Here is a 60,948-nt window from a genome sequence, read left to right on the forward strand (position 1 = left end):
GAATTTCAGAAGAAATAATTATTTAAAACATCTTATAATAATAACTGAAATAAAATAATGGATAAAAATAAAAAGTAGAGTAAATCCATTGTTAAGTATATTTATTTAAAATGTTTCTAAATATAAAATATTAATAAAATAAAATTATTAATTTCTAAATGAAATCTTAATCCACCAAATCTCATCAATCTTAATCCACCAAAAAGGAAGGAGGACAGAAATTTGAATGAAGCCTTATTATAATGAGAAAGGATGAAGATCTATAAACCTACATATGTAGGAGATTATGAAAATATAAGAATAGAACTTTGCTAATTATTCTGATCATTTAGAAAAAGCAAATATTTCTAGAAAAATTACAATTTATAAATTCAGATTCCTTGTAGTTGAAAAACTCTGAATAGACAAAAACATTAATATAATACTTAGTTTACAGCTCTAAAAGTCATCTTTGGACTTGTGGACTTAATAAAAGTTTGAGATGAAATCCTAGTTCTACGTCCTGCTCTTTGTAAAACTCTGATGAGATACCTTTTCCTCAATTTCCTCATCTATAAAATGGGGACCATGATACCTATTTTATAGGATTGTCCTGAGGAACAACTGCATTGAGTATCTAGGAAGCGGCACTGTTCTGTACGGTGTGGTACATATAGGAGTCTATTTCACGGTATGGTTAGATGCTTTGGGAATGGATACAATGAAAATTGAAAATGTGTCGGGTATCTTGTCAAGTAATTATCAGCAATTTCTGATCTTCCTTGGATAAATGTCTATTTATATATCCTTTGCCCATTTTTTTTAAATTGAGCTTTTTGTACTTATTATTGACTTATCAGTGCTTTTCATATATTCTGGAAATAAGTTTCTCATTAGGTATATGATTTACAAACATTTTATCCCATTATATGGATTGCTTTTTTATTTTCATTATTATGTTCTTTGAAGAACAAGAGCATTTAACACTGAAGTCCAGTACTTTTTGTGCCATATTGAAGTATTCTATGCGAAAATCAAGGTCAAAAGATTATCTGCATGTTTTCTTCTAAGAGGTTTTAGTTTATTTCCTGCATTTAGATTTAATCCATTTTGAGTTAGTTTTTGTATTTGGTGTAAGGTGAAGATGCACTAAACCGCTGAGCCACCCAGGGTGCCCTCTCTTTCTTAGTAAACAGAAATTTCACCACATTACAAACAGAGTATTCACAATCACTTGTAAATTTTAATTAGCTTAGTCTAGACCCCCCAAGTGACTCAGGGGTTGAGTATCCACCTCCGGCCCAGGGCCTGATCCTGGGGCCCTGGGATCGAGTCCCACGTCGGCCTCCCTGCATGGAGCCTGCTTCTCCCTCGGCCTATGTCTCTGCCTCTCTCACTCTCTGTCACTCTCATGAATAAAGAAATAAAAATCTTTAAATCAAAACAACACAAAATAATCCACTTAGGCCTTTGCTGGAAGGTGCTGCTTGTTGCTTGACTTGTGTTCCGTGGAGTCCGTGAGGCACGATCATCCTGACATTCGAGGCTTGCCGCTTTGTGTCACCGATGTGCTCCTGCCTCTTTATCCCTCTTTCTGTTTTTTGGTTTGATGAATTATTTTTTCATGATTCTACTTTAATTGCTCCATTTTCTCCATTCGAGAATCAGCTTTCTTTCTTTTTTTATTTAATGATCTTCAATGATGTTGCTTCTCCTCTGCCAACTTCCTGGTTCTGCACATGTGTCTGCGTGTGTGTCCGTGTCTCTGTTTCTTGGTCAGTGTGCATGAACACACCACATGATTTCAGTTCAGTCGGGGTCAGGCTGGAGAGTCAGGGCCTCCTGTCTACGTTCAGTTCTGCGACTGACGGCAGGTTTCCTAGGGCCCAGGTCAGGGCGACCCACTGGGGGCACCGCCGTCCACAGCTCACCCAGGGGAAACGAGGGAAGGGCCCGGAACGCACGACAGGCAGGGGTTCAGGATGAGGACGGCCTCACCCCTTCTAGGCCAAGACCCCGACACCTTCTGTAGGGTTTGCCTTGGATTCAGGAGCCTAGGATCGTGGGGAGCTATTGCCCATCCCTGCCCCGGGGGGACTGTCATCTTCTGGGCCTCCAGAATGAGGGTACCGGTGCCCGTGTGTGTGTGTGTGTGTGTGTGTGTGTGTGTGTGTGTGTGTTAGGAAAATAATCCCTTTATTTAAAATACCAAAAATTCCAACTACTATAAGATACCACATGTAAAAAACAAGACATAGTCTTGAGATGTAAAGGACACTGTCCCTAGAAAGTGCCTCTCTTTTTCTATTATTCTTTTTTTTTAATTTGGCTAATGGTGTCTACTGACACATATTTGGAATGTAATCTATTTATCAGCCAGCTGTTCTGGCCCAATGTGGATTTAGGATGTTAAAACATGTGTGGCTTTAGAGCTGTATAATAAAGTATAACCTTAAAATAAAAGTATCTTTTTAAAAGACTCTTATCATCAACATCACTGGTGACACCAATAAATAGCAGACATTGTAATAGGTAGTTTTTTGCAGTATTTTACAGCTAAACAGCCCTGCCATATAGGTAACATTAGTGTGTTAGTCCTGTGCACACAGGACCTCGTGGGCCTGGACGCATGTACACACCAAGGAAGAACGTGTGGGTGGAGGTATGTCCTGCAGGTGACACCCGCCTCCAAGGACATAGATATGAGGCCACAGTGGCCTGGGGACATCTGGGGGAAGCACCCGCTAGGACACTCCCTATCCCACAGGCAAGATGCAGACGATCCCCGACGGGCACAACAGCTTCTCCGGGGTCAAACCGGGGAAGACTGGACAGTCGTGTCTGAACCCAGGTGTGTGTCCAAGCTGGGGCCCTGGGTGCACACAGTCCTTCCCCGGGGCCTGTGGACAGGGGTGTGGTTGTGTCCCTGTGTGCACAGGCCATTGCCTACAGGGAGGGGGGCGTTGGCAGCACGAGCGCTGCCCCTGCAGCTTCCTCCAGGAGTGGGTCAGGGAGGGGGTCCCAGGAAGTGAGGTCACTGCCGTGTCACAGAGCCCAACAGAACTTGGAACCCCGGTAACCAGGCACCCGCATCCAGTGCAGCCCCAGCTCAGGCTCACTTGGCTGGAGACATCTGCTACTGGAGGATGTTCTCTTGCTGCCGGCCCACGTCTGGGGGCTCTGGCTCCCAGGAACCCCAGGGGTGCGGCTTGTTCCTATGCTGTAGGCAGTGGCTCCAGCATAGGTACCAAGGTGTCAGGGCGGTGATCAGGAGGCGCCGTCAGGTAACCCACGCAGGCCAGGCCAGGCCCCCGGTGCCACCATCCTGGGAGCCCCATCCCCTCCTCCTCAGGTTCAGGGAACCAGGGATGTGTGGGCAGGTCCCATCCAGGCTGGGGGACGCTGCAGGGCGGCAGGTTCCCCGGGGATCCCTTCAGGGTCACCCTGATGTCGAGGTGGGCAGGGGGGAAACAGGGTTCCTGAGGTCCTCTACCCGCCCCGGAGTCACCCCGAAGCCCTGCAGCCGCATCCCTTTGCTGTCCCCGGGGGCGGTGGGTGCGGCCTGCACTGTGGGGTGTCTGGGTGGAGGCAGCTGGGGGTGCGGCCCAGCCGAGGGGGCCAGACCGGGCGCTGAGGCCTCCTGCCTGGCTGCCGGGCACTGTCTCCACAGAGCTCCACCCGGGTCGTGGGGTGCGAGCGGGACGAAGGGGTCGTCTGCCCCACCGCCTCCAGGAGCAGGGAGGTGCCCTGTGCAGCTACCAGAGGCCAGCGCGGGCTCAGGGTGAGTGCAGGGGCTGGGCCCCCCGACACCCGGGCCCCGATGCGGCAGGAAGGACCCCGGGTCCCAGAAGCCAGCCTGCTACCCCCTGGGCCCCCCGACACTCCTGCTCCCACATGAGTCTGGATCCCCCCTCCCCACACCTGCCCCCCTGGCCCTGCCCCTGCCTGGGCCAGATGCAGAGTCCCTGCGCACAGATGTGTGGGAACATCAGAATAGAGCCCTCAGGGGAGGCCTGGTCGCCCGGCGGTTAGCGCCTGCCTTCCCCCAGGCCTGATCTCCGAGGCCCGGGATCGAGCCCCGCCTGGGCTCCCTGCACGGGCTGCTTCTCCCTCCGTCTGTGTGGCTGCCTCTCTCGGTCTCTCTCTCTGTGTCTCTGGAGGTCCTCGTACTGATCCAAATATTTTGAACATTTATCCTCTGAGATTGTTTCTCTATTGCATAGTTGGTCCTGTTTGTGTAAGAGACAGGCAGGGAGCTTGAGCGGGAGAGGGAGCCCCAGCTCCTCAAGCCCACGGGGCCCCAGCGCAGGGCCTGCCGGGGCGGGATCCCAGGCCTCCCGGCGGCTCCCTGCAGGCTGCACGTCCCCTCTGTCCCACCTCAGGGTGCAGGGGCCGCGGCCGGGCAGGGGCATCGGATCGTCCTGACCAAGCTCACCCGGACGGAGCTGCTGGAGCACAAAGTCCGACAACTGCTGCTCGCCTTGCAGCGCAGGGACGTCATCTATGTCCACAGCTTCCTGGAAGATTACCATCAATTCGCCACCACGGACGAGGTGCTGGACCTGCTGTTCACCGAGTGAGCACCTGCCCCTCCGCAGCCCAGGGCTGGGCCACCTGCTGCTGGGGAGGCTGGGGATGGTGTGAGCTTCCCGGCCTCGGGCTGCTCCCCCGCCTGGAGCAGGGTCCCCCAGGGCCTAGCGGGGTCCTGGAGGGCAGCCCCGGGGCCTGGCCTGTGGCGGGTCGGCCAGAGGGGCTGTGCCTGTGCTCAGCAGCCGTCCTCCTCCCCGTGACCAGGCCTGTGCCTCCTCCCCGCCCCCCCATCACCAGAGTCCTGAGTGGCCTGTTTCCCCATTGAAAGGGAGGTTTGAGAGTCTATCGGGGGTCTGTGTCCTGGGGCAGCCAGACTGGGGGACCCCGGGACCCCCCAAGCCCACTAGGATATGGGCCATGGGCCTGGCCGGACCCTTTCATGCTCAAGCCTTCAGGAGGCCCCAGCAGGTGCGGGCGCTTCTCCGGGATCTGCCCGTGGCCCCACGCACAGAGCTGACGGCCCCCGGGGCTCTGGCCTAGTCAGGGTCAGAGGGTGACAGCCCCCATGATGAGATGTCACGTCCCCAGCACGATTCATGGGATGCCCCCGCCCTCCTCTAGGTATGGGTACATCGCAGATGCCTGGGGTAACAACGATGTGGTCCTGCAGTGCTGGAAACTGTGAGTGACTCCGGCTCCTGCAGGAGGGCCTTCCTTCTCCAGGAGGGCAGCGAGGGGGCTGTGGGGCTGGGGATGGGGCTGCACCCTCACCCCACACATCTGCAATTCCTGTGACAGGGAAAAGGTCTAAGGCCCCTTCTGGAAAAGAGCGAAGGAGAGCGGTGGATGGGGTGCGGGTTTGGTGGGAGGCACTGGGACCCCTCAGGGAGACCTTCTCCATCCCCCCCAACCCTCTCTCTGCCCCACACCTGGGACCCAGAGCAGAGGGGGTGGGGAGCATCGCACTCTCCAATCTGGTACAGCTGCCCCGGGGGTACAGCAGGTGCTCAGGAGGGCCGGTGAGGGCTCCCGGACCAGGCGGCCCCCGCCCCGTGGGAGATGGGAGATTAGAGTCAGTGGAAGGACACCCCCGGGGGCCCCTCGGGAGGGAGGCAGCCCAGAGCCACAGGAAGGAAGGTGGCGGTCCTGGGCGGCTCCTGGCAAGGCCTGGCAGGACACAGAGCCCGAGCCCTCCTGCCTTGGAGCTTCCCAGAGCGACAGTGTGTGCAGTGAGGGCAATGACAGGCCAGACGCCCCCCGTCCCCCGATGCCTGCCGGTGGACTCAAGGGGCAGGTGGGCAGGGACCAGGCTGAGGAGGGAGCCCCGCTTCTCCAGGAGAGACGCTGATGGTCACCCCGCTGGGCCTGTGCTCCCCACACAGAGGTTGCATCCCAGCCCCTCCTCGGGGAGCAGGCCTGTGGCAGGCAGGACCGCCAGGTGGCAGGGGGACGAGGAGCAGGACTGGCCTCCGACACCCCGCACGGGAAGCCGGGCCCCGGGTCCTGCAGGGCTTCCCCGGGACACCTGCATGTGACAGAGCCCTGTCTTCTGACGCCTGTGCCCGCCTGTCCCTCCCCAGGGCCATCTCCTTCATGATGCAAATATGGTTGAATTATTATGGGGACGACTTTCATCAGTTCCCAGAATTTCCCTCCCTTATAAAACTCCTCCAAATACTAAGACAGCACATGCCAGGCACAGATGCGCATCTCCGGGCCCTGCGTCACCTGAGGCAATTCAGACGCCTCCATGCAGCGGAGCGAGAGGCTGGGGGTGAGGAGGACTGGGGGTGGCCGAGCTGGGGACGGGGGGGGCCCTCAGATGCAGCCTCCGTGCAGCTGGGCCAGGAGCAGGGGTGGGCTCACACCCCACCCCACGGGCTGCAGCCTGGGGACACCTCCCAGGGCTCTTGCCCTCACACACGGGGAGGGGTGGAAAGAGTGGCCTTGATTTGGGAGGGACGTGGACAGTCCGTCCTGGTGGTGATACTTTGTCTTCTTGGATCTACAGCTTTGGCCCGAGGAAAACACCCTGAATCCACTCTGCAGCGCACGCCAGCTCCGACCGTGGGGCCTGCTGCCCCGTGGGGCCTGGCTGCTGGGGCTGAGGGCTTGGCCTGCGATGAGCCGCCTGCTGGGGAGGCAAAGCCCCTGCAGATAGTGGTCACTGCTGCCCTGCAGGAGTCCCCTGCACCCCTGGGAGCCCTGGATGAGGAGCAGGCGCCACCCCCTGCTCTCGAGGTCGTGGATGTGCCCCAGCCACCACCTAACTCGATGGAGCAACTGGCCTCGGGGATGGAGCAACCCGTTGAGCCACCCGAAGAGCCCACCCCATCTCCCACTGTGGAGCCTGGGGAAGGTTCAGGGTCTGAAGGGATAGTGGCTGCTGGAGATGAGGACCTGGTCAAGGCAGAGATGCTGGTTCCTGAGGTGAAGGTGGTGCACGTGTTGGTCGAACCTATGGTTCCTTGCCACGATGAGGAGGAGCCACCTGCTCCCATGGCCACCCCGGAGGAGTAGGCCCTGGTGCCTGCAATCGGGGTCCCCAGAGGGCCAGACCTGCAACCTGCCTCCGGAACAACCTGCTTCAACCCGTTAGCAGCCCCCTGACCACCTCGGGAGCCCGCCCCAGCTCCCACCGCGGGGCTCGTGATGGCTGCAGCCCAACAGGGGCTTGCCCTCCCCTGTTATTTCACTCTTTCTATATTTTGAGTTTTTCTTTAACCTGTATAATAGCTTATAGAGTTTTGTTGCAATAAAGGATAAGTTAACTTCACACAAAATTGACTCTGATGCTTTTAAATTACACATCGTGGTACTTTAGGTCCATTCACAGTGTCAGAGGCCCCAGAGCCCAGGGCACTGGGAGACACAGCCGAGGATCTGGGGCTCCCCCAGCACAGGCAGAGGCCGGGAGGACAAAGGACAGCCAGGTCTCTCCTGCCGCCGGGTGGCCCCGAGCTGTGCAGATCGTGCCCCTACCCCAGAGCACCCAGACCCCTGCACATTGGGAGCTGCAGTAGTTACTGTGGGAGCTGACTCCAGAGCTGGACAGCTGGCCGCCGCTACTGTGGTTGTCCCTCCTGGTGTCACCCTGTACCTGGGCCTGAGCAGGGGCCTCACAGGATAAAGAATCCCACTGAATTGTAGACCTGGTAGAGGGCTGGGCAGCTCCCCCAGGTGCACACACCTGAGAATCAGCACAGCAGGCTCCTCCCCCAGAAGACCAGCTCGAAGGTCAGAGGAAAAGCAAGTTATTGACCAAGCAGCCTGGAAAGTTCCAGGGGAAGTCAAGGGATTTACAGTATATGGAATCAGAGGATACTCCCCTTGTTTTTTCTTTTCTGTTTGTTTCTGTTGTTTCCCACCCCCTTTTTTATTCTTTTTTATTTCTTCTTTTTTTTCCCCCTTTTCTCCTTTTTCCAGTACAACATGTTGTTGGCCACTCTGCACTGAGCAAACTGACTAGAAGGAAAAACTCACCTCAATACTAAAAATCAGAAATAGTCCTCTCTCCCACAGAGTTACAAAATTTTGAATACAATTCAATGTCAGAAAGCCAATTCAGAAGCACAATTATAAAGCTACTGATGGCTCTAGAAAAAAGCATAAAGGATTCAAGAGACTTCATGACTGCAGAATTTAGATTTAATCAGGCCAAAATTCAAAATCAATTAAATGAGATGCAATTCAAACTGGAGGTCCTAACGACAAGGGTTAACGAGGTAGAAGAACGAGTGAGTGACATGGAAGACAAGTTGATGGCAAGTATGGAAACTGAGTAAAAAAAGAGAAAGACAATTAAAAGACCATGAGGATAGGTTAAGGGAAATAAATGACAGCCTCAGAAGGAAAAATCTACATTTAATTGGGGTTCCTGAGGGCGCCGCAAGGGACAGAGGTCCAGAAACTGTATTTGAACAAATCATAGCTGAGAACTTCCCTAACTGGGGGAGGGAAATAGGCATTCAGATCCAGGAGATAGAGAGATCCCCCCCCCCCAAAATCAATAAAAATCGTCAACACCTCGACATTTAATAGTGAAGCTTTGCAAATTCCAAACATAAAGAGAAGATCCTTAAAGCAGCAAGAGATAAGAAATCACTAACTTTTATGGGGAGAAGCATTAGGACAACAGCAGACCTCTCCACAGAGACCTGGCAGGCGAGAAAGCGTCAGCAGGATATAGTCAGGGTCCTAAATGAGAAGAACCTGCAGCCAAGAATACTTTATCCAGCAAGGCTCTCATTCAGAATAGCAGGAGAGATAAAGAGCTTCCAAGATAGGCAGAAACTGAAAGAATATGTGACCACCAAGCTGGCTCTGCCAGAAATATTAAGGGGGACCCTGTAAAAGAAAGAGGAAGTCCAAGGGAACAATCCACAAAAACAGGGACTGAATAGGTATCATGATGACACTAAATCCGTATCTTTCAATAGTAACTCTGAACGTGAATGGGCTTAATGACCCCATCAGAAGGTGCAGGGTTTCAGACTGGATAAAAAAGCAAGACCCATCTATTTGCTGTCTTCAAGAGACTCATTTTGGACAAAAGGACACCTACAGCCTGAAAATAAAAGGTTGGAGAACCATGGACCATTCGAATGGTCCTCAAAAGAAAGCAGGGGTAGCCATCCTTATATCAGAGAAATTAAAGTGTGTCCCAAAGACTGTAGTGAGAGACGAAGAGGGACACTATATTATACTAAAAGGATCTATCCAACAAGAGGACCTAACAATCATGAATATTTATGCCCCGAATGTGAAAGCCGCCAAGTATATCAGTCAATTAATAACCAAAGTTAAGACTTACTTAAATAATAAAACACTTATACTTGGTGACTGGAATATAGCACTTTCTACAATTGACAGGTCTTCTAAGCACAACATCTCCAAAGAAACAAGAGCTTTAAATGCTTCACTGGACCAGATGGATTTCACAGATAGTTACAGAACTTTACATCCAAATGCAACTGAATACACGTTCTTCTCAAGTGCACTTGGAGCTTTCTCCAGAATAGACCACATACTGGGTCACACATCAGGTCTTAACGGATACTAAAAGATTAGGATTGTCCCCTGCATAGTTTCAGACCATAATGCTTTGAAACTAGAACTTTATCACAAGAAGAAGTTTGGAAGAATTTCAAACGTGGAGGTTAAGGACCATCCTGCTAAAAGATGAAAGGGTCAACCAGGAAATCAGAGAAGAATTTAAAAGATTCATGGAAACTAATGAGAATCTTTGGGATGCAGCAAAAGCAGTCCTGAGGGGGAAATACATCGCAATACAAGCATCCATTGAAAAACTGGAGAGAACCCAAATACGAAAGCTAACCTTGCACCTAAAGGAGCTGGAAACAGAACAGCAAATAGATCCTACACCCCGCAGAAGAAGAGAGTTAATAAAGATTCGAGCAGAACTCAATGAAATGGAGACCAGGAGAACTGTGGAACAGATCAACAAAACCAGGAGGTGGTTCTTTGAAAGAATTAATAAAATAGATAAACCATTAGCCAGCCTTATTAAAAAGAAGACAGAAAAGACTCAAATTAATAAAATCATGAATGAGAAAGGAGAGATCAGCACCAACACCAAGGAAATGCAAACAATTTTTAAAACTTATTATGAGCAGCTATACGCCAATAAATTAGGCAATCTAGAAGAAATGGACAGATTTCTGGAGAACCACAAACTACCAAAACTGGAACAGGAAGAAATAGAAAACCTGAACAGGCCGATAACCAGAAGGAAACTGAAGCAGTCATCAAAAACCTCCCAAGACACAAGAGTCCAGGGCCAGATGGCTTCCCAGGGGAATTCTATCAAACGATTAAAGAAGAAACCATACCTATTCTACTAAAGCTGTTCTGAAAGATAGAAAGAGATGAAGTACTTCCAAACTCATTCTTTGAGGCCAGCATCACTTTATCCCAAAACCAAGAACCCCACCAAAAAGGAGAATTAGAGACCAATATCCCTGAGGAACACAGATGCAAACATTCTCAACGAGATACCAGCCAATAGGATCCAACAATACATTAAGAAGATTATTCACCATGATCAAGTGGGATTTATCCCCGGGATGCAAGGCTGGTTCAACACTCGTAAAGCAATCAATGTGATTGATCAGATCATCAAGAGAAAAAACAAGAACCATATGATCCTTTCAATAGATGCAGAGAAAGCATTTGACAAAATATAGCATCCATTCCCGATCAAAACTCTTCAGAATGTAGGGATAGAGGGACCATTCCTCAGCATCTTAAAAGCCGTCTACGAAAAACCCAAACAAATGTCATTCTCAATGGGGAAACACTGGGAGCCTTTCCCCTAAGATCAGGAATGAGACGGGGTTGTCCACTCTCACCACTGCTATTCAACATAGTACTAGAAGTCCTAGCTTCAGCAATCAGGCAACAAAAATAAATAAAAGGCATTCAAATTGGCAAAGAAGAAGTCAAACTCTCCCTCTTCCCAGATGACATGATACTGTACGTAGAAAACCCAAAAGCCTCCACTCCAAGATTGCTAGAACTCGTACAGCAATTTGGCAGTGTGGCAGGATACAAAATCAATGCCCAAAGTCAGTGGCATTTGTATACACTAACAATAAGTCTGAAGAAAGAGAAATTAAGGAGTCAATCCCATTTACAATTGCACTCAAAAGCATAAGATATCTAGGAATCAACCTAACCAAAGGGGTAAAGGATCTATACCTGAAAAACCACAGAACACTTCTGAAAGAAATTGAGGAAGACACAAAGAGATGGAAATATATTCCATGCCCATGGATTGGAAGAATTAATATTGTGAAAATGTCAATGCTACCCAGGGCAATTTACACATTCAATGCAATCCTTATTAAAATACCATGGACTTTCTTCAGAGAGTTGGAACAAATTATCTTAAGATTAGTGTGGAATCAGAAAAGACTTCGAATACCCAGGGATTTATTGAAAAAGAAAACCATAGCTGGGGGCATCACAATGCCAGATTTCAGGTTGTACTACAAAGCTGTGGTCATCAAGACAGTGTGGTCCTGGCACAAAAAAAGACACATAGATCAATGGAACAGAATAGAGAATCCAGAAGTGGGCCCTCGACTTTAAGGTCAACTAATATTCGACAAAGGAGGGAAGACTATCCACTGGAAAAAAGACAGTCTCTTCAGTAAATGGTGCTGGGAAAATTGGACATCCACATGCAGAAGAAAGAAACTAGACCACTCTCTTCCACCAGACACAAAGATAAACTCAAAATGGATGAAAGATCTTAATGTGAGACAAGATTCCATCAAAATCCTAGAGGAGAACACAGCAACACCCTTTTTGAACTTGGCCATGGCAACTTCTTGCAAGATACATCAATGAAGGCAAGGGAAACAAAAGCAAAAATGAACTATTGGGACTTCATCAAGATAAGAAGCTTTTGCGCAGCAAAGAAACAGTCAACAAAACTAAAAGACAACCGACAGAATAGGAGAAGATATTTGCAAATGACTTATCAGATAAAGGGCTAGTATCCAAGATATATAAAGAACTTATTAAACTCAACAGCAAAGAAACAAACAATCCAATCATGAAATGGGCAACAGACTTAAACAGAAATCTAACAGCGGAAGACATAGACATGGCCAACACGCACATGAGAAAATGCTCTGCATCCCTTGCCATCAGGGAAATACAAATCAAAACCACCATGAGATACCACCTCACACCAGTGAGAATGGGGGAAATTAACAAGACAGGAAACCACAAATTTGGAGAGGATGTGGAGAAAGGGGAACCCTCCTGCACTGTTGGTGGGAACGTGACCTGGTGCAGCCACTCTGGAAAACTGTGGAGGTTCCTCAAATAGTTAAAAATAGAACTGCCCTAAGACCCAGCAATTGCACTGCTGGGGATTTACCCCAAAGATACAGATGCAGGGAAACGCCGGGACACCTGCACCCCGATGTTTATAGCAGCAATGTCCACAATAGCCAAACTGTGGAAGGAGGCTCAGTGTCCATCGAAAGATGAGTAGATATAGAAGCTGTGGTCTATGTATACAATGGAATATTCCTCAGCCATTAGAAACGACAAATACCCACCATTTGCTTCAACGTGGGTGGAACTGGAGGGTATTATGCTGAGTGAAGTAAGTCAATCAGAGAAGGACAAACAGTGTATGTTCTCATTCATTTGGGGAATATAAATAATAGTGAAAGGGAATATAAGGGAAGGGAGAAGAAATGTGTGGGAAATATCAGAAAGGGAGACAGAACATAAAGACTCCTAACTCTGGGAAACGAACTGGGGGTGGTGGAAGGGGAGGAGGGCGGGAGATGGGGGTGAGTGGGTGACGGGCACTGAGGGGGACACTTGACGGGATGAGCACTGGGTGTTATTCTGTATGTTGGTAAATTGAACTCCAATAAAAATTATTTTATTAAAAAAAGAAAGAAAGAAATTAAGGGCTAATAATAAAAAGAAAAAAAAAAAAAGAACAGGTAAAAGTGCATAAGTAAGCCTAAAGAAAGAAAGCTACTTGTGATGACAGAGACAATAACTAAGTATATAGAAAGAAACATACAATAAGGAAATCTGCAAATGAATAAATTATTCATTTAAAGGGTTAAATTGGAAACAAACAAAAATATCACACAATACCAGCAGAAATGCATATATTTTTCAGAGCACCATGATTTAGGAATGCCTTAGAATCTTAACCTCTTAGACCAGACTTAATAGTATGGAGTATTTTCCAGGTATCATTGTTTTTAGGTTGAACTGAATAGATTCTTGTAAGTTTTTTGGCCCTCAATTTTTAAAACATAGTTACTTTGGACTAGGGGTACATTACAAAATAAATATTTTTAAAAATTTCTTAAACACATGCACACACACACACACACACACAAAACATCAAAAACACAGCAGGATTAATTAAGAATAAATGAAAGGAAATATGCTAATATCAAGAATAAAAATTGGAAATTCACTTTAAGTTCTGTAGACATTTCAAAACTCAGAGTATTTTAGAGCAACTTTTATAATAATAAACTTATAATTAAATTATAGAAGTTGTTTGAAAACCAATCTTAAGTAAAAATAGTAAAAAAATGAAAACTTTGCTGTATAGTTTTTAAAAATTGAATTTTAAACAAATTCTATTCACATATGGCTTGTCTTATTAATTATTCATATTTAAAGAGAATATTTCACCAATTGTATGTAAGCTTTCCTGGAGAAGAAAAAGACAAAAAAAAAAAAAAAGAGGCTCACTATATTGCTACAGTGAGCCAACATAATTTTAATATTAAAATCTGACAAAACATAATATGGACATAAAATTACAGACTAACATATTTTATTAGCAAAGAGGGAAAAAATGTTAAAACATTAGCAAACTGAATCCAGCAATATATTTAAATAATGATATGACCACGGAATGAAAGGAACAAAGAATTACTATTATAAAATCAATGGATTTAATTTATTATACAAACAGAAAAAATAAAGAATATGAACATCCTAATAGATTCAGAAAAAGCAAATGATACAGTTGGGCTCCCACCTTAAAACTTTCCAAGCCAAATCGGGGCACCAGGGTGGCTCAGTCAGTTAAGCATCTGCCTTCAGCTCAGGTCATGATCTCAGGGTCATCCTGGGAGGGACCCCTGCATGGGGCACCCTGCTCAGTGAGGCGTCTGCTTCTCCCTCTCCCCCAGCTTGTGCTGGCTCTTGCTCACTCGCTCTCTCCCTCTCTAATACGTAAAATCTTTTAAAAAATCCCAAGCCAAAGGATAGAATGAAACCTTGAAAAATCTGATAAAAAATTTTTTGGCTGAGATACTCGCTAGTTATCAAATACCCATGTGCTCTTGCATATTCCCCATCTTCCAGTGTAGTTAAGTTGACTGAGCCACTTGTTGATACCCAGTCAAAAATCTGTGAGCAAAAGCATGGACTACCTGGAACATCAATCATCCTCCAGTTGTCTTTCTTTCAAAGAAGCAAACATTCCTTGTAAAATGAGAAAAATCACAGATGGAGAAGAACCTTTCAGAGCCATAGTCACAGAACACAAAATTCACTCTGCTTGATTTCTAGAAATGTTTATTGTAGGATACCATAGACTAGAATGAGTTGTATTTCCCACTCCCTCTGACTGTAATAAGGGTAACATTTTATAATGAAATAAAATAGCATTTCATTTTAAGAAATGGGTTAAGTCAGTTAAGTGTATGATTCCTGGTTTTGGCTCAGGTCATGATCTCATGGGTCTTGAGATGGAGCCTGGATTGAGCTCCCAGGTGAGCAGGGAATCTCCTTGAAGATTCTTTCCCTCTGTCCCACCCTCCTCACTCATACATGTATTCTCTCTCTCTCTCTCTCTCAAATAAATAAGTCTTTAAACAAATAAGTAAATTAAGATGTTATTTATTTCTACAAAATTCTAAGCATTACCTTTTTAGTCAGCATAAATGAAGTTTAATGGCATAGGTAGTAAAAACAGATGCTTGGAAAAAATAGCACTAACCAGGTGTAGTCTTCAAAATGATATTCCTCTATACTAAGTATAAAATCATTTGCCATGAATGGATCTCTGTGGGTGCCTGGAGAGTCCTCTGAGTAGTCCATGTGGTCCTTACCCCTGCTATGTACAATTTAATTAAAACACTACTAGCATGATACAATTGTAATTTGCCCTCCAGTCATAATAAAGTAGTAGACTTTTTCCCTACATGTAGTAAAACCTCAAAACTAATAAAGATAATATTTGAGAAAAAATATAATGGAATTTATGTGGAATTATGTAAAAAGGTTAGGGAAAACAAAACCCTGATGCTAAATAAGAAAAGCCAAGATGATGAGGAATATCAGTCATTAACAGAGAGGTAAAGTGGATGATAAATAAAAGAAAACAACAGAGGATAAACTAAGAAATATCTAAAACAAACAAACAAACCCCAAAACCAAAAAAAAAAAAAAAATAGCAACTCCAAACAAGCTCTAATATATCGATGTTAAAAAGTAAACGAGGTGGGATCCCTGGGTGGCGCAGCGGTTTACCACCTGCTTTGGCCTGGGGCGCGATCCTGGAGACCTGGGATCGAATCCCACGTCGGGCTCCCGGTGCATGGAGCCTGCTTCTCCCTCTGCCTGTGTCTCTGCCTCCCTCTCTCTCTCTCTCTCTCTCTCTGTGACTATCATAAATAAATAAAAATTAAAAAAAAAAGTAAACGAGGTTTCAAAATTCTGTATTACTGTGAGATTTTTTAAAAATGCAGATTCCTGAACTGAAATAAAATGCAGAGGAAGAAATCATAGAATATGTATTTTTATTGTTTTATTTTTATTTTTTAAGATTTTATTTATTCATGAGAGACACAGAGAGAGAGAGGCAGAGACACAGGCAGAGGGACAAGCAGGCTCCCTGAGGGGAGCCCATGAGGGACTTGATCCCAGGACCCCAGGATCACAACCTGAATCAAAGGCAGATGTTCCACCACTGAGATACCCAGGTGCTCATAGCACATCTATTTTTAAAGATACTTTCATAACAATAATGATAAAGATTAATTAAATACTTGTGAAATGCCAGATATATAGTTAATTGTTCCAAATCATTATATTATAAAATTGTCCCAGCAACTCAATAAGATATATACTGCTGTTCCAATTTTATCAACAAGTGAAGTTATTGGGGCTAAAAGAATCACTAAGTTCACATACAATAAACAGAAGCTTCAGAATTCAATTTCTATTGAAATTGCATATTCCTGTCTGACCTGTCTGACTCCAATGCATTCGCTCTTAAATACCACATAAAATGCTTTCTGTTATAAGGCACTACGTTGATGAACATATTTTTTAGGAAAGGAGATTTCAGATTTTAGGAGACAGATACAGAGAAGCACAGATGTATTGTCTGAATATTTTACAATAATTAAGTCTTATGCTGCATTTATCAATGATCCTGATGATAAAATAAGTTATCAAAAAAGGGAGGAATTAGTACAGCGATCCCTGACCAACAGGGTTCTACAATGGGAAAATAATTAATACTTTATTATTACAATGTGTTAACCCTAACAGAAATTGTGATGTTAAAACTAAGTAAGGACATCAATTTAATACATAAGACATAAATGAGACGTCCTTCTTCCTCCAAATATACATGCTAGCATCTTATCACCTTCTGCTCTGTTCAGGAATCTGGTACAATAACCATTGTTTTCAAGCATGATTAAGAAGAGACAATGAGAGACACAGATTTGAGTATGTTCTAAGAATCACACACCAGGGGGCACTTGGGCGGCTCAGCTGATGAAGGGACTGCCTTTTGCTCAAGTCATGATCTCGGGGGTCTTGGGATGGAGCCCCATATGTGGCTCCCTGCTCAGCGGGGAGTCCGCTTCTTCCTCTCTCTCTGCCCCTTCTTCTGCTAGTGCTCTTCCTCTCTCTCTCTCAAATAAATAAATAAATAAATAAATAAATAAATAAATAAATAAATAATTTAATTAATCAATTAATTTAAACAATGAAAAAAAAATCAGACAATATACTTGAAAATGTAACCAAAGAGGAGAGAGAGAAACTACATCATGAGTTTCTGTCATATTTATTTATTTATGACCGTCACACACACACACACACACACACACAGAGAGAGAGAGAGAGAGAGGCAGAGACACAGGCAGAGGGAGAAGCAGGCTCCATGCACCGGGAGCCCGACCTGGGACTGGATCCCGGGTCCCCAGGATCGCACCCTGGGCCAAAGGCAGGCGCCAAACCGCTGCGCCACCCAGGGATCCCGAGTTTCTGTCTTTTAACAATGATCCTTCCTGCCAGCAAAATCAAGATGTCTGATTATTTCAAATCCAGGTAGGTAGTTCTTTGTCTTGGGGACTGGGAGAGAGAGTTGGAAAATCCGAAGGGAGAAGACAGGCAAAAGAAATTTTCTGGAAATGAAAAAAAAAAAAAAAGTCTCCTTCTGTATATTGAAAAACACCCTTCACCATTTTGTCACCCTACTCTCTGTGTACACACCAAACCTGGGTGGATATAGCTAAGGACCTTCTCCAGTGTTCCACCAAGCTGCTGAGCTAGTTGGATCAAGACCGCATTGACTCGTATGAATAAACTCACTGCCTACCCCAAGCCATTGAGGCTAGTGTGTTTTAGTACTGAGAAGAGGATGGATTTTTATTTTTATTTAGGATGGACTTTTAAAAACACAACGTGATATATTACTATTAGTCTGCTTTTGCACGGCAAGACAAAGCATGGTCATGGCAAAGCAAAGAACAGCTTATCAACAATATTTATTTCTTATTCATTGTACATGAAAATTGTTGGTAGATATGGGTTAACGGGGGGTAATTCTGCCTGTTTTTTCTTAATTCGAGGATCTAGGCCAAAGGAATGGGTTCTATCTAACCCATACTGTTCTCTTGCTTACAATGGAAGTGCAAGGGAAGGAGAAAATGATCCATGCAAATTTGTGTTCAGATTGAAGTTTCTGGTTAGAGATGGGATGTATCTTACCTGCTCACGTCCGAATGGCTGAGCGAGTAACACGGTCAGGCCCTACATCAAGGGAGCAGGCAAGTATACTATCTTAAGAGAGGGGAGATAGAAGAACTACTTGCAAATGAAATGTAACTTCTCACAATGTCTATATTATGAAATGTTTCCTTTAGGGGGGGGACACAGAACTTTGTAAACACATTCATTAATACGTCTTATACAATAGGAACCTTCATCATAGGAAGCATAAGAAGGAATGTAAAGAAAGGTGACTTTAGGTCAGTTAAGGTCAGATTTTCTGCCAAAAGTGTGACAAATATTTGAGCTGAAACCATGATCTAAATTTTTGGTACACTAAGAATTTTGGATTTCAGAGTTTCAGATGCGCAATTGTGGAATATTTTAACATGCTTAAGGCAAACAAAATTGTGGGGCAACTTGGTCCATTCTTTTACATTCAGCCATTCCATAGCTTTGTATCTAAAGTGCCTTTCTTAGAAAAGGCTAATGACTGTCATTTAATATTCAGAATGATTGAATTGTAATTGTCTTTGTCTTGTAATTGAGGATTTTGCTCCATTTTATGTGTATAATTACTGATATGTTGGTTCAATGAACTATCTTACTATTTGCTTCCTCTAACAAGTCTCACTTGTTATATTGTCTTTCTCTTTGCCCTTGTTTTTCAACAGATGTAACTTTATGGGGAGTGGAGTATTTATTTTGCTTCTTATTTGCCTTCTTACTTTTTGAACTTGAGGAATACTGTATTTTGTAAGTCCTGGAAAACTCTCACCGTTAACTCTTTGAATATGGCTTCTGCCCCGTTCTTTTCTTTTTTTTGAACCTTAGACCCTTTTACTATGCTTCATATAGTCTGTTTGTATATTCATGAGATCTTCTTTCCTGGAAGAAGGAATTTCCTCCTTTCTATGTTTCTGTAGTTCTATCTGGATATTTTCTTCAGGCCTTTCTTCCCTGTGGCTAATTCTCTCTCTCAGTAACATACACCAATAATCCTATTTCTTAGTGAATTTTTTTTCTCCAAGTGAAGTGAATGATTTAACATACACATGCGATTATATATAAATGTAATATGTGTGCTCATGCCACATGACTTTTTAAAAATTTTTATTTATAATATGTATAGTTTCTTTTACCAATGGACTGGACCCAGTAATATGTCTTCAGCCCAGTGTACTGGTCCCATCTTCACATATGGTCTGGTCCTTTGCTTTAAGGAGATTTCTTCCTCTACTTCCAATCCCTACTCACCTACTAACACAAAGGTTTGGGATACCAGCTACTACATGGCTGGAAAGGGGTGAACGGGGGCAGCTAGCTGCAGCACCACCTCCTCCTACACAACCATCACGTGCTGGGGGATGCCAGGGCTCTGGTATAGCAGGCCTCTGATGTAAGCCCTAGTAGGACAGAAATATCCAGGAATTCTGCTCTGAGAACAGCACACTGCCTAAGTTGCAGTGTAGCAGCAGTGATTTATTTCATAGGGATTTTGTTCTGACTCAATAAGCCAATGTATATAAAACCATAAGAACAGTGCCTGGACCACAGGAAGCACACCATAAATGTTACTTGTTAGAACTACTTTTTAATAATTACTAATTACTAGAGAGGAATTTTTGCAAGATCATTCATGAGTTCAGTGTTCAACGCCTAAAATTAAAAAAAAATTAACGGCTATGTTATTATGCTATGTGATAACTATATATCAAAAATGATCTGCAACAAATGAGGATATTTTAGAGTCAGATAGACATTGGTTTGCTGTAACTAACTATAAACACTTTCATGAGTTAACTGTGTAGTTGTTTTATTTTCTGAAACATTGTATACAAATATCATCTTAATAAATGTCCTCTGAGGAAGATCGCCACAAATATCCCATGTAAAACCTATAATATAGTGCAGATCTGGAATAGGTACTCAATGGCTATTTCCTTTCCTGGGGTGACACTAGTCCTTCACCTTTCTACTTCCAAAATGTAAACTGGCACAATGTTTGTGTGCAAAGATGTTCATCAATATAATCATATGATAGACAGTGATAGATGGACAAATAAATAGAGGAATTCAATATCTGATAGAGTAGAGCTTATTAAATACTTCTTTGTTGATATAAAACATATATTTGGCCTTTTGCCTTCTGGTTTGCTTCTCTGCCTCTTTCAAATCTGTCTTTCAAGATCATTGATCATCTGAGACGTACTTAATGGAGTAGTGTTTTCTTAAGAAACAGTTCAAATGTTACATGATCTTCTTCAATTTTAAAATTCTTAAAAGAGACATTCTAATGCACACATATTTCATTATTATTTTCAAAGCTGACCGTATTCTCTGATACCACTCTCTGAAACAAATCTTTTAAAATATTGCACCCTTAACCTCCTCATTCTAAGCACTCATGCTAAGGGATGCTTACATCTTTTTCTGATGCAGGAATTTAGATGAAAAAATAGACTAGTAGTGAAAGAGATATAAAGTATCTCTGGTGAGTCGATAAAATATAGGCTGTTGATTCAACATGCATAAAACCATCATCTGTCTTTTTCCATTACTTTTCTCTGTAGCCGCAGTACTAGTATTATGTAAGCTGGTCCCTTTTTGTGGTATTGTCTTTTGCTCGTGTTCTTTGTAATTGCATTGAAGTAATGTACTACCTAGGGAAGAAATTGTAATGTATGTGTCACTTATAAATTTTCCAAAGTTATAATGGTGATGCTTAAATTGTCATGAAAAATGATGCATGTATTTTCAATAAGAAAAAGAAGGAAACTTCTTTTTAGTCACATTCAGTATTCATGGGACATAATTCTTCCCTTCGATTATAAATCAAAACAAAATACCAAGTACAACTATCACAATTGGTTTTGATGAAGTAACTAATTAGATGACAGGACAGCTATGTGAGTTATAGTTTAGAGTAATGAATATTCAGTTTATTTTTGACTTGGTTTTAATTTTCCTATCAAATCAGTAAATGTTTTCTGATATGTCCAATGTGAATTATATTATAAAAATTGGTTTCACTTTATTATTTTTTTACTTTATTCTTATAATGGAATTAAGGTTATCATATCTTAATTTATTATTAATATGTATTTAAAAGCTAGATTTGAGAAAATAAATTAAAGATAGATTTGATCAATTAAAATTTTGGAAAAGTTCAAATAATGTGAGAGGTGTGTGTATGTCCTTGTGTAATATAGATATGTATATATGGCAAAAACTAGTACCCAAGGCAAGGAGCTTAATTAGCAGAATTATTTAATATATGAATTGTGCTTGAACATAGCATAGCATTTATTTCTAAAAATATTCATCATGATTAAAGCAATTGATAATTGAAAATATATTAAGAGCAAATATCGTTCTACACAGACTGGGGATAATTACCACGAAGTGAGAGAAAACAAATACATGTCATTTAAGAAAACCTTACTTCTGAGAAAATAAGTGAGTGCAAAATGAATATAGTTAACAATTGTGGGTTCCCTGGGTGGCGCAGCGGTTTAGCGCCTGCCTTTGGCCCAGGGCGCGATCCTGGAGATCCGGGATCGAATCCCACGTCGGGCTCCCGGTGCATGGAGCCTGCTTCTCACTCTGCCTGCGTCTCTGCCTCTCTCTCTCTCTCTCTGTGTAACTATCATAAATAAATAGAAATTAAAAAAATAAAATTAAAAATTAAAAAAAACAAAAAACAAAAAACAATTGTGGTCTGTTTCTTTCCCTACTTCAAACTCTGGACTATATCTTTAACCATGATGTATGAATATCAGAGGTAAAAAAAATACATTTAAAACTGAGATTTATTTTAAAATTCATTGTGTTGAGAAAAATGCATTTTAAATATTTGTAGCAGCTAATGGTATTTATACTAGTAAATACTGTGAATAGGGGTGAGAAAGATGGAGTGGATATATGGTGTCATTTAAGATGTGTTCAAAAAAATGAGATGTAGTCATGCACAGTTAAAAATATTCCAATGTATTTATCAACTATTTGAGCCACCATAAGAGATAAAGATGTTGAATTAACTCCCAGAAGTGACCAGAGTCTATTTTGGTTTATACCTAGAGGGTCAGTTGCTCACATTCAGTTAATACAGTATGTTGCACTGTGTCTACCTCTCTTGCTAGCCAGATAATTGTGTTTAGATGACAAGCTGAAATCCTAAGGATATATAGTTGCTATAGAAAAACAAGTTGCTGTTTTCTTATTCCAAGAAAAAATTAAGTATTATTTAGACACTTTGGAAATTACGTACTTATATAACAGAATAGAATTTAAGTCAATCTAAGCAAGGTTTTAAAGCAAATGGGTTTTTAAATTATGGATTAATTTACTTGCAAAATATTGCATGGATGATACACTGGCATATTCTGATGTAGTAGGTTGATCTCTTCATTGAATTCTCATCACCATGCTTCCAGAATAAAGGGATCTGATCCTTCCTGTATGTACTCAGAATGAAGTGAGTTGACAAAGCATAATTCATGGAAAGTGTCCTTCTTTTTTTCTTTTTTTTTTGTCATAGAGCAAAAGGACATTTTCTATTCCTCTGTTTCTGAAATCATGGAAATCTCTGTCAGTTACTATATATAAGTATATATATTTATATTCATATTTATATTTATATTTATATTTATATTTATATTTATATTTATATTTATTTATATTACTTGTAGGGGCGCCTGGATGGCTCAGTCAGTTATGTGTCTGCATTTACCTCTCAGGTCGTCATCCCAGGACCCTGGAATCCTTGTGGGATCTTCCCTGGGCAGAGACACCACCACCACCACCTCCCGCCCACCTCTGCAGGATCAGGCTCCCTGCTCAGCGGGGAGTCTGCTTCTCCCCTCATTCCCACCTAGCCTGTACTCTCTGCCACTTTCTCTCTGTCTCTGTCTCTCTTCCTCATCTCTCTCTCAGATAAATTTTAAAAATCTTAAAAAAAATCATTACCTATATGCTTTAGAATTGTAGGAAAAAATAGCCTTCTGCTTTCTTAAATGTTACAAAGTAAATATTATAAACAGTGTTTTATATGGTCCTAAAAAAAAATCTGAAGAAACATTCTGATTCTAAAAAACATAAGAACCAGAATATTTCTTTCTTTTTTTTTTCAAGTTTTTATTTAAATTCCGGTTAGTTAAGATACAGTGTAATACTAGTTTCAGCTGTAGAATTTAGTGATTCAACAATCACTTACACCTGGTGCTCATCACCAGTGCCTTCCTTAATAACCACCACCTATTCAAACCGTCTCCCCACCCACCTCCCCTCCACTAACCCTCAGCTCCTCTTTATATTTAGGAGTGGCAAAAAAAGAAAGAAAGGAAGGGAGGGAGGGAGGGAGGGAGGAAGGGAGGAAGGAAGGAAGGAAGGAAGGAAGGAAGGAAGGAAGGAAGGAAGGAAGGAAGGAAGGAAGGAAGGGGAAAAAAGAAAAGAAAGAAAAGAAAAGAGAAAAGAAAAGAAAAGAAAAAAGAAAAGAAAAGAAAAGAAAAGAAAAGAAAAGAAAAGAAAAAAGAAAAGAAAAAAAAAGAAAAGAAAGAAAAGAAAAAAAGAAAAGAAAGAAAAGAAAAGAAAAGAAAAGAAAAGAAAAGAAAAGAAAAGAAAAGAAAAAAGAAAAGAAAGAAAAAAGCAAAGAAAAGAAAAGTGGCAAACTAGGCCCAGAACATTTCTTTTGGAGGAAAGATATTCAAGATCCTGGTTGAACTTCTTTATTTGTCAAGAAAAAAAAGAAGAAGGAGAAGGGGAAGGAGAAGAAACAACTGAAAAAAAAAAAAAAAACTAATCTAAAATCGATTAACTTTTAATACACAATAAAATGATAGCAACTGGTTTTGTGAAGGCAAAGCTTTCCCTACTCATTATTCTGGTTCTTCCAGGATTTAAGAGAGCTTCCATATGTAAATAATTCACTTATGGTTACAGCATCCACTCTTCAGCAGTTAAGGAGCTCTGTTCTAACCCGACCATACACTAACCAATTATTTTAAAATGTTAGCAGTTAGACTGTTGTTAGCACATCTTATTCTCGAGAAAAGAGGGGGAGAGTTAGTCTGTACCAATGAGAAATCATGACATCAGTTTAGAGTTAGGCAGCCTATTTCTTGTACATCAGCAAAGTTAAAACACCATTATGTCAACCCTTTTTCCACATGTGCCCTGGATAAGTTTTCTTTCTTTCTTTCTTGAATGAAGTTATTAGTTTAATTTTTAAATTTATTGAATCACTTTCCTAGTCACATCTGAGGCAGGTGAGCCAGGATGATTCTCAGTGGGGGGCTAAATCAAAGAGGTTATTGCTCAGAAGATTATCATGACCAGTCAAGGCAGTTTTAGCTTCAAGTACATTTTACAGGTCATTGGTTCCCACCTAAAGTAATCTCTCTAAAGTTCAGTCTGGGTACGAAAAAGAGAGAGATACAAGAGTATCTCTTTCCATTTATAACCAGGACTTAATTGATCTCAGCAGATTTCCTAATTGCAGAGTTTACCTCACGTAGGTCATCTGTTTCCTCATCTGTAGAATCTTGCTGTCATAATCAGCACTTTAGGTATTATACCAAGGCAGCAGAAATCCCTTTCTCTGTGTGTTATAGGATGAAGAATTATTATAGCTTGTTCCTAAAATAACGCATTTGGCTTTGAGTGCAAAGCCACCAAGGAAGCGTATCAGTTTTAAGAATTGAATGCACTCTGAACAGAAAGAAAGCACAGTATCTTATTACTTGAATACTATTTATGTTTGCTCATACATTTAAAACTTGTTTGTTATCTCTTTTGGAATAAATGCTCTTTATCACTCTGTAGAATGGTTTCACCATGAATCTACAGATATCTTAGGTTAATTTAAGTGGGATGGTGAAGGGTCTAATAAAATCAATGTCAGAGTATTGTATTGAGTAAAGTGTCTCATATTTTTTTCTATTTTTCTCTGCTAAGTATTTAATAACTATATTACATTAAAATAAGGTAAATATGATTCACTTATCCTAACTAGACTATTAGCTAATAATAATTATTATTGTTATTGATCCCATAGCCCGATTTCTTTTAGCAGTTATCAAATACCTGAAAAGAATCTTGTCTCTCCACATTTTTCCTAATGTAGCTGTGTACAGGGTTATTTCTAAATGTTTAGCTCACCTCCCCCCCCCCCCCCACACACACACAGGGTCATCCGCATCCTGTGACCATGCTGTCCCTAGGAAGAACCTCTTCACGACTGCCCATTGTAGATGGAGAGTCCCACATAAATACAGCAAGAAAATGTGTTTGGGGTTCTAAAGAGTTGTCTGCTTACCTTAACATGTTTACCTTTTGGAAACTGTACTGTATAGGCTATTGATGAGATTCCTGGGAAGTTGTAATGGACTCAGAATTGAGGCCAGCGCTTGCTTCTTCCCCTTTTCCCAAACAAAATCCTCCCCCGCACAAGTGATGATGATGTGCTCAGTGTAGCTCACGGATGGGCCCTAAGAACCCCGCTGCATACTGTGATTGGATGCACATTCTCTTAGCTCCTCCACGGATGCCAGCCCTGCCGAGGTGTCGTGAAGCCTCCCAGAACGCACAGTCATTCACTGTAGATCTCTTACTGAAATGCGTATTTTATTTAATGCAAGTATATTTTGGAACAGATTTGTAATTTGTACAATTTAATGCTTTAATTATTTTTTTCTATTCTCATTTACTTTGTATTTTCATTGTATAGAGCAGACAGATGTTGGGTCAAGCAACTATTGAAGAGAAATACAAAGAAAATATGAAAGACCCATTCTTTTATTTTTTTTAATTTTTAAAAATATTTTATTTATTTATTCATGAGAGACGCAGAGAGAAAGAGGCAGAGACATAGGCAGAGGGAGAAGCAGGTTCCATGCAGGGAGCCCGATGTGGGACTTGATCCCGGGACTCCAGGATTACGACCTGGGTGGAAGGCAGGCACTAAACCGCTGAGCCACCCAGGTGTCCCTGAAAGACCCATTTAAAAAAAAAATAAATGTGAGCTAAAGAATTAGTTCACATTTGAAGTATGACATTGTATTTATTTGCAAATTCTTTTTATATTCTGATTGCTTTTAGAAATTATTAATTCCAGTCCAGACTGAAATTGGACTCTGTTTTCCCACATTTCAGTCATTTTCATTATCATTAAATGCAAGCACTTCAGGTTATTGTTTCACGCCATCTACTGAAGCTTTAATAATAAGGTCAAATTTTTGTTATGCAAGCATAAAGAGGTATTTTACTTTGGTTCCACCACTGGTTGTATATTGAGTTTTCCTGAAAATGATGTTTAATCGATAGGAAATAATTAACTACTGCAGTTATACAAGATTCCCAAATCTCTTAAATATTTCTATATTATGTATTGTCTTATAATCACATGAGAATAAATTGTCTGTAGAACGACTCCTCAAGCAGAACTAGTACCACTAGCTTAATACTACTCTGATGAATATATAGATGGAAGAAATCCTGCCTCTCCTATGATACAACTACTAGAGATACCAGGTGCAAGTATGCTAGTATCTGCACACAAATGTCCACATATGTCCACAAGTTCTATAAAAGTCAGATTGTTTAATAAAAATTAAGATGTTAAGCTGGTAGCATTGCATTTAAAAAAATGGCTATAGCCAATTGATATATAAATGTGTCAGTCTGTACTATCTCAACTGAAGAAATGGAAACTCTACTCAAAGTAGCTTAAAACAAAAAACCAAAAACCAGCAACAAAAACTACTTTGTGTTTGTGTTAATATCAATGATGGCTCATACAGGGGATCAAGTGGTGCTCTCTCTCTTACCATTGTTTCATATTAAGCAAATTACTATTAAGTACCAAAAGCATTGCCTTTTTCATACAAACTTTATTCTCAAATAGATCACTTTCTGGAAATCTAAATAATAGCCCTAGCAGCCCTACTATTGCATCTTGTCATTTTACTAACATCTACACAGTAAGATTTTCATATGAACTCAAACTCTAATTCTCCTTGAGCAATGAGCCCATTCACAGGTCAATCCTCTGGGGCTTGGGCTTGACTAAATAGCCCTGGGATATATGCTGATTCCCAGCGGTGGAACATAGGGTCCATTCCACTCAAATTATATGAATAGGAGAAAGGGAAATGTGTTCCCCAAAGAGAAGGTTTTAGAACCACGATAAGAATGCAGAAATAGAGGATTTGACTACATTTTACAGTCCAGCTGTTCAACATGCATTCTTAATCTGGTAACTCAATTTTTAAAGTGCCAGTTACTAATACCATGCATCTATTCCAAAAACTGAAAGCAGTCATGTCCTATATGCAGTCTTATCACATTACTGCATCCTGGTCCAAGTCAGCAGTAGAACACCCTTAAAGACATTTAGGTTTCTTTTTACCAGCAGTTTTAAAATCCTACAAGACAGTGATCAATGCCAGAAAGATTGCAACCTGGAAGAAGAGGAGAGGGAGTTCTATCATTTAGCAGCATATCAGTGATTTGATTAGTTTCCCTAGCTTTCTGTTCCATCTCGAATGTGGCTATCAATTCAAAACTCTAACTTGAGAAGCAAAGGCAGATTTAATCTGTTAGTCTTTCAAGATGCATGCAAAGTGGTGGTTCTTTAATGGACACAACAGAGAGTTTCATTATCCGGATTTTGTCCTACTTCTCCCCTAATTCTCTATTTAAAATCCTCAAGATTGACTTTTAATATTCTTCTGCTGTTGGTCTGGTGCAGAATTCACCCCTTTATAAAAACGGTATTTCTTTCATTCAACTTTCAGATGGGCCATCTTTTCAGCCCATTCTTTCTTACAGGGCATTACGGTAGGCTGCAAAAAATAACAAGCGTTCTTAAATATCGCCAGATATTTCTATAAAATCTAAATACCCAACCCATTTGAATACTTGATCTAATCTTAAGATGAAACTAAAATTGAGCTGCTGTTTTGCTACTCAGTGAGAATTGCAAACTTCCCAGCCAAAGATCCGGAGGTTCACCCTGCCTCACACTCAAGCTTCAGCAAGTCAATTCCACATTTTCGGTCCTCTCATTTGCAACAAAATCCTTTAAGAAACCATGTCTTTATTGATGGCATTTTAGTAGTGAATTATTAAAACTGTGATTCAAACATATTTAAACAAAAGAATGGACTAGTTGACTTAGATGAAAAGATAAAGCAAAGGATAGCTTTAGGCAAAACGGTACCAAAAGTTTAGCAATGTCATGTCTCTGCCTTGTGGCTGTGATTTTTTTTTTTTTTTTTTTTTGAGTTGTCTCCAGGTTTCAGTTGTTCCTCCTCAAGTCCCAAGATTGGCTGTCACAGTAATGTGCTTCTTATTTTCTTTAGAGGAACAGGCTCTCTTAATGAGACTGGTTTTGTACCCATCCTTCTAGAAGGAAGGAAACTACTAAAGTCCACCCAAATCATTACAGACTATGAATATGGAAGGTGTGTTGGATTTGGATGATTGGTACTCAGTATCTACATCTACTTACTTCTAAATGTGTTCTCTTTCTGCAGAGACCATAAGGCTACATCCTATGTTTCATAAGCTGTCTTTCCAAGTGTTTGGAAGCAAATGTTATTTTATCAGTTTAGAAAGGTGGAAGTCAGGCAGAGATGATCTCCTTGTTACCTTTTTTTTTTCCCTGAGACTCAAGAGCAGGAACACATAAATAGCAAGAGTAACAGTTTGGGTTGCAGAATTTAATGTTTCAGTGTCTACTGTCAAGACAGTATTATTAGCTGTCAAGATGCAGCGAGGATGGTAGTGCTGCCAAATCATTCTGATCCATGAGATTTTACTAGAGCTAGTCTGAGAACTCAACTACCTGATTTGAGTGTCCAAACTTTCCGACATTTTTTATAATTTGTATTTAAAATGAATCTTATTTTCACAAATAATTTGAAGCTTACAGAAACATTGGGAAGAGAATATACACCATACACTCCCCATCCAGTTCTCCCATTGATACCATCTTAAAAAAGTACAGAACTTTTGTTGCAATATTTAATACTGATATATTATCAATTTAAACTCAAGTCTGTTCTTCTCTCAGATACCCTGCCTTTTTAAATTTTTATTTTTATTATTATTATTTTTTATCTTTCTGTTGTTGCTATTCTAGGATTCTATCCAGGACACTACATTACATATAGGCTTCATATCTCCTTAGCCTTGTCTAGCCTATGAAATTTTTTCAGACTTTCCTTGTTTTTGATTACTTTTAACAGGTTTTGAGGAGAGTTAGATATTCAGTAAAATGTCCCTCAATTGAAATTTATCTGATGTTTTTAATGATTAATTACACTGTGGTAATATGTTTTTGGAATAAGATTGAAGGTACCAAGTCCCGGGGCACCTGGGTGGCTCAGCAGTTGAGGGCCTGCCTTTGGCTCAGGTCATGATCCCAGGGTCCTGGGATCGAGTCCCACGTCAGACTCCATGCATGGAGCCTGCTTCTCCCTCTGCCTGTGTCTCTGCCTCACTCTCTGTGTTCCTCATGAATAAATAAATAGAACAGAAATATATCAAGTCCCATCTTTATCTGCTTACATTATGGGTACATATTATCAGCATGGCTTACTACCTTGATGGTCTTGCGGAGATAGCATTTTTAGGCTTTTTCATAGTACAGTTCCTCTCTACTCTCCTTCCGTACTATACTCTTTGGAAAGAAGCTACTATGTATATCCCACAGTAAAAGACTGGGAAATTATGCTCCATTGCATTGAAGAATCTATGTAAATTATTTGGAAGAGATTTTTTGCATGGGAGATATCTCTTCTTCCTCGATGAATTAGTTATTCAATTATTTATATATCACTATGGGCTTATGGATCTTATTTTATACTTTGAGTTATAATTGCAAACTGTGTATTTTATTTATTCAAATTGTTTCAGTTTTGACCTTTGGAGGTCTTTCATTTGGCTACTGTGGCCTTTGACATTCCCCATTAATGTGGGGCTTTAGGGTTTTGTTTGTTTTCAGCACTTCCTTACTTTCTGGCACCACAAACGCTCCAGGCTTGTTTATGTGTTTTCTGCTGAATCCAAGAATCTCATTTCTCTAAGGAGCACTGTTTTCTTCTATTGGAGAATGGTTTTTGAAACCAATATTTGATTACTAGATGTGCTCCTTGCTGCTGCAATCGGTCTTGGTGTTTCTCAGTCTCAGCTGAGAGATAAAAGAAAATAATTGTGTCTACTAACTTTAGCATATCTATGAATATTTCTATATGTGACCATTTTAATCTGTACTAAGCTAAACACTTGTTAATACTGATACCACTAATTCTAATACTTTGACACCTGGGTCTAATTCTAGCCTCTTCCACTTGCTTATCAGTGAGCTCTTACTCTTCCAACAGTGAAAGAATGCATTTCTGTTATACACCATCCCTTTAGTTATTCAGTTCCATTATACTTGTATAGAACTATCAGAAATGTTAGCCTTGAAATTATTAGCATGAAAATTATCTGAAATTAATATAGCTATAGCAGTTTTATTGATATTGACATAATATACATTCTTCATCCCTTTAGTGTTTTCCAATAGTGAATATTTAAAGTTGGTTCATTGTAGACAACATCTATTCAGGCCTTGTGATTTTTATTCACACTGATGATCTCAGTATTTTACTTGGTATAGTGAGGCCACTGACATTTAGAAAGATTATTTATAATGTGGGATGAACATATACAACATTTTTTAAAAAATTTGTTTATTTATTCATGAGACAGAGAGAGAGAGGCAGAGACACAGGCAGAGGGAGAAGCAGGCTCTAGGCAGGGAGCCCGACATGGGACTCGATCCCTGGTCTCCAGGATCACACCCCGGGCCAAAGGTAGCGCTAAATCGCTGAGCCACCGGGGCTGCCACATATACAACATTTTTAATGGTTTCCTATTTATTGAATTTCTTTGTTGGCTTTGTTCCCATTTTGCTGACTTCATTTAATTGAACATTTTATATGATTCCATTTTACTCATCTCAACACATTAAGTATAATAATTCAAAAATTTTAAATAGTTACCTTATAAATTGCGATCACTTTTGTGATTTTAATACAACGTGAAATCCAAGTGCCTTATAACAGAGTAACCCCAATTTCTACTCTACTCCCTTTTGACATAATTGTCATTCATTTCATTTATTCATACACCATGAATATCAAACACCATTATGTTAATACAATTATGTTAAAAAACATCTTTTAGATGTTTTAGAAAAATGAAGAAGAGATATATGCAATTTTATTTATATTTATTTTCTTTATTTTTCACTTATTCATATGCTATAAACATCAAATATCATGTTAATATCATTATGTTAAAAACACCTTATAGAAAAATGAAGATAAATATATGAAATTTTATTTATATCTATTTTATATTATGTATACAATAATTTTACATTGATTTTTATTTATGTGAAATCTCAAAGTGGTAACAATCAAATGTTGGTTCTTAACTACCTAAGACAATTTGGGCCAGAACTATAACTACTGTGTTTTGATTCAGAGAAGCCTTGAGCAGTGATAGCTTGATGTGTACCCTCAAAGGCCTATTTGTAAGATAGAAATAAGGAAAAAATTTTTAAAAAATTCCAGGTCTGAAAAGAGAAATCTGACTTCAGTCACCATAATGGAGAGATAGAGAGTCACTTCTTTACTGAATTCTCAACTTTGAAAATTTACAGAATCAGGACACTGCAAAAAAGGAAGAGTCTGCAAACAAATGGGATGCTTAGATGCTGCCATAAGCAAAATTACTATGAATTTTCCTCTTGACTTTCAATAAATGGATCTATACCAATATGGCAAGGAAATGATTTTCTGGGGACAAATAAGCAAAGATTTTCAGGGATTACATGACATTGTGTATGGGCTAATATTAACTATGACCCAAAACATGACAGTGGTTCAATGGTGAGAATGTGAAATGATAGGTGATAAATTGTGTTCTCAACTAATTCTGTAAACCAGAGGTTGTAGTAAGAATACACTCTGTGGGAAATTTTCTAATTCTTGAATATATAGCTACCTTAAAACTTCCTGGTAACTGGAAGAATTGCACATTTGCTCTCTGACCTTTGGAATGAGGTATATTATAGTACCATGCATCAAGTGTAAATGTCTGTGAATGAACTTTCACCAAAACAGTAAACCAAAATCAACACTGTATTTCTAAAAGAATTTTAGAAGAAATTCTAAATTAAAAAATGATGCAGGGTGGTCTTTTCTACCTTGCTCTCATTTTCAGACATGATTGGCCTGTGCACAAATAATTCAGGACATAATAGATGATGGTACATCATGACAAACCTGATACTTTAAAATCTGGAACTCTAAATGCAATTGGATTTCCATATGCTGGAGCAAATTAGCATAGATTCTTGCAATTGATTTATTTTGGAGGAGGAAGAAACTTTTATTTTTGCCTGTATCAGAGAGAGAGAGAGAGAGAATAATAAAAACAGCCTTTCTTGGCAGAGAGAACAGGGCATGTTCAATGTCTTTTCAGTGTCATATTTTTGGACCATCTCAGCACTCTAGATCTTGAAACAATTTCATCTTCTGAGACCATGACCTCCTATTGGAATACTTCATAGATCTCACCATGCTGATGGATTTTACAACCAGGAGTTAGGTGTTATAGGCAAGAAAACAAAATGGATCTTGGATGTATGTAGGAGATACATCTTATAAAATTACAGGGTTGTACAATATTGGTGACATTTTAGGGAACCAAATGGTTGTATGATTTTGCCACCAAATTGAAAATCAAAATAACATCTTCCACATTCTACCACTAAGAAAGAAGTGAGATCCCAACATGCTTCAGTAAGACAATTACAAAGCCTAATTCCAGTAGTGAAAACTCTATTTTAGAGGAAAAAAATATCCTGCATATAGTTCTCTTCAGTCCTATTACCAAGTAAAAAATCTCTTTCCAAAATTTTATTTAAACTCAAAGCAAGAGAAGTTTCATCAGCATTTTCAGTTTGCACCCATGCTACTTATTTCCTGACAGATACAAGAGCAATAGAATTTTCGCTGCAAAATGTGTTAAGATTTGTAAGCTAATCTGAACATGATCCCCAGTAATTTAGAGCAAAGTCTTGCCATTTTTTGACAAATAACTATTTTCTTTATGAGAAACAGTTGTTTCCTTCTTACCAGACCCTGGAAGAAAATGAATATTAGAAAGTGGGGCAGCAAGTGATTTTGCCCATCATTGACTAGGTGACAGTTGATACATAAACCCATAAAACTGTAGTGCACTGAAGCGCTGCATATGAAGTCAAAGTGGTGTCAATGAGATTCAGTTTGTGATAACCCTGGAGGAATAACTGAGTTACACAGGTACATGGCTCACACTCCAGTGCACATGCTCCTGCCACACTTGTTTCTTTAAACCCCTGAAAACCACTCCAGGTAATCTCACAGGGAGTTTTCATGTAAAATACAGTAAAGAAGCTACCATGCAAACCTGATTTACAAGTGGTTGCAGACAATATATAGGTACCACAGGAAATCCAAGGGCTAACATTACAACTCCACATGGGATAGATTCTGTCTTGAAGGCAAATCTTCCCAATGGACAGACTATCCTGCTTCACTTGACCTGAAAACAAGACTCTTTAGACATATGGAGCTACGTTGGTTCTTTGATAGTGACCATTTAGTTAACAGTCAGAAATTTGGAAGGATAAGATTTAGAAATATGGTAACAGATGGCATGGGCAAACTATGTGTAAATTGATTTTCCAAATGGTCCAGACTCTGAGAATTATTTGTTACATATAAATTCTAATCAAACAGCAATATAAGGAACTCAATAATCAAGTGGATAAAAAAAAGAAGACCCATTTTGTGAGTGCTACACATTCTCTTCCAGTCACACCAGCACTTGTCAATAGATTCCTGAACTACATGGCTGCTGTAACACAGTTGAAGATTAGATATTATGCAAAAAAAATGGACTTTCCAATACAAGGTGTATCTAACTTTTTTTTTATAAATTTATTTTTTATTGGTGTTCAATTTGCCAACATATAGAATAACACCCAGTGCTCATCCTGTCAAGTGCCTACCTCAGTGCCCATCACCCAGTCACCCCCAACCCCCACCCACCTCCCCTTCCACCACACCTAGTTCGTTTCCCAGAGTTAGGAGTTTTTCATGTTCTGTCTCCCTTTCTGATATTTCCCACTCATTTTTTCTTCTTTCCCCTTTATTTCCTTTCACTATTTTTTATATTCCACATATGAATGAGACCATATAATGTTTGTCCTTCTCCGATTGACTTACTTCACTCAGCATAATACCCTCCAGTTCCATCCATGTCGAAGCAAATGGTGGGTATCTGTCATTTCTAATGGCTGAGGAATATTCCATTGTACACATAAAGCACATCTTCTTTATCCATTCATCTTTCGATGGACACCAAGGCTCCTTCCACAGTTTGGCTATTGTGGACATTGCTGCTATGAACATCTAACTTCTTTTAATGCTATACCCACATTGCCAGCAACAGAGCTGAAGCTGATTGGGCAATACAATACCATTTTTTTTAACAGATATTCATCAAAGATCTCATGCCAGTTTAATTACATTAAATCTCTTTAATTATATAGGGGACAGTGATTTGTTCTTACGGAAATAGTCCCTTATTCCGTGTGTACATTTGCCTCTCTTGTCTATGTGCCTCTCTTGTCTTGTCTATGTCTACTATTGTGTGTGTGTGTGTGTGTGTGTGTGTGTGTGTCTATGTACTTTTGCCAGAAATGTAACCTTAGGACTGATAAAATTCCATATGCACTTCTATAATATCCCACATGATACTGTTTATGAGCAAGGGTGTCATGCTATATTAAGTGATTTGTTGCAGTGGCTAACTGCTGTTTCATTGCAACCCATCATCCTGAAATAATTGGTCTTATGGAATAATGGGAAAAAAACTATTGAAGATGCGATTATGGCACCTATTAGACGATATCGCAGTGTTGGGTCCTGTTCCACAGGATGCAGAATATGCTCTGAAGCAATATACATGTCTGTGTCTCCCATGGCTCCATTTTACTGGTAACCAAGGTTGAGATGTGTGAAGAACACATGTCTCTAATATAGCTAATTATACCCATACAAAATTATTGTCTGCCATCCTCTATAAATTTGGATTTCAGTAGTTTGGAGTTCTTAATATCCAAAGAATAAATTATTCCATTAAGGGATCTAATAATGTTTCAATTAAACTGGAAGTTTAAAATCCCACTTGGCTATTATTTTACTCCTCATTCCCTGGAAATAACTCTCAAAACTTTAGCTACTTAGTAGTCACTGACCTTTATTAACAAAAGAAAGAGAGTTACTTCTATGAAATGGATACAGAGGAAGATGAAATAAATAGACCAACATGAAATCCTGTGTAGGAAAATTTAACAATGGTTTGTGGAGTCCCTAGGAATGAAGGTTTGGATCACCCCATTGGTTTTAGATTACCAATCAATTCAAGTATTGACCAAGAGCAAAGGGAAACGTAAAATAAGTAGTGGAGAAAAATCTGCATTAACCATGATGCAATGCCTTGTTAAGAGAGGTAGCTACCCCTATTTTCGTTCTAGCTCTGTTATGTGTATTTATTTTTCTTACCTTTCATCTTTATAGGAGGTATACTGGTGATGATTGTCTTTATAATTTATTCTTTGGATTACAGAAAAATTGACCTGCGATTAGGACTGGAAGAGAAGAAATGCTACCCAAAGGTTGTTATGATGACAGAGGTATTAGAGGCTCATCATGCTGGCACTAAGTTGTGTAAGGTAGGAGCATATTCCGTTGTTCTTATTTTATTTTGTTATTTGAAAGTGTAGATGAATTATGTGTGTGTAGAGGTTGAATTGCCAAAAGGAGAGTTCCCAAAGAATATGATAGGTAAGTTTGATGGGAAGGTCATATTAATTTTATATTCTTGTTGAACTTTTGTGTGCAGAAGTGACAGGAGAGCTGAAAGACTGTGTCACTAGACACCCTTATAGCTAGATTTTTGAAATGCAAATAAAAGTCTCCCATTGTATGTACTAGAATGAGATTTGTAGGATGAACGTGAGGTGGAAGGCATTGTTCTTCTCTGTTTTTTGGTTTGGCTTGTTGTTGTTGTATTGTTTGGTTTTCTGAAAGAAAAGAGAAAGAAGTCCTGAACCTCAAAGGACAACAAAGCAACTGTGATGGTTTTATTGGGCACTCATTGTTGAGTTGCCAGCTTTGTTTGACAGGTATTGTGGTTGATGCGACATTCTGATCCCTGGATCACAACTATGGTGTCTATGTTTGGACTCATTTGTATTAGTAGAGTCCTGCTGACTCCAGATCCTCTCACCCTTCCAGTGATTTTACAAGCACTTGTTTTCCTTTATAAAATTCATTTCTGATTATATATCTCTAGTGGTTTCATTTTCCTGCATAGAACCCTAAATGAAAAACAAATGTTTTTCTTCATAGGAAAGTTGGGCTTTTGTAACCAGAAAAAAAAAGAAAAAAAAAATGAGGAATGGATATGGGGCAAGAAAGACAGTTCAAGTCACGAATAAAATATTTCTATTATTGTAGTGCCTACATGCATTATATTGTTTATTTATGAGAAATACTATTATTTAAATTTGTCAGCAGCTTCTCTGAGTAGGCAAAACAGAAAGTTACTTCAGAATCTCCTTCTGTATGTTCTAGTTAATTAATAACTAGCTACCTTGAGTAATTAGTAGGGAGTTATTGACTTAGGTAAATGTGAATGTGGTTCTTTACATTGCTTAGAATGCTAGTCTTTTCCTGGGGAATGGGTGGATAAACCCACATACAAAACAAAGAATCCTTTGGGTAGAAAATATGTTCTATTCTGACCCTTCCAGTTGAAACTTTAACTGCATTTGAGTTTCTAGATGGATTAAAATAGTGCAGCTTAAAAGGAGGAATGCCAATTTGCCTCAAAGTAAGGATGGAGGAAGGTAGGACTGGTGATGCATGCTTGAAACCTGCACCTCAGTGGCAATTATAGAGACAGGCCACTGGCTGGCAAGGAATGCCAGGTAGACTGCACATCTGGCAAATTGACTTTTGACCATTTTAAATTTAAATACTAGAATAGATCTGCGTTTACTTGTTCTTCCATTGGAATTAAGTAGGTCTTCAGGAGTCAGGATGCCCTCAAGGTACTGAAGATCCCAGTTATCTGTATTTGGAGAATGATTTCACCACTGAGACTAACAGTAATAACAGTGATATCAACATGTGTAATACAGTCCTTCTAACTTTTTTGTGACTCCTGGGTTTCATTCAATCCTAGGAAGGATGTAGGATAGTCCTCTTTTAACTCCATGTGAGAGATGAAGAAATGGAGGCAAGAGGTAATGACTCACTTGCCCGGGGCCATAGATAATTAGTGACAGAATTAGGCAGAGCCACCAGATTTCCTGATTAGCATCTCCGTGATCTCTCTACTGGCCCATTTAGTTAAGAACTCAGAATATTTCGTCTGACAGCTCTGACAATCCTTATTTTGCCACTTAGTCATTGCTTGACCTTGGGCAAAATGTTTAATTTCTCTGAACCTCAAAGTCTTCCAAGGCTGTATGAATGAATGAAGTTAATTGTCCATTTTTCCTTTAATAGAATCCATTAGCTTCTTGTCCAGACAGTCTCTTCATCATCTCAATACACATTCCAAGCATCCTACTTCTAAGCAAACCTTCCTGCTGCAAGTCTTGCTTCGAATATGCTCTCTTTTTATTACTTTCAGTAGTGCAACCTCTGTCCATTTGTCATCTCATTCAAAAAGTATTTATTAGGCACCAACTGTATGTCATATGTATTACTAGAGACATTTGAGGCATTAGGAGGCATAACCAGGTACCCATCCTGCTTTCACAGAATTGATAATCCAGTCAGGGAAAAAGAGTTAGAGTATATGCTTGTATTATCCAAAGCACCGGTGGTAGCTGTTGGGAGACTACTTCAGAACACCAGTCTTTTTTCCCTTATTCAACAGTGTAATTGATATAAAGTAAAGCTATTTTTTCCTGTATAGAATTATTATACTATTCACATGTCCAGAATAAACAACTGGCACTAAAGGGGTAATTTTCAACCAGGTAATGATTACTTTGCAGAATAAGGGATTTGTATTATATCATTTTTAGTTGATGATCAGAGTATTCCTTTTTATTAGAGGCAATGGAACTATAAGTAACAAGGCTGTTTTTTTTTTTAATGGTAAAAAAGAAAGTTAAAAGCAAGCAAGCAAAATATAATGTAATTCAAAACTTAAAAATGAACAAATTGGGTCTACATTTTCATGAGTATTTAAAATATTCATAATAATTCATCTCTTCCAATAATTATATGATTCCTAATGGTTTTTTGCAAATCATTGCTAAGCACATCACCAACAGATTTATATCTCGTGCCTTGCTGTCATTTCAAATTTAATTTTTATTGCACAGGATTGTTTGAAATTAATAAAAATAATTGCAACAGTGTTTTCATTTTAATTTCAGTTATATACTCAAAGGGCATATAAGTCTCAAACTTATGTCTAGTGATTGAAATTTATAAATGAATAAAATAGTCAACAGAGTTGTCTGTATTTAGTGATGTCAGCTACTTACTCTATTGACTTCTTAAACATAAATTTGATTTCATCTTCACTTAAGCACAATTCTATCCTAAAATGTTAAGTATATTTTGAAAAGGCAAATTTTTCAGGTTCTAAGAACTAATTAAGAAGTGTTTGAATTGACTGTTTCATCTCTCTCAGTAAATCTGAAAGTAGCCAAAAAGAAAAATAAAAAGTCATCCACTGATTTAACTCTGTACCTACTGCAATGTGGAGTGAGCCAGATAGCTTTTGTTCATTCTATATCCTATAATCAGCAGACTATAGAGTTTCCTCATAAGAGATGAACAGAAAAGTTTGACTTTGCCCAATATATGAGATAAATTAAAAGTAATCTATAATGCCACATATTGGATACACTCAGTAAGTGTCCATTGATTTTCCTTCGATATTTATATTGCTGCATTCAGGGACAAACCGTGATCAAGTTGTCAGCAGTACATGTGAATAAAGACAGGACACCTGCCTCCCTTCAGTACTAACTCTATACCTATTTTACCTCGAGTTTGGATAAACCAAAGTTAATTCTAGAATAATGAAGATTTTCATACCTTAGATGATCTGAGACTTTTCTTAAAAATCTATAAAGCAAATCTAACCATTTCAAATTTAAATAATTATTACAAATACTTACCATTAAGTAAATTAATTACTCTCTTGGTAGGGTCCTCAGTTCCCCCATTTCAGTGGACTCTCATCCTCAGCAGAATTCTCAAACCTTACCCCCAGATGTGAGCACTGTTGGAAATCATTACACAGCTCAGAAATTGGTGCCACTGTGAATTTATGTTTGCCAGCTTCAACTGAGCCCTTGATGTTGTTTCTGTTACTTGTATTTCCCTAGCCTCCACAGCGTCTGTTCCAAAATATTCTACCCTTTACCCTGGATTTGCCCTCTTTGATGACAATCCTGCCACCTCTTCTTGGAGGAAATTAATCATCATTTAGGAGTTCCCTGGATTTACAAAAGTATGATTGCTGTACACGTGGATCTCCTGTTACAAAGGACACACTGCCTTTAAACCATTTTTTTTCCATTCTAAATATTCTTTTATTTCCCTTCAAGGATCTCTTCCTGAACTGTCTCTTCTGTTTCTCTGATTCCTCCCTCTACCATCTCTCTGGTCCTTAGATGTATAATTGGAATAGATATATTTGGTAGTTGGTGCAAACTCTGAAGGGGGGATTCTTGGCCTCCAGGGTAAGGTATATCATAGTGAGGATGGCCAAGTGGAAGCCTCTGAATCTATACTCCTCCACCAGACAAGGTATTAAGTCAAGAAAAATATGCCATTCTGGGAAGAGGAACAGACTAATATTGTAATTGATGTTCCTAAAGGTTGTAAAGATGATGGTTCCCATCATATCTGTATTTAATTCGCTGCATGGCACCTGGAGGAACTACATAGATCTTCGAAGATGATAGTAGACCACTGCAGCTGCTGCGTCAGATGTGGCATCTCTGCTCGAGCTGATTACCTCAAACTCAGGTACCTGGTGAATGATGATAGCTTTGGTGAATGTGTTCTTTTATATTCTGACCGGGAAGGAAAATCTGAAACAGTTCACATTCACCAAGCATGAATAAATGTGCACATTTATAGTTCTTGGCTGGGGCTATATGAATTCTCCCATTCTCTGTCATAATATAGTCCAAAGAGATATGGACCATCTGGACATCCTACACAGCATCATATTAATGCACCATAGCAAAGACATCATGGAAATTGGACCAGATGATCAAGAAGAATCTATCACATTAGATGCATTGCTAAGAACACGCACTCCAGAGGGTGAAAGAGAGATCTTAGGACATTTCAGAAGTGCAGTGGTTAGGAGAGTGAACATGCCATCTAGAGCAAAGGAAAAAGAATCTTACTACATCTTGCATTTCTGAACGTGAAGAAGGAAGTATAATGCCTCGTACGCTTCAGCAGATGCTGGAAGCTGTATATCCCATGCCTAGAAATACTCTTCTGACCCAAGTACCAGAAACAAAAGCCTACTGACTTTTGCTGTGGAGCATAAGATCCTGCAGATCTAGGCTGATGTGCAAACACAATATGTGCACAGCCTGCACATATTGCTGATGTGCAATAGCACTTGCGCCATTTTACTCAGAAAACACTTTGGGCTTAGAGGAATCAGTGGTGGGGCAAGGAGTAGTATGGAATGTAAAACAAGCCTCAAGAGAGAACACAGGTTCCTAGTGGTCTGGAGCAAGATGATGACCTCTGCAAGGGCAGGTCACATAGCTTTTGCAAATAGCACCTGGTACTGTGCCAGGCCACTGTAGAGGCAGTGTCTGACCACAGGGCACCAGTTCATCGGGTCCCCAGAATTACTTGTCATGAGTGAGAACTGCAAACTATCTTCGTACAGACATTCCATTCAAACCTATGTGCTGAGAGACCGACCAAACCATAGCAAGACTCTTTGCCCCCTGAGGATGCGTCTCTGGGAAAACTCTGCTCCCTTCTGAATTCCTGTCTGGATAAGAAATTAAGGATGTCAAAAGAATTTAGTGTTTGTTCTAGCCAACACCTGACAACAGACCCCTGACCTTATTTTCTTAGAGCTTTAACTAAAAAGAGCTTACAATTGTGAACTCCTTCTCTGCTCGCTGAGATGTATATGTATGTCTTACGATGCAGCAGTATCTTTCTCTAGGACCTAAAATGTAATCAGGGAGGAGAGGGCCTCTGTATGCCAGTCTCTGTGGGAAGATAGAATCCTAACTTCCAGAGTGGCCATGAAATAGACACACTCCTGGCCTAATCCTATGTATACTGACCAACCCTTTGAAAGTTTTCCTTTGAATCTCTTGTTCCCCTCTTTATCCTTCATCCTCTCTTTATCCTGCCTGGTAATCTTAGCACAAATCAGAATGGAGCTCAGGGTTTTTTCTCTTACTGTCAGTAGTTACAGAATCAAATGTTTTCACCACTTAAGTTCTGACATATCTTTGACATGAATCTGTCAAACCTACCATTCTATGAAGTAAGGTAGACTGGGCCAGTAGGGGCACCTGGGTGGCTCAGCGGTTGAGCCTCTGCCTTTGGGTCAGGTCACGATCCTGGGGTCCTGGGATCGAGTCCCACATCGGGTTCCCTGCATGGAGCCTGCTTCTCCCTCTACCTGTGTCTCTGCCTCTCTCTGCATCTCTCATGAATAAATGGATAAAATCTAAAAAAAAAAAAAAAAAGAACTGGGCCAATATCACATAAAAGGAAAGATTTACATTCAGGATCAAGCATAAGCATAATCAGAAGACCCTTGAAAACTGCATGACTGAGTATCTTTTAAACCCTCATGTTAGCCACCAGATTTGGGCCAGTGCCTCTTCCACAGCTTATACCTGAGACCATCAGAGGGAGGGGGGCTCCCATATATCCCTTGTCATCTTAGCGTGTAGCTATAAGTAGAAAATGGATGTGTTTGCACCACAGCCAAGCAAGGATGATGAGGGAAAATCCTCCTATCAGAGCTTCATGCCAGGCACATGGTTATCCAATTTGTATAAATAGAAAAGCCTCATAGGATTAGGATATTCATGGACTCCTGGAGATTTGCAAACAAGCAGGCTTTCTGGTCAGAGGTCTTCTAGAAGGAGTAACATTGGACGATCTGGGACAAAGTGATTTGGGTGTAAAGGCAGATTTTAAATGGAAAGGAATGGGCAAGGATGACAATCTTTACATCACATGTTAATGTCCAGAAAAGAGCATCCATCATAGAAGAGGTCCTAAGCAACAATTAGGTAAAATGACTCAGCCCGCTGTCAGTCGGCCTCCATTTCAGCAACCCCAACGCTGTCCAGATGTCATAAGCACACGAATGAAAGGGCCGTGGTAGCAAAGATAGAGACTAAGCATGTCTCCTACAGGGTGTGCTTTTCAGACTGGATATAAGGCTGAATGTCCAGCCTACCAGAAACAGAGACCAGGGCTGAGCCCCGAGCCCCATGTTTGGCTGAATCCATCTGTGAGACATTCAATCACACTGTGGGTGGCAAGTTGACTATCTTGATTCCTTCCACCGTAGAAGGGCCAGAAATTCATTTCCATAGAGGTAAATACACACTCTGGGTAGAGGTTTTTGTTTTTGTTTTTCCTGCCATGAGGCTGTAGCCACCACCACTATCTGAAAGTTGACCAAGCGTTTGATATACTCAACAGAGTCTCCATGTAACATTTTATCAGACCTAGAGAAATATCTTAAAACAACAAGGGATATGTGGGTATGGGGCCATGGCCCTGAGGTTACAAGCCTGATAGAGCTTTGGAATGCCTGCTAAAAGAACAACTAAAGCATGGCCCTGGAGGAGATACTTTATGAGGTTGCACATCGTACAAAAGATTTGATAGGTACTTGAAATACTAGATTTCGGGTGGTGTTCCGTCCTCCATAGGAAAAATAGGTGGACTTAGGAAGCAAAGGGAAGCCAAGAGCGGCTCTGTTTACCGTCAGTCTCATCACATGCTAGGGGAGTTTATACTGAATCATCTCCACAATCCTGGCCTCTGCATAGTGAGATGAATCAGTTTCAGAAGAGACTCGCTGTCCTCCAGGGAACGTCGCATGAGCCCCCATTCAACTGCAAACCATAGCTGCTTCCTGGGTACTGGGTCCAGAACCAGAAGGCAAGACAGTGAGTCACCACCTTTGTAGGCACAGGACTGCTGTCACATAATTATAGCAGGAGAGAATATATGGGAGTCTATGTGAGCAACACTTGGTACTCCTTTATCTATTTTTTTTTTTTAATTAGGACATTTTTTTTAGAGCAGTTTAAGGTTCGCATCAAAATTGAAGGGATGGTAGAGAGATTTCCCACTTATTCCCTGGCCCCACATAAGCCCAGCCTCTCCCATTATTAACATTTGGGACATTTGTGACAAGTCATGAACCGACATGAATACATCATAATCATCGGAAGTTTATAGTTTATATTACAGTTTGCTGTAAGCATTGGACATTCTGTGGGTTTGGAGAAATATGTAATGAAGTGAATCCATCATAATGGTATCATATAGAATATTTTCATGGCTCTAAAAATCCTTTTTAATCCATTGATATCCACTTAAACATCTCTCCGGGCCCCGCACCCCCTGGCAATACCTGATCTCTTTTTATCCCTCAGTAACTTTGCCTTTTCCAGAGTTTCATAGAGGTGGAATCAAACAGTATGTAGAGTTTTCATATTGATTTTTTTTCACTTACTGATAGGCATATAAGGTCCTCCATGTCTTCGTATCCCTTAAGCGTATTTCTTTTTAGCCTTGAAAAAGTAGTCCATTGTCTGGATATACCACAGTTTATTTATCCACTTACCAATTGAAGGATGTCTTGGTTGCTTCCAAGTTTTGGGAGTTATGAATAAAGCTGCTATAAATATTGTGTGGACAAAAGTTTTCTATTTTGGGGAGTGAAACTACTTTTCACTCCCAAAGAGACTACATCATTCTTCACATCCAGCAGCAATGAGTAAGAGTTGCTGTTGCTTCACATCCTTGTCAGCATTTGGTGGTGAGGTTAGTTTTCCAGGTTTTGGCCATTCTAACGGGTGGATAGTGGTATCTTATTGTTGTTTTACTTTGTGTTTTATAATGACATTTTTCCTGCTTCTGCTCCCTAGGTAGGTATTATGGTATCTGATTAATTATGGATCTTATTAATATGGGGAAATCCTCAGTCATTATTTCAAACATATGCTCTTCCTTTCTCTCCTCTCCTGATATTCCTATTAAAAGTATGTTATAGGGCAGCCCCCGTGGCGCAGCGGTTTAGCGCCGCCTGCAGCCCAGGGCGTGATCCTGGAGACCCTGGATCGAGTCCCACATCAGGCTCTCTGCATGGAGCCTGCTTCTCCCTCTGCCTGTGTCTCTGCCTCTCTCTCTGTGTCTCTATGAATAAATAAATAAAATATTTAAAAAAAAATAAAAGTATGTTATATATTTTCTAGTTTCCAGGGTCCTTCAATGCCCTATCCTGCTTTTTCCTCGGTCTTTGGTTACTTTATTTTTGGTTTTCAGGCATTCTAACAATATATCTTCTAGCTCAGAGATCCCATCATCAACCATCTCCAGTCAATTATGAAAAAAAAATTTTTTTACCCTCTCTGTTTTTGTACTTATTCCATACATTTAGTCTCCAGTGCTGTCATTTCTCCCTCTTTAATATTACTTATTGAAAATGAAAAATTCTCTTCTTTCCCATTTCCTATTTCCAATCTAGTTAACAATAGTCTCTAAGCAACTGGTCTCTTCATTAATGAGGATGGACTCCCGCATTACATTATGTAAACTATAACCAGTGTAATTCTTCTAAAACACAAATGAGGAGATGCTACACCATGCTTAAAGCTGGCTAGTGACCTCTTACTATTTTGATGCATAAACATTCCTTGATGTGGTTTATGAGGTCCTTCAAAATTTAGCCCCACCCAGACTTCCAGGTCCAGCTTATTTCCTTACTTTCCACTTAACAGTATCCGCTGTGGCCATGTTGAAAGTCTTGGATTTTGGTTCTTCTAGTACTATGTTTTCTGTCACTACTACTGGATCTTACCAAATGCAGTTTGCTCTTACTGGAAATTTACCTTAATCTGGAAATTCCCTTATCTGGCTCCTATTCATTCAAACGTGTAGTATTACTCTAGTTGTCCCTGCCTCTGAGAAGCCTATCCTTACCAAATGCAGATTTCCTTGACTAGTGCTCCCATGATGATTCATTAACATAACATTCAAACTTTTTTGAGATTTCTTGTTTGTCTTTCTTCTCTGTCAGATGAAGAGGGATGCATCTAACATGGTCTTCTAGCATATTCTGTACCTAACAAACTACATTTGTTGTGTCAATGAATTAATGATGTATGCATTATTCTATTCTCCTTTCTCATTTTGGCATACCCACTTCTCAATTAAATTGCTTCTAACTTCTCTATATTATTTCTTTATCCTTTAATCAGACCTTTAAAGACCATAAGATGTTTAAAATATCAGCTGTTAGTACCTGCGGCATTTTCTTTCCAGTAGTATTTAAGATTGTTTAAAATGACAGCCAAAAACAACCAAATACTCTGAGGTTGTGATTTCTTAGGTTAGAACAACAGAAGTAAAAACTAGATATACACTTATTAAAGGTGGACAGCAGAAGCATTTTAGAATCAACATTAATTTCTCCTGCACATATTTTATTTAGTAGATTCAGACTGAATCTACTATTTTGCCAGTCACACATGTATATTGTTGTCAGTTTCTCTAAGCAAATGTAGATGCCCCAAACTTCAGATGTAATCAAAATGTTAGGTGAATTGGGGATTTTTATCCTTAAAAATAAAATGTGGTTATAGTTATCGTGAATTCTCATTTTACCGTTTTGTAAGAAAATTGTACTGTCTCTTCTAGTGATTTCACAGAGAGCCACAGATGTCAGTGCCTGACAGCAAACCTGGCTCAGTGGTGGCCTAAGTGTCTGTAAGTTACCCCTCCCAACTGACCTAGTTTATCACACCTTCAGAGAAGACAAGCTATTCTTAGGGCACCCAGGTGCACTGATTGAGCAGGTTTTGCAGAGGCATTTCTGTCACAAGTTAACCTGTGATTAATATGAAATATTGAGTTATTTCATCAAATTTAATTCACGAGATTTAATGGTTTATTAGGAGTTCTTTTTTTATACACTTGTATCTGGGCCATGTTTCCTTATGAATACAAAAATTTTTAAAGTAAACTTAAGAGTGTTATTTACTGTTATATATTAAGCATTAAGCATTGACATGCTTAGTGTCAAGAAAATATATTATGACTTGACTGGGATAGTTAGAAGTAGGCCGGGACCAGCAACACTCATGATATTAAAATACAGAGAATTTGATAGCCTCATCTTTGACACAGTACAAGAGAGAATCTAGCAAAGCTATTTAGAAGACATGATGTTATGGTGAATTATGAAACCTCCAGTTAACGGGTTGCCCGAGATACTGTGTGTATATATGTATGTGTTTGACTTGTATTTGACTTGAATGGGGTACTCTATTATGTGAGACATTATCCCATGGGCAATTGTGTATATGAACAGCCTATAACTCAAATCATTAGAAGACCTGAAACTATCTTTATATAATAATACAGCTTCTCTTTTCTCCCTGTACTTCATAATAGAGAAATTCTAGAAAAAGCCAGAAGGAAAAAAAAATTTTTTCCCCTGGCACATTCCTATCTTCTGATTTGAAGTCCTCAAATAAAACAGCCAATCCTTATTGTCACATTCTAGCCATCTTTCTCTTATGAAATAAATATTTTTAAAGGAATTAAAAGGAGAGTCAAAAATAATGTATAAGAGGATAATTAGAAAGAAAATATTTGGGATACCTGGGTGGCTCAGTGGTTGAGCATCTGCCTTCGGCTCAGGGCGTGATCCCAGGTCCTGAGATCCAGTCCCACGTTGGGCTACCTGCAGGGAGCCAGCTTCTCCCTCTGTCTGTGTCTCTGACTGTGTGTGTGTGTCTCTTGTGAATGAATAAATAAAATCTTTAATATTCATTGGCTTTGCCCTGTTTCTCCTTCACAACATCTTCCCTTACTGTTTTTATTTTATTTTTTTTAAGATTTTATTTATTCATTTGAGAGAGAGAGAAAACAAGACAGAGAGCACCAATGCGGGGGGGGGGGGGGGGCTTGTTTGGAAGGGAGGGGCAGAGAGTGAGAAGGAGAAGCAGCTTCCTTGCTGCCAAGCCAAGGACCTCAATCCCAGGACCTCATGATTATGACCTAAAACAAAGGCAGAAGCTTAACCTAATGAGTCACCCAGGCACCCCGCCTTATTGGTTTTAAATTTGAGTTTTGATAAGTCTTTTGATAAGAGTGTTAACACACAGAACATAGCACACATTACTTTAATAAATCAGACAGCGTGAGAGATTGAAAATTGAGATTTATGGGGTGCGGACCCTATATAAGCATTATATTTCCTGACTCATGTAAAAATATTTCATTAACTTCTCAAAAACCTTATAAAGCAGATAGGATCATGCTCACCTTACAAATATTCTAAGAATTTACAAGACTTACTCAAGGTCTCGCATCTTGTAAGTGGTAAATCATAGATTAATGTTAAGACCATCTGCATCGCATTTTCTTTAAGTCATTTGATGTTTCTTTACTTTTCCCTTGAACATACCAGTAAAAGAATAATCAGAAATAATAGGATATCTTGTGTTTGTACAATAACATCTAAAAAAATACTTTCGCAGAAATAATATCAGGTAGTTTTTTGTTTTGTTTTGTTTTGTTTTTTTTCAGGTAGTTTTTTTGTATCAGTTTTTCCTGATAAGGAAATTGAGACCAACAAATGACCTTTCTCCAAGACTCTCAGAAGTTAGACTCAGCTGACAATTGCCTTTCATTTCTTTCCAGTCCTACTTCAGCTGCTTCTTCTGCTCCATGCCACTCAAAGATTATATTTAAATCTGTCTTTTCATTATAAAACATTCAGCCTTTCTTTGGTATCCAATACCATCTTTTATGTGTTAAGCTGTGCCAAAATTGGAACATGAGTTTTAGGTAGGAGAAGATTGCAGTTAGAGGGGATATTTATTTATATATCAACAAATTTTAAAATGTGTAACCTTTTATGGGCACCAAATATTTTAGTTGCATCTGGAATGTAGTTTTGTTTTACACACAAGTTTTTACTTTTTTGAAACATGCTTTGTCCATGTTAGATGTTGTCCGACAATTCAAGTTAGTTAAGATGGCAATGACTTTTGAAAGAAAATTATACTTTAAATCATATACTTCAAAAAAATAGACCTTTTAAAAATCATTAGGTTTTATGGGCTGTTTTAATTATTTTAATCTCGCATTTTAGGATGGAAATCTTCTTCACTGCCAAGTTAAACCTTCAGAAGAAAATGAAATATAATTATCTTTTTATATTATATGAAAATTAATGATATCTTCAACACTTAAGATGTGAGTTCTTTCAAAATTTTAACCCCTTGTAGTGTCTTATTTTCAAATTAAAAGCTGCTTTAAATATTTGCCTAAGAATGTAGAGTTAGAATTAAAGTGGGGGTTTCCCATATGTTGCATGCTTATATATGGCACTCCCCAAAATAATGTGAATTCATATATATGAGATTCATAAATTAAAAGGCTTTTAATTATATCCCCACCTTAATCCAAGTTACCCATCTCATATAGAATAAATCCAATTTTTTATGTGTGTGACAAGAACTTTTAAGATCTTTTAGCGACTTTTAAATATCCAGTACAGTATTATTAACTATAGTCACCATGCTATACATTAAATCCTTAGAATTTACTCATCCTACAGATAGAAGTTTATACCCTTTGACCACCCTCACTCATTTCTCCCACTCCCCACCCTACCCTCTATCAACCACTACTCTTTGTTTAGCTTTTTGAGATTCCACATATAAGTGAGATCATAGAGTATTTGTCTTTTGTGTCTAAGTTATTTAACTTAGCATAATACTCTCAGGTCCATCCATGTTACAAATGACAGGATTGCCCTCCCTTATTTCTTATTGATTAAATAACATTCCATTCTGTGTAGGTACATGTACATATGCACCGCATTTGCTGTATCCATTCATCCATTGAAGGACATTTAGGTTGTCTCCCTGTCTTGGCCATTGTGAATAATGCCACAATAAACATAAGAGTGCAGATAATCTCTTCAAGACAACTGTTTCATTTCTTTCAGTGAAATTGATAGACAATATAGTAGCTCTATTTTTTTAAGTTTTTTAAGAATCTCCAAACTCTTTTTCATAGTGACTTTACCAATTTACATTCCTTCTAATAGGGCACAAAAGCTGCCTTTTCTCTACATTCTCTCCGGTGTTTGTTATCTCTCTCTCTCTCTCTCTTTTTTTTTTTTTTTTTTTTAATAATAGCCATCCTCACAGGTTTGTGGTGAGATCTAGTTGTGGTTTTAATTTGCATCCCAGAGAGGCCTGGGTGGCTCAGTGGTTGAGCGTCTGCCTTCGGCCCAGGGTGTGATCCTGGGGTCCTAGGATCGAGTCCCACATCGGGCTCCCTGCGTGGAGCCTGCTTCTCCCTCTGCCTGTGTCTCTGCCTCTCTCTCTCTCTGTATCTCTCATGAACAAATTAAATCTTAAAAAAATAATTTGCGTTCCCCTACTGATTAGTGATGATGACCACTTTTACATGTACCTGTTGGCCCTGTGTATGTCTTCTTTGGAGAGATGCCTATTCAGGTCCCAGTCCATTTTTAAATTAAACTTTTTTTTTTGCTAGTGAGTTATAGGACTTCCTTATATATTTTGGATATTCGCTTGTTTTTTTTTTTTTCAGATTTTGTTTATTTATTCATGAGAGACACACACACACACACACAGAGGCAGAGATACAGGCAGAGGGAGAAGCAGGCTCCATGCAGGGAGCCCGATGGTGGGACTCGATCCCGGGACTCCAGGATCATGCCCTGAGCTAAAGGCAGATGCTCAACTGCTGAGCCACCCAGGCGTCCCTATCCACTTCTTAACAGATACGTGGTTTGCAAATATTTTCTTCCATTCTGTAGCTTGTCTTTTAATTTTGTTTTAATGCTTAAATGAATAAACAATAAGATACCTATAATAAATATTTCATCAATGAAAAATTACTGCTTACTGTCTTTGAATGCCTGCTGTTCAAGAGAAACTGTCACATGTACTTTAATTATTTTTCTCTAATTTATCATTACAACAAAATCAGTATTATTATATCCATGTATAGATTCTCAATATAGATTAAAATGTACCAAATATATTAGATAAGATCACTTAGCACAATGTGAGATCAGAGATTTATTTCTGGGCTTCTTTGTTTCAAAAGTTAACCATTTTCTGCTATATCATGATTCTAGGAAAAATCATGAAATCATCAAATTGAACTTTACCCCACATTGTGGCATTTTTCTACTTATTCATTGTGTTTTTCATGCTCTCTTTAAGCAGAATTCTAAATTTAGGAGAGAAATGTGTCTTACATAAGCTTAAAGAATCTAATATGTTTTTCCTTCCAATAGTAGTTATTTGTTTAAAAAAACAGTAAATAATGAATGTTTAGTATATTGTACAGTTTTCAAAGTATAATTGAAGAAGGCTTTTTTGAGGGTTTGATTTCTCAGCATTTAACTCTACCTATTTATCATGTCAATTCTTGAAAGAGCAATTATTCTCTTTCCATCAACTGGTGTTCATGCGTAAGTTGTTCAGCTTTGACAGTATTGGAGTTTGCATTATGAGCCACTTTTTGGTATTGAGGATACTAACTCCCAAGGATGTCTAGCCCATTTTCTCTCTGAAGACCGTACCTCTTTCTCCAGCTAGAGTTCTGTGACTGAAACAGCAACTGGGCTGGATTCCCCACAGATATTTAAAGGCAGCCTGGCAATAGCCAGTCAGATTCTATATTTTATCAAGAATTAAAACCATTGTGTAAGGGCACCCGGGTGGTTCAGTCAGTTAGATGTCTGCCTTAGGCTCAGATCCTGATCTCGGGGTCCTGGGACCGAGCCCCATGTCCATCCCACTCTCTGATCATTGGGGAGTCTGCTTCTCCCTTTCCGTCTGCCCCTCCCCTTCTGCTGCTTCTGTTCTCTCTCCCTCTCTTTCAGATAAAGAAAAGGTCTTTTTTAAAAAAAAGACATTGTGTAATTTTTAACCTTGTTTTTAACATTTTTGTTTTGCCTTGTGTTTGTTTTGAGTGGCTTTCATTTATAAAGTTATCTTTAAGCACCTTGGCAGAGTGTTTTTTGAGGAATTTTAGTTTTTATCTCTTTCTGTGCTAATGACCTCCTGGTTTCACTTATATATCCTGAATACTGTGCTTAACTAAATCACCTTCATAGCTGGAAGAGCTAGAGATTGGATTAATACCGTCTCAAAAGTGAGGAACCTTCTGATTGTGGACAGAAATGGGACAATAGGAAAATGGCCAAAGGGTGCAACCTTGTAGGAACAGAAGATGGAAAAGATAGGCCACAAACCAAGGGATGCAGGTGGACCCTAGAAGCTGGAAAAGACAAAGACCTAAATTATCCACTAGAGCTTTTGGAAAGGAATACAGCCCTGCTGACACCTTGACTTTAGCCAGTGAGACCCTAATTGGACTACTAACCTACAGAATTGTAAAGTAATACATTTCTGTTATCTTAAGCCTCCAGTATGTAGTAATTTGTGAGAGCAAAGTAGAAAACTAATACACACTATCTTCTTTGTCTTTTTCAAAATTAAGGTAATCAATGTTCCTGAATCTCCTTCTGCTTCAAAAATTTTGTCTCTTCTATCTCACAGAATCTTCTGTCTTCACCCTTATTTATTGAGTCTCTGTGAGGATTTCTGCAATGACTATTTTCTTACTGTGCCACTTTCTATATATGGGCTATTCCATCCAGTGCCATATAAGTAATGTGCTATAACTGTTTCATGCTTATTCCTAATTATGAAATAGCACCCCTACAACACTTCCAGCAGCCTGTGAGGGATTGCCCAACAGGAAGTTCCCACAGATACCATGAACTTAGTTTGTCCAAGATCAAATTCAGTGATGTCTTGCAAGGACTACACTTTTATTTACCCAAATCACTCATTTCTTCAATTCCCGAAGCTATTCAATTGTATTATTATCTACCTAGTTTGATAAGCAGAAATTCTTAATATATCCCTCTTCCAGAAAAATGAGTGTCAATCAATAATTTCTAGCATCCAAATACAATTCCACTTCACCATTTTCACTATTACTGACCTAATTCAGCCCCTCATGACTTTTTGCTAAATCATTGAAAAATAGCATATACTGATATTTTTAAATGAAAAAAAGTAATCTTGTATTTTAATGTCTACATATGCTAGATTCAAGGATATATGTCTGTAGTATGTGTGACAGATGAGATGCTAATTATTGTGAACTTTAATCTCCAAGGGAAAAAATTGAGCCAGTACTGGACAAGATCAAGTTTCAAGATATTTAATTGATTATAATTGATAAGTTCACCTAATCAGACATGTGTTCATGTTTGCAGAATCATCAATATTTTTATTACTATTTTTTATTTCCATAATATTAGTTATCGACTTGTAAGCACTCATCCAAACATACAATGCTTAAGTATGGGAACTGGAACTATGGCTCTAATTGCAGTGTTCCATGCTATATTTAAGCAAAGCTATGCAAAATGTCACATTGAGCTCTGAAAAATTAAAATGTTAATAATTTTTATGAATAATTGCCTAATTTGCACATTCTGGGGTTTAATTTGAATGCTGTACTGATTATACAAGCCTTTGAATAATTCATGTATAGACGTCCTCCATTACCCTGACAATCAGAGTTTTACGCTGGTTCCAAAAAGCTGCCGTGAGACAACATTACCTACTATGATTGGGATGTAATCCTATATTAACTATTTTTCAGAAAGAAATAGAAATGAAGAGGAGTATCTGCAGAAAATTAATTGACAATTTTCTGTTTCAGATGACCTTTGTAAAATATATGTAAAACTATTTTTGTCATTTCTGTTTTGACTGATCTTCTGTAGAGTGACCTTATAAACATATGTGTAGATGTAATTTTTTTTATCCGAGAAAGAATCAAGATAAGAAAACCTGACACCACAGTTGACTGTATGAAATATAATAATTTTCACCCTCTAATAGAAGTCTTGTATCCTACTTGAGCTTTTGAAAAGACCTGGACGTATTGTAAGGATTTGTTTGGAGAGATTCTTAAAAGTCAGGCCAAGACATGCATTTATCTCTTCACAGACACCCAGAAGTCTCTCTGTTTCTTAAAAGTACTTAAACTTCCCATAAGAGGTAACTGGACTTACAAGTAATCTTGCCATTGGTTGAATGCAGGTACAATTTAGTATAGCAGGGGTACTCTTGCTCTAATAGGGATCTCAATTCCAAAGAATTGTGTTCCATCATAAGAATGTAATTCATGGGGCACCTTGTTGACTCAGTCAGTTAAGTGATGGACTCTTGGTTGTGACTCAGGTCATGATTGCATGGGTCTTGAGAGCAAGCTCTGCATTGGGCTTTCTGCTCAGAAGGAGTCTGTTTGAAGAAGATTCTCTTCCCCCCAATAAATAAATAAATCTTTTTTTTTTTTTTTAAATAAATAAATCTTAAAAAAAATGATTTACTTCCACATTGTATCAATACTATCATCTAGCTCAGTGGTTAAGCGTAAGGCTATATAGTTGGACTACCTAGGGTTGAATCACACTCTGTCCCTTACTTACTCTGAGATCTTGAGCAAGTTACTTAGCCTCTCTTAACTTTACTTTTGTCATATAAAATGGTTTGGGGAGGATGGCAATAATGGTACCTGTTGTTTTTGTTTAGTTGAATAACTAATGAAGTAACCTATACTAAGACTAACATACTATGCAGCATACACTGAAAGATAAATGAACGTGACCTGTTGTTTTATTTATCAATGTTTCCACATATTACCTTTTGTTTTCTAGTTTTTATCCTTTGGTCTAGGTCTCTTCTATTTTATATGTTGTAGATGGCCTGAGTAATGGCAGTCCTTACTTCCATAATAGTTCCATATCCTCACTGGCCATGTTATTTACTTGGGCATATTCTAAAAATAGAAATTCTTACCCTCCTTCTCCACCATCAGCCTCCCCAGTTCTGATTTACTATGTCTTGGATGACAGATGAGGAATCTGTATTTTAAAAAAATGTTCCCAGGGCACCTGGGTGGCTCAGTCGGTTCAGCCTCTGACTCTTGATTTTGACTCACGTCATGATATCAGGGTTGTGAGATTGAGCCCAATGTCAGATTCTGCACTGGATGTGAAACCTGCTTAAGATTCCTTCTCTCCCCCCAAAACTGCTAGAACTCATACAGGAATTCAGCGAAAGGCAGGGTATAAAATCAATGCACAGAAATCAATTGCATTTCTATACACTAACAATGAGACTGAAGAATAAGAAATTAAGGAAATTGTACCAAAAGCTGTAAGATACTTAGGAATAATTCTAACCAAAGAGGCAAAGGATCTGTACTCAGAAAACTATAGAACACTCATGAAAGAAATTGAGGAAGACACAAAGAATGGAACAATGTTCCATGCTCATGGATTGGAAGAACAAATATTGTTAAAATGTCTATGCTACCTGGAGCAATCTGTACATTCAAAGCAGTCCCTATCAAAATACCATCAACATTTTTCACAGAGCTGGAACTAGCATTCCTAAAATTTGTATGAAGTCAGAAAAGACTCTGGATAACCAAAGGAATGTTGAAAAAGAAAACCAAGACTGGCTGTATCACAATGCAGACTTTAAGCTCTATTACAAAGCTGTAATCATCAAGACAGTATGTATTGGCACAAAAACAGACACATAGATCAATGGAACAGAATAGAGAACCCAGAAATGGACCCTCAACTCTATGATACACTAATCTTCAACAAAACAGGAAAGAATATCCAATGGAAAAAAAACACAGTCTCTTCAACAAATGTTATTGTGAATGTTGGACAGCCACATGCAGAAGAATGAAACTGAAACATTTTCTCACACCACACAAAACTAGATTCAAAATGGATGAAAGACCTAAATGTGAGACAGTAATCCATCAAAATCCTAGAGGAGAACACAGATAGCAAACTCTTGGACCTCAGCTGCAGCAACTTCTTGTTAGACATGTTTCCAAAGGCAAGGGAAACAAAGGCAAAAATGAACTTCATCAAGTTAAAAAGTTTTGCAAAGCAAAGGAAAGTCAACAGAAACAAAAGACCACTGACAGAACGAGAGAAGATTTTTGCAAATGTCTAATCACATAAAAGGCTAGTATCGAAAATGTATAAAGCACCTATCAAATTTAAGGAACAAATAATCCAATCAAGAAGTGATCCCTGGGTGGCTCAGCGGTTTAGTGCCTGCCTTCGGCCCAGGGCATGATCCTGGAGTCCCGGGATTGAGTCCCACATCAGGCTACCTGCATGGAGCCTGCTTTTCCATCTGCCTGTGTCTCTGACTCTCTCTCTCTCTGTCTCTGTGTCTCTCATGAATAAATAAATAAAATCTTAAAAAAAAAAAAAAGAAGTGAGCAGAAAACATGAACAGAAATTTCTCCAAAGACATACAAATGGCCAACGACACATGAAAAAAAGTGCTCAACAACATTTGACATCAGGGAAACACAAATCAAAGCCATAATGAGATATCACCTCACATTAGTCAAATGGCTAAAATTAGCAAATCAGGAAACAACAGATGTTGGCAAGAATTTGCAGAATAGGGAACCCTTCTACATTGTTGGTGGGAATGCAAGCTGGTGCAGCCACACTGGGAAAACATATGGAGGTTCCTTAAAAAATTGAAAATTGAGCTACCCTACAACTCAGAAACTGTGCTACTAGGGATTCACCCCAAAGGTACAAATGTAATGACCTGAAGGGACACTTGCACCCTAATGTTTATAGCAGCAATGTCCACAAGAGCCAAACTATAAAAAAGCCCAGGTGTCTATTGACAGCTGAATGAATAAAGGAGGTGTGGTATATATACACAATGGAATACCATTCAGCCATCAAAAATGAAATCTTGCCATTTGCAATGATGTGGATGGAACTAGAGGGTATTATGCTAAGCAAAATAAGTCAATCAGAGACAGTTATTACATGATCTCACTTGTATGTGGAATTTAGGAGACAGAATAGTGGACTGTGAGGGGAAAATAAAACAAATGAAGTCAAAGAGGGAGACAAACCATAAGAGACCCTTAGTCATAGGAAACAAACTGGGGGTTACTGGAGAGGATGAGGTGGGAGATGCGGTAACCAGATGATGGACATTAAGGATGTCACATGATGTAATGAGCACTGGGTGTTATATAAGACTGAGGAATCACTGAACTCTGTCTCTGAAATTAATAATACGTTATATGTTAATTAATTTAATTTAAATTAAAAAAAGATTCTCCTCCCTCTGCCCGACTTACCCACCCTGCTCTCTCACACACATGTATTCTCTCTCTTTCTTAAAATAAAATAAAATAGAATTTATATAAAATACCCCCTCCCCCCAAAAAAATTCCTCCCAGGTTATTTTCATAATCAAACTCATCAGGAACCATTCACTCTTTGTCATGATCATTCAACTGTGCTTCAGAATCAAAACATCCTAAAGGTGTTTGTGAAATCTTGTGAGGTTGACATTTGTGCCTTTTACTGGAAAGAAAGATTTATCAAGTTTTGCCTTTCAAAATGTAAAGACAATAAACTATCTCATGCCTAGAATCAGACAATGAGAGAGCCACAAACTCTCATGTATGGATTTGACTTGCTCTATGAATTGTGTCTACTAGTAAATATGTTAAGTTAATATTTGGTAAGTATGTTAAGTATGTTATAAACTCAGTTGCTTAAAAGTCATATATCTGGCAAATATGAGATTTTTAAAAGAAATCATCATTCTAAACAAATCATTTTGCATGTAACCATGTTTATCAATAATAAAGTTTACAAATCAAGAGAATTAATTTCAACTTTGTAAAATAGAAATATAATTTTAATTTAGAGGACTACATTGAAAGGTTGATAGAAAACTTCTTTTTCATTTTAATTAATGTGAACCCATATAAGTGACTCTTTTATTATTCATATATGTCTTTAAACATTATATATAAAATGAGGAAAGTGGAAAATACTACATATATAATTTAAAGTACATTGTGTTAATATCTTATATAAACAATTGGTAACATCAAGTTTTCTATATCAGTTTTTATCATTTGGGAGTTTTCCTGATGAAGTTCTACAGCAAAGAACAAATAGTTAGAATAGGGTTCCATCCAGGTCTAAAGAGCATTTTAGTTACTATTGAAAATCCAAGTAGATTTTATAGAAACCTAAGCTTCATGTGTTTATGTTAGTTGAAAAAGTGACCTTTTTTCCATATATGTTGGTTACAAAGTAGTAGATAAGGATTATTCCATGAGTAGAGAGGTTGTGATATTTCCTAATAGGTGGTCAAGATTGCAAGTTTATTTGGGAAGGAATAGAAAGGAGAGGATAGGGAATTAATATCTACTCCCAGAGACAGTGACAGGTTCGGTTATAAACTTTGGTGGCATCAATTCACCCGGGGCCAGATTATATTGGATTTGAAGTATTGAAACTTAAAACCTGCAGTACCACTGGTCCATTTGGCTTTAGCTTCATAAACTGCAGGCCCGCTGGACTTTTGTCTTCTTTGGGCTGCATTCTACATGGACATTGACTCAGCAAAAATCTACTGAATCTACTGAGGGTGTTCTGTTTATAAGGTGTTTTAGAATCTCTTTTGCTTTAGCATAAATAGACCAAAGTAAATGAGAGAAACAAAACTGGAGACAGAGAGGGTGATACATGAACTGACAGGAAAGGTACATAAAGGCATTGAGGAGAGAGAGACATAGAGCAACATGTCAGTGAGCAATGAAGCTGCAGAAAAATAGAGAAGAAAGAAGGTGAGAAAATTAAAGAGAAAGAGATAGAAATGGTACCTGCTTTCCACATGAACTACCAATCCGTACACTACCGCGGCCTCCCCCCAAAAAGCTAATATAATTTAACTGGTAGTCTAGCCATGATTATATAAATGTTTTTGAAAAAAAGAAATTTAGGGCATAGGTGTCATGGTTATAATCATACAAATGCCATTATTTCATATGCATCTATTGCTGGAAGCAAGTCTCTTCTTCATTTTATTTGAAAATTTGGCTTATAATATGCAGTGATCCATCATTTGTAAGAGAAATGTGCAGGAAGATAAATTGTACAGTATTCTGACAAATCTTATTAGAGCAACATATAGAAGAGGAAAAATTAACAGCTAATCCATTATAAATGTCAAACCCACAGTGCCACTTTCTTCCTAACTATTGTATTTCCATTTCTTTCTCATTAATTCTTAGTTCTTATGAAATAGTTTTCATTGGTTGGTCAGTCATGTATATCCATGAACTTCTAATCGAATATGTCACTATTGCCTTTAATTTAAAAGCATATTGCAAAAAGTCAGTGAAAATTTTGTTTCTTTCTATAAAGAATAGACAAATGCATACCACAAAATTAATTACTTTGGTCTTTCTTTTACATTAAAGTTGAGGGGGAGAAGCCTTATTTCATGTTTCTTTTCAATTTTAGGCTGTATTATTATAAAGATTGTCAGAGTAGAAAAGACAAAAGTCATTATAGTAATATTTTCAGAAAGTCCATAAACAAATAACTTGCTATACATTTACTAAATTCTTTAGGGAGAAGATTGATTGTAAGATAATGATTTGAGTCACTCTATTTATGGAAGATGTTTCTTAAGATGGTTTGGTTTATTTTAAATTTTTTCTACATGACATGTTTTTCCTTTCCCTTCCTTTTTTATTTGCTGGTGAGTCATTTACTTCCTGTATATGTGAGGTCATGACAGAGACAAACAAAGCCAATCAGTATTTTCCCCAGAAATAGTAGATTAAAGATATTTGCAAATACTTCACTACTACCCACTTTGAGGAGTAGAATTTAATTTCCATTCTGTTCAACGTGATTTGTTTGGCCAAAAGAAAATGGCAGAAGTGATGCTATACCATTTGGAACAACATGGATGGAGCTGGAGTGTACAATGCTAAGCAAAATAAGTTAGAGAAAGACAAATACTATATGATTTCACTTATATGTGGAATTTAAGAAACAAAACAAAGAACAAAAATGAAAAAAAATAAGAGAAAGAGAGAGAGACAATCAGGAGAGAGAGAAATCAGACTCTTAACTATAGAGAACAATTTGATGGTTACCAAAGGGAAGACGCTTGGGAGTTAGTTTCAATAGGTGATAGATATTAAGGAGTGTACCTGTTGTGATGAGCACAGGGTGATGTATGGAATTGTTGAATCACTGTATTATATGCCTGAAACTAATATAGCACTGTAAGTTAACTGACTGGTATTAAAATATAAACTTAAAAAAAAGTGATGCTATAAAAAGTGATGCCTTAGGTTTTACGAGGAATACAACTTCACTATCCTTCAGGAGCCATGAGTAAACATAGTAAGAAGGTCATCTACCCTAAGGCCACCAACCTACATAGGAAGTCCAAACTACGTAGATATTCCACATGTAAGTACTCAGTTGACAGCACCCCAGTTGAGCCAAGACTTCTAGACATCCTCATAAAGGAGCAGAAGCCACAATGGATCATCCAGACTAGGTGCATAGTCCTTGAATTCTACCAAATAACCTCTGTTAACACAGCTTGCGACAGGATATTTGCCCAGGCAACCCGTGCCCCAAAATTTATGACCTACAAAACTGTAAGACATAATAAATGTCTTCTTTTGAGCTACAATGTTTGTGGTTGTTGTTATAGTGGGTTTGATATATGGATGTTAAAAGAAGGAAGTTGTGTTTCTACTGGAGTTGTTAAAGGAGATTATGCGAACATACAGAAATCTGGTTGGACAAAAGACATACCCACTTATTACATGCGATATGATCTGATAAATTGATTTAGGTTTTACTGCCTACAGTATAAGGCAGTTTGATTTTGTTTCTAGTATTTGCAGCGTTACTTAATAGGTCTTGAAAAAAATCCTGATAATTAGTTAAAACTTCAAGTTTGCTGTAATAATCCTTTAGTGGTTTTTGGATTTATAAATAATTTCCATAGTTTACAAATACTAGATCAAAATAACATTTAGGGACATTTTGCTGTCAAAAGTAATTATGAAAATGTCATCAAATATGCACATCCTTTAACAAGATATAAAAGCTCATTAAATCCTGGAGACTCATACTCCTTTGGCCTTCATATTATTTTACTATCCTGGGACTCCTTCTCCTGTCTCTGTTGGTGCTATTTCTTCCTTCACATTTTCCTTCCATTATAATTTCTTAATATATTGTTCTTGTTCACTTTCCCCCTCCATGTATTAAACTGCAGTAATTATTCTTCTCCTCCTAATGTCACTATTCCTCTTCCACATATAGCTATATGGCTCTTAAATCTATACTTCCAACCTCCAACTGGTGGTTCCATCTCCATCTACCCATTTTCAACTGCCTGTTTATTACTATTTTTAGTAATTCCCATAACTTGCAACACAAATTGCCTAAAAACAGAGACATCTCAATTTAATTTCTCTTTCTGGTCTCCTTCTCTCCCTCCTTTCC

General features: G+C 39.0%; 1 protein-coding gene and 1 long non-coding RNA gene across 2 annotated transcripts; one reads left to right on the forward strand and one right to left on the reverse strand.

Moving 5' to 3' along the window:
• The first annotated feature begins 2,751 nt into the window (after window positions 1-2,751).
• LOC144284143 (uncharacterized) lies at window positions 2,752-7,282 on the forward strand. The gene is made up of 5 exons (XM_077848488.1): window positions 2,752-2,830; window positions 4,369-4,555; window positions 5,131-5,190; window positions 6,090-6,283; window positions 6,521-7,282. The coding sequence occupies exons 1-5, from the start codon at window positions 2,752-2,754 to the stop codon at window positions 7,027-7,029; spliced, it is 1,029 nt and encodes a 342-aa protein (XP_077704614.1). The 3' UTR covers window positions 7,030-7,282.
• A 27,931-nt stretch (window positions 7,283-35,213) lies between these two features.
• LOC144283951 (uncharacterized) lies at window positions 35,214-47,338 on the reverse strand. The gene is made up of 3 exons (XR_013352431.1): window positions 47,112-47,338; window positions 39,371-39,474; window positions 35,214-36,241 (listed from the first exon to the last, which is right to left on the reverse strand). It is a non-coding gene; the product is annotated as an uncharacterized LOC144283951 (long non-coding RNA).
• Window positions 47,339-60,948: the final 13,610 nt, after the last annotated feature.

This window comes from Canis aureus, chromosome 15 (assembly GCF_053574225.1).
Source record: "Canis aureus isolate CA01 chromosome 15, VMU_Caureus_v.1.0, whole genome shotgun sequence".
NCBI lineage: Eukaryota > Metazoa > Chordata > Mammalia > Carnivora > Canidae > Canis > Canis aureus.

What these genes read in the sequence shown, in the direction of transcription:
- LOC144284143 (XM_077848488.1), top strand. Translation starts at nt 2,752, where the DNA reads ATGCAGACGATCCCCGACGGGCACAACAGCTTCTCCGGGGTCAAACCG. An exon ending in ACAGTCGTGTCTGAACCCAG is followed by an intron (nt 2,831 to 4,368) that starts GTGTGTGTCCAA and finishes CTCAGGGTGCAG; the next exon opens with GGGCCGCGGCCGGGCAGGGG. An exon ending in GTCCTGCAGTGCTGGAAACT is followed by an intron (nt 5,191 to 6,089) that starts GTGAGTGACTCC and finishes GTCCCTCCCCAG; the next exon opens with GGCCATCTCCTTCATGATGC.